This window comes from Dasypus novemcinctus, chromosome 18 (assembly GCF_030445035.2).
Source record: "Dasypus novemcinctus isolate mDasNov1 chromosome 18, mDasNov1.1.hap2, whole genome shotgun sequence".
Taxonomy (NCBI): domain Eukaryota; kingdom Metazoa; phylum Chordata; class Mammalia; order Cingulata; family Dasypodidae; genus Dasypus; species Dasypus novemcinctus.
The window spans coordinates 56,654,783-56,726,871 of NC_080690.1; the positions used below are offsets into that span (position 1 = coordinate 56,654,783).

Sequence of the window (72,089 nt, forward strand, 5' to 3'; positions counted from 1 at the left end):
ATGAGGACAATGAATATATCAATGGAGAGGCAGAAATTATGAAAAGGAACCAAACAGAGCTGAAGACCACTGTAACAGAAATTACAAATTTCCTAGAAGGGTTCAACAGTATACTGGAACTAGCAGAAGAAACAAAGAACTTGAAGATAAGACTATTGAAATCATTCAGTCTGAGGAACAGAAAAAATAAAGAAGAAAAGTGAACAGAGCCTGAGGAACACGTGGGACACCATACAGCATACCAATATACACATTGCGGGAGTCCCAGAAAGAGAATAAAGAGAGAAAGAGGCAGAGAGAATATTCAAAGAAATAATGGCTGAAGCCCTCCCAAATTTAAGGATAGACATGAATAGACACAATCAAGATGCTCAAAAAACTCCAAACAGAATAAACCTGCCTTGCAGCATATTATAATCAAACTGAAATGCCAAAGATAAGGAGACAATTCTGAAAACTGCAAGAGAGTACTGCATATACAGCCCTTGTTACAACTGTGTAAACATGTAATTTGTGACAAGATTTGCATAAAGTGAGGAGATAGAGGAAAATAGCTACATAGTCTGTATATACTGTTGCGATTAAGTTGATATCAAAGCAAACAAGAGTGTTACAGATTTAGGATGTTAAATTTAAGCCCCATGATAATTTCAAAGAAAATACTGGAGAATATGCAAGCTTATAAAGATAGAAATAGAGTATAGGTTTTCAGTGGCAGGGGTGAGGGGAATGGGGAGTTAGTATAAAAAGCAAAGCAGGCTAGATTAGGGAAGAAAAAGACAAATCTGGGACCTGCCAGAAAACCACAGCTCTGAAACATGTGGCCATGGGAACCATCCCTGAGGGAAAGATCCTGCAAGATGGCTGCTGGAAGTACCTCATGAAAATTCCCCATTTGGAATGGGATTTCATCCTGGATTGAGGAAAAACCATTGATATTATCAGGCTTGTCATTGCCTGCCTGCCCCCAGGCAATTGACGGATGGGATAACCAGTCAAAACAGCAAACAACTGAATTTCCTCCCCCAACATTAGCAAAGGGGCAGGAATAATTAAAGTAAGACTGGAAGCTAAATCAGTCTGTTATGCCCTTTCTCTCTTTGCCTGGACCAGCACCCAAGTAGACCTGAGGATTGTAATCTGTAATGGGGACTTGTAGCCTGCAAATCAGCATTTTGTACCTCTTTTGCCTTTCTTGCTCTGCCTGGACTAGCTCATAAGTATACCTGGGATTCATAATCTGTTATTTTCTCCCATTGTTTTAATAAACTACTGACCAAACTTAACTGGCATGTACTTAAATTCTTTTTTTTGCAACACAGCCAAGAACCTAGGGAAAATCCAGCAACAAAGGAGTATAGGGTTTCTGCTTGGGGAGATGGGTAAATTTTAGTAATGGAAGATTTTGGGGGTACTGCAACATAATGAATGTGATTAATCCCACAGAGTGGTATGCTTGGTAAAGTTTATGTTTTATATATGTGGAAGAAGGAAGGAAGGAAAGAAGGAAAGAGGGAGGGAGGTGGGGAGGGAGAGAGGTGGGGAGGGAGGGAGAAAGTATCTTCAGTGTTTTAGTCTTCAAGACAATGAAAAAAAATTTTTAAATACATTTTAATTTATTTTTAAAAGATACATAGATCACACAAAATGTTACATTAAAAAATATAGGGGATTCCCATATACCCTACTTCCCACACCCCTCACTTTCCCTACATCAACAACTTCTTTCATTAGTATGGTATATTCGTTGCAATTGATGAACACATTTTGGAGCACTTCTACACAGGATGGATTATATTTTACATTGTAGTTTATACACTCTCCCAGTCCATTCGGTAGGTTTTGGCAGGATATATATAATGTCCTGCATCTGTCCCTGCAATGTCATTCAGGACAACTCCAAGGCCTGAAAATGACCCTGTGTTACACCTCTTTTTCCCTCTCCCTACCTTCAGCAACTCCAGTGGCCACTGTCTCCACATCAATGATATAATTTCTTCCATTGCTAGAATCATAATAAGTCTATAGTACAATACCAGTAAGTTCACTCTAGTCCATACTTTATTCCCCAATCCTGAAGACTCTGAGATGGTGATACCCACTTACCTCTTAATTGAGAGGGGCTTTGATCCCACATGGCTGATGTACAGGATTCTCCTGCTTGCAGTTGTAGACCCTCTCTGTTCCTAATCAGTTATGATTAGGGCTTTGATTGGGTCATGTCATTAGGGTGTTGGTCCCCACCCCTTGGTGGATGAGGACTCACAGATAAAAGGCATGGCAAAGGACAGAGTTGAGGGTTTACTGATATTGGAGTTTTGATGTTGCAGTTTGATGTTGAAGTCTTAAGCTGGAGCCCCAGGAAGTAAGCACACAGAGGAAACAGAAGCAAGCCAGGTAAGAGAAGCAAGCCCCGGAAGAGAGGACCTGAGCCAGGAGAAGAACACAGAGGAATAGAGATGGTTCCTTAGACAAGGCAGAAAGCTCAGGGAGAGAGACAGAGCCATTTGCCTGATAATCTACAGCTGACCTTGTGGAGAGAGGCAAAGTCTTGAGAACCTCATAGTCTACAGCTGACCCTGTGGGGAAAAGAGAGGAGTTGAGCCCAGAGGAACCCAGGAAGCCTAAACCCTCACATTCATCGGCAGACATCTTGTTCCAACATGTGAAAATAGACTGGTGAGGGAAGTAACTTATGCTTTATGACCTGGTATCTGTAAGCTCCTACCCCAAATAAATACCCTTTATAAAAACCAACCAATTTCTGGTATTTTGCATCAGCACCCCTTTCCCTGACTAATACAACCACTTTCCCCAGTTGCGACAACTCAAAATATCTCCCCATGCCCTCAGGTGAGAACCATTGAGACAGAACATATCTAGAGTCATAAACCAAACTTTAGCAATTTTAAAGTGTTGAAATCATACCAAGTATATTCTCTGATCATAATGAGATTAAACTGAAACTCAATAATGGAAAGATAAATGAAAAAATCTCTACCTAGAAATCAAAGGACATACTAAATAATCCACAGGAAATTTAAAAATTTGTTTCATTGAACAAAAATTAAAGTACATTTCAGAAGTTGTCAGATACAGAAGTACTTAGAGGAAAATTTATAAATTATTTAATGTTAATATTAGAAAAAAGAAGGGTCTCAAAAATCTGAACTTCTACCTTGGGAAACTAGAACAAAGAAGAGCAAAATCAATTCAAAGCAAGTAGAAAGGAAAAATAATGAAAAGAGTAGTTATAGATGAAAATTTTAAAATAACAGAATATCAGTGAACCTCAAATCTGATTTTCCAAAAAGACCAATAAAATTGAAAAATCTCTAGTAAGATTGATAAACAAAAAAGGAGAGAAAACAGAAATTACTAATGCCAATAATGAAAGACAGGATATCACTACAGAGCCTACAGACATTAAAAGGATAATAAGGGTATACTAGGAACAACTCTACACATATATGCTTGACAACTTAGGTAAAATAAATTAATTCCTTGAAAGCCACAAACTAACAAAACTAACCAAATAAGAAACAGATAATCTCAATATATCCTACAACTATTAAAGAAATCAAATTTGTTGCTGGATATCTTCCATAAAAGAAATATTTATGTGTAGACAAATTCACAGGCAAATGCTATCAAATATTTAAAGAAGAAAAACACCAATTCTACATAATTTCCTTCAACAAACAAAAGAGGCAGGAACATTTCCCACTCCTTCCACAAAGAGGGCAGGGAGGTCAGAAGAGGCTGTCTCAAGAAGGGCTATCCAAGCTCAGAGATCTGTCGTGACTCATAGGGGCTTTCTTGATTACAGTGTTGGAGCCACAAGGGCAGTCAAAGGCACTGGTAACTACACACAACGCCACAGACAGTCACGTGATCACAGTCACACGCTCACTTCACAGACTTACACACACACATACACGCAATCACATCAGCACCATCACTGGCACCACACACTCAAATACTCTGTACTACTCAGACCCAAACTGCACCAGGGATACACAGTCACAAGGCACAATGCATGGGGACACACAAAGTCACATTCCCACACAGCCACACGGTCGCAATCATATGTTCACCATGGGAACACCGTGACCGTCAAACCCAGAGTGGCAGGCGCCCCATACCCAGGAACACAGTGCCTCACCGCCGTCACACCTAGTCACAATTTTTCACAGAAACATATACTCTCTCACAACTTTCATCTCTCAGCCTGCCCAGTCCGCAGAGGCCTGATACTCCGGACTCCGGTTCCAGCTTTCTCACCTCAACCCTCCCTTGCTAGAGCCCCAGAAAGCCCAGATTAGCCAGTCCATTGCTGCCCCCGGCCGTTCCCCACAGGGTACTTGAGGGAAGGCCCGACAGTGCAGCCGTCCAAGTCATGAGACTTGCGCTACAAGACACGGGACTATGAGTAAACTCTAGCCCCCACATGCCCTTGAGTAAACTCAGGGATGGTCTTCAAAGCGCTGAGTCACGGGGTGAGGACAGTGCGCATGTGCTGCGCCGCCATTTCATCTCCTTCCGCCATTTTGTCTAGTAAATCTATAGTTACCATATATAGACATATTGCTGTCCCAACCAATCAGATAATGTTTCCACGTTCACCCTCTATAACTCCCATCCACTACCCCTTCCCCGGACTCGCTCGCAGATAGTGCATAAGCCCGCGCGCACTGGCTTCCCCGCTTCTGCCAATAAAGCTGTCTACTTCTCCTGGCCAGTGGCTTGCGTGAGTTTACAGCGCGGTCCCCCTTCGCTGACTAGCAGCCCTGGCCAGCAGTCCCCGTTGCACAGCTGGTGAGGTGTGTCGACAGCCCGTGGCTCGCGAAGGCGGTGCGAGGAAGGCTTCCAGCAGCCACCGTGGCGGCAGCGGCGGAGAAAGCAAAACCAACATCCGTGCCGGTGGCGCGACTCCCTGGCGACAGGTACTGAAGTCCTTGTCACTGTGGGAAAAGCAGCTGAGATATTGCATAAAGCGGGGGTCGGGCAGTAGGGACCCCAGAGAAATGTGTCTGAGCCTAACTGGGCAGACACGTGGTGCCAGGCCTAGGTCCCTGGCAGGCCGAATCCCTTCCCTGGATATTTCAGGTGTCTGGGCCCAGGGTTGGAATGAGGACCTTCATGCAAGGCTGTCCCAGTGCCCTGAGGGATGAGTTTCCCCTGCACCAGGAATGAAGAAAATGACGTTAGTGTGGGATTTGTTGCTGGTCGCAAGGCCTTCTGGAAAACGTAGTCTGGAGCAAAACAAACAAAAACAATAACAACAACAAAACACACCGAGAATCTGGCAGGAAGGAGCCTGGGCCTGGGATTTTAGTCCTAGTTTCTAGGGGTGTTCCAAGGTTGATCACTGTGCTGCCTTTGGGTTTACAGAAAAATCATGCAGCAAATCCAGGATTCCCATACACCATCCTATTATTAACACCTTGCATTTGTGTAATACATTTGTTAGAATTGGGGAAAGTACATTTTTATAATTGTACTATTAACTATAGTTAACGTGGTTTAACACTGTGTTGTTCAGCTCCATGGATTTGTTTTAAATTTTTTTTTCTAATTATATATTTATCCTAAAATTTCCCCTTTAACCACATTCAAATACATAATTTAGTGCCATTAATTATTGTCACAATGTCATGCTACCATTACTGCCATTCATTACCAAAAATGTTCATCATCCCAAATAGAGACTATGTACGTTTAGCCATAATTCCCTATTCTGTACTCCCACCCAGTCCATTGGTAAACTATATTCTAGTCCTATATTCTGCCTAAAAAGCAATGAAGTCCTGATACATGTGACAACAAGGATGAACCTTAAAGACATGTTGAGTGAAATAAGCCAGACACAAAAGGACAAATATTGCATGATCTTACAGATGAGAAATTGTTAGAAATAGCGAACTCATTGAATCAGAAACTAGAATATAAGTTACCAGAGATGGGGGTGTGTGGGGTATATGGGAACCTCTTAAATTTTTTTAATGTAACATTTTTTGCGATCTATGTATCTTTAAAAAAAAGACAAAATTTTTTAAAAAGCAACAAAGAAAATAAATTTTAAAAATATGAAAATACATTAATAATTAAATAAACAATTATTTGGAAAAAAAAAAGTTACCAGGAAATGGGGTGGGGATAGGGAATAAGGAATTAAGTTTTAAAATCACTCAAAGTGGTAAAAGAAAAAAAAAATCAAATGAAAATGACTCTTTCATTCTGATGAAAGGAGGTTAAATAGTAGCTTGAATCTACTTGAAGAAATAAATAGCACTGGTAAAAGTACTTAAATAGGTAACTATATGAAGTTATTTTATGAATCCCCAAAAGAAAAAGATTATGTTTTGAACTAAATCATTCTTGTAGGTTTTTGATTGAACTACATCAGTGAGGCTTGACTCAGGTTGAGTCTCCACCCTCTTGCTGGGTCTGATATAAACAGAAACACAGAGAGCAAGAGAGACAGATATACACACACAGGAAAAGGGAGCTCTCCCATATTTGATCTGGCCATGTGAGAGAGGATACAGGTTCACCTACAGCTACAGAAAGGCAGAGGAGCCCCAAGAGACTGAGAGAGGAGGCCAGGAAAGTCCTATGCCTGGTTGTCCACAGCTGAGCTCCAGGAAACAGTAGATTCTGGAGGGGAAGAGAGAGACGGCAGCAGAAATTGGTGACCATTTTGCTTTGCCATGTGGCAGGACCCTGAGAAAGTATCTCCTGATGCCTGTTAGGTTAAGATGGAAGCCAGGGAAGGGAGGCTCTTTACAAATCAGGCTGGGAGTCAGAGTCCACATAAAATCTTTAATGAGCTATAGCAGGTGAGCTTTGTCTGAAATAGCACAGCAAAGGGAGAAGGGGAGAGAGTTTTTATAACTTGTTCTGGGGTGAAACTACAAAGAGGCTTAAGTTTATGATGGTTTATGCTAGCTTTGCAGTTTTAAGGTCTAGGCGAGATAACTCATATTAGCTCTATGGTCTCATTCGCTTCACTCAGGTGCAGGTTGCTACTTTCCTATCCATGGGAATGTTTAGGGAGGGAAATGAGCAAAGGCCGGAGCTCTGGTTTTGTATCAACTAGGAATGCGCACCTGCAGGAAGAGGGGAGGGAGAAGAAAAGGGGTGGGGCAGGATAGGAGCCCTGGGCCTAACATCCCAGATTCTTTTTATTTATTTTGCTGGGGGAAAAGGATAATGATCTGTCTTCTGTAGCTACTTCCTGCTGAATGGGGCATAGAGCTGTCCCTAACAGTTGTTTTGTGCCAGGGGTTGGTAGTGGCAAAATGGCTGTATGAGAAACACGTTACTGATGGCCTGATTGGTCATAGCATGAACAGTCTTGCACAGGAAACTTGTTAGGAGTTGTATAAGGCAGGGTCCTGAGAAGGATTAATGAGATTAATATGACAGAAGCAGATTTGACTCAAGGAATAGAGTGTCCGCCTACCACATGGGAGGTCCAGAGTTCAAACCCAGGGCCTCCTGACCTATGTGATGAGCTGGTCCATGCACAGTGCTGATGTGTGCAAGGAGTGCCGTGCTGTGCAGGGGTGTCCCAGCAAATGGGATCCCCACATGCAAGGAGTGCACCCTGTAAGGAGAGCTGCCCAGCGTGAAAAAGGTGCAGCTTGCCCAGGAGTGACACCATACACATGGAGAGCTGACACAGCAAGACGACGCACTGAACAGAGACACAGATTCCCAGTGCTGCTGACAAGAATACAAGCGGACACAGAAGAACACACAGTGAATGGTCACAGAGAACAGACACCTGGGGGAGGAAGGGTGGGGAAGGGAAGAGAAATAAATAAAAAATAAATCTTTAAAAAAAAAGATTAATGTGAGAAGAGTTAGGAGGGATATAAGGAGGGCTTTAAGTGAGAAGGTGTTGTTGAGTGTGTTTTTTCTGGCTTGTTTGATGATCTTTTGTTTACTGGGGGGAGGATCATGTGGGTTTTCAGAATATATACTTTACAGGGGGGAAAGTGGGCATTTCATGTTCTTACATTCTACCCCAGTGCCTTTTTCACTTTCCATTCTATTTGTAAATATTTTGAGATATCATCTGAGCAATTAGCGCATTGAAATATTGCATGTAGGTTATACAACACAACAATATAAAAGACAACAGAATAATAGGGGTAATATATACACAACATTGAACATTACTGCTTGACAGTGAAATTACATAATTTGGTGGGTAGCTATTTCGTATTGCAGATTTCTTTTTGTTGTTTTATACAGACAGGGCGGATTATGTTGGTTTAATAGTATACAAGCAATATTTTCATTAGTAGATATCAGTTTAGGCACAAGAAGAGTGTACATAGACACACATAGAGTTTCAGCAGGAATAGGAGACTTTAGATTGTTACCTTGGTTTCATAATAATGTTTTGGGTGATTTTTATTTCTTATGGACTTAAGATTCCCAACCAGTGAGGCTGCATAGTACAGCTAAAATGACTTTATTTTTCTAGTTTATATAGTTTGAGACATAGACAACAACAAATTGTTATTACTTTTCATTTTGGGCTGTAGGGTGACTGGCATTTCATATAGGGCACTTAAATTTTTTTAAGGCAGTAAATAGTAGCTGGCTGGTTACAAGAGTCCCATTGCAGTGTTAGCAGGAGTGAAAGCATACCTTACTCCTTCCTGGGGGGGAGGGGATTGATGTACAGTTGTTGGAGGCATCATGATGAATATTCATGGATGTAAGAAACAAAGATTAGTTTAGTTTTAACATAAGGGAAGAAAATATTGATTAATGTAACCTGGCAGCCTACTGCCTCAGTTTCCCACTCCTGGGTTAAACAGCAACAAAGGAAACCAGCTTAAGCCAGTCCTATAGGCAATAAAAAGGATGCCCAAGAAAGAGCTAAGTCAGTACCAATTCAGCACTAAATTCCACTCCTTATTTGACAAAGGGGAGAAGGTAGAAACGAAAATGGTTGGAATGTAATGGGAGAAGCGGTTAATCACAAACTTTTGCATGGAAAAGTTAGATCTTCTCAGATAGGTTGTAACTTCTGAAGTATCCAATCTATGGAGAAACAGAGGAAGGGCTTGTGTGCTAGGCTTAAGGGTATAAATTGTGTCATTTTTCTTTGTTCGGTGTGCCAGCCACGTTTTCTGGTTGTGCGCCCCTTCTTGCAAGTTTGAAAATAAATTTTTTTCTTCTCCACAATCGGGTGAGCCTATTTTCTTCCAAAAGAAGATTTCTTTCTAACAATGGATGATGTCCAAGAGCTGTTGGTGAGCAACAGGCAGCTGGAAGTCTGCTGCAGGATTCAGTAGCCACAATGATTGTTTTTCTTGCAGAGCCACTCTGCTGCTTTTTGCGTTTCAGTGGTATGTCTCTGGATCTTTGAGAGGGTATCTGCTTTAACAGTCTCGAGAGGGGTGTAAGAGGAGTGGGCAGGGATATGATAGACAGTTACCTGCTGCTGCTGGCGGGTGTCTCAGATGTCTTTCTACAGATCTCTTTCCCACAGAGGGTGGTTTACAACAGTTGACTGTTTCTGTCTTGTTTCTAGTATCTGCATCCTACCCCTGGATAGGGATGGCGGTTTTCAGAGTGACGAGACACTAATGCGTCAAACCTTTTATTTGCAATAAGGCATGGTATGCTGAACACAGTTGCTTTTCAAAGGGACTGTATCATAATTTGGGCCCTTTCTACAATTGTGATTAAAACCCAAGGGGTACTTGTTTAGAATTTGCCTTTGCCACAAACCCCACCCAAAGCCAATATTTGTGTTGGCTACATTCAATTTACAGGGTAAATCAAGGTTTATCCCCCTTACTGTTTGAGCTTGTGCTATTGTTTTAAAAGCAGCCCACTTGGGGGGGGGGGTGGTGTCTTATTTCCATGCACCACTTTTTCTGATTAATATATACAATGATTTTAACATCTGAGCTAAATGAGAGATGAAGGGTTTTCAGTATCTTAACAACCCCAGAAAGGTTATTAATTGTTTTTGGAGTTTGTGGTGTGGGAAAACATTACACTTTAACAATACTTAAGAGTTTGACAGAGCAGCAAGGACTTTGCAGTTTGTTCTAATTGTTTGTCTATTTCAGGCTTTTAAGATACGATACTATTGTGTCTGGTGTTTTTTTTAATTATGTAAAAAGAATTATTGATTAACATAATATTAATATAATGAAGTAGGGTTATAGCTACAGGTTTTTCATGCAGCCAGATTTTTTGTCACCAGGCCAGGATACGTGATTGGGTTATTCACACAGCCTTGGGAAAGCACTGTAAAATTCACTGTTGGCTTTTTCACATGAAGGTGAATGCAGGCTGGCTTGATTTGCCTAAGGAGATACTAGAGAAAGAGGAAATTTTAAAACAAAGTGATAGTGACATAACTGGAGATTAATTTTTAGCAACAAACTAGCAATATTTGGGACCGCAGCATACAGCAGTGGTGTTACTTTAATTTACAATGGAAATGATTTACTGTTATGTTCCACCCTTGGCAGCCCCCAATGGTACTCCTCTTTTGCAGTCATAAAGGTACTTCTTTAGTGGAGGTGGGCAAATCAGATGAATACGAGCCAAAGCATCCACCTATTGATTTCCAGGTGAAGAGTTTTTTTTCTGTGACACATATCATTTTTTAAAAATAATCAAAACCATGATTAATAGCATTATATTTTTATCTAATATTATGCCAAAACATTATTAAATTTCCTGGAATTTTTATACACTTTTAAGTATTCAGACAACTTTACTTGTATAACTTTAATTAACAGAAGGTTAAAGAATCCCTTCTAATTTTATAACACTTTCTAAAAATTTTCATTTAAATTATAACATTAAATGAGCTCAATTATTTTATTGATTAATATACTGATTAATATACACTGTATATATATAAGTATACTGATTATTCAGGAGAAAAACTCTTTATAAATTTTTATTAAAACAGACCATTGACTTGAGGAACTCTGTCACATTAACAGAAAAAGAACAAAATTTTAGTTTTATATTATTATACTATTTGATATTAAAGCTTTTAAATCTTTATAGAGCCATCAAATCTTACTCAACTTTAACCATAAAAATTTCCACGAACCTTCTGCACTTTCTGTATTCATTCAGCTTTTGTCCCACATTTTACTCTTTCTTAATAACTAGTCATTTTATCTTAGGGCAAAATTAACTGTCTTTTTCCTGGATAATAAAAATATCTTTTATATACCCTATACACATAAGTTACCAAAATGATTTTGGAAACTGTTTCAAAGCAAACCCCTTATAACATACAATTACCATGATTACAATAATTAACAGGTATTTTATTTTAGCTGTACTGGAAAAATTACTTTTTCCATTATTTTATGGAAACCTAAGATTCCCAATGGAATCAAAATTGTCTTCTCCCTACCACTACTTTAAAATGCAGATTGAGGTTGTTTCCACAGGTTTTTCTGCTATAAAGTTACTTTTTTGTTATTATTGTTTGTTAATGATTTTTTTGGGATTAGCTATTTAAATATTTTAGTTTAAACATTGCTTCTATAAACTTCTTATTACTATACACTTTAAGACAAATTTCATCTTCAGAAAACATTCTCTTACTTAATGCTACTTTCTGCAGTACTTCTTGTAAGCTTTGTTTTACATACTTTTCTGCTTTTATGAAAATCAGGCATTTTATTTTAGGATAGAACACACTCTTAAACTTATCAAATTTGAGTCAGCACTTCCACCAACTTTTTATTTATATCTATATACATTTAAGTTCCATATTTTTCTTCCTGTATTGTGCAGAAAAATAAGCTATCCATTTCAATTTAGGAGTAAACTGACTAGCACAAAAAGAGTTAAGAGATACTAACAGAAATATAAAGCTTATTAATTTGATTTATAATTTTTACTCCTTTGGTATGACTGTTTTGAAGTTTTTCATTATTTTGCATATCTGATTTTACTGCTTTTAAGATTTCTTCTGGAATTTGTGTTGCTTATAATATGCAAGCTTGTTCTTAGAAACACTTTTATTAGTAATCAGCAACCAGTTAGGAACACTTGAGCACTATAAATGCAGTTAGGCACTAGTTCAGCAGTTCAGATAGACATTTAATACATGTATTTTGGATTATTACTCTTCAGGAGTATACTAGACAGACTTAAAGTTCAAGAGAAAGCTAAAGGCTTACTTGTAAAAGGCGAGTAATTGTAGGTTTGATACTTTGCAGGGCATCAAGAGGTACAGGATTTGGGGGTTTGAACGGGATGTAGGTAGGATTTTTGAGTTGAACCATGACTGGTTTGTGGTGGACAGCAATGATAGGAATTTCAGTGTCTCAGATTTCCAGATTGACAGAGCTTGATGGGAAAAGGGAGAGCAGAGGATATGGCAAACCAAGCTGCCTCTGTGAGACCTTGATGGAAGTTCAGGGAAGGCCTTGAACATAGATGGTTGAAGGCAGCTGTCGCCATCATGTCTGGCTGAGGAGCCTTGTAAGTCACATAGTACCCAGGAAAAATTGTTGAGTACACAAGGGGATGAAAGCCACTATAATGTTGAGAATACAGCCTGCTGTAAACACACAATGAGATACTTAATCACGAGCTGTACTAGGTCAGAAAATCTTATGATTAACCAGGAAAACAAATTCTTAAGTCATAATCACTTGTTAACTCTATGTCATAGCTAAGAATCTGAGAAGTATATATTACTGGGTAAAAACTAATAAAGAGAGCTTCTTCTTTAAGCATACAACTGTGTGTATATGTGTGCTTTCTTCATGCATGTGAGTCTTGTTGGACAAGACTCTTCCCACTTCTGAAGCCCAACAAGAGGAGGGAGGGAGTGGGTAAACAGGTGGCTTCCTACTGGGTGCAGTAAAAGAGAGGTTGTGAGGGGTTGTGAAGCTATTCCATTGACTCCCACATTTGCGATCGATGAGTGAGTTAAGGGTTTGGGGAATTTGGGAAGGGCAGAGTAAGTGGTATCCATATTAACAAGAAGGGAAATTGACTTACCTGGCACCATTAGAATTACCTGAGGTTCTCTTTGGAGATGGGCATGGGGGATTGTGAGGTTCCTGGGCACCTTCAGTTCACTGTCTGTTGCTAGTTCCAGAAGGTCTGGGAGGTTGAAGCTGGGGGTTGGGTCTGACTGGGTAACCAATGCCCTCTTGCCTTGAGAGGCTTGGGGACAATCAGACTTCCAGTGGATTCCCTGCTTGCACAGCAGTCATGGCCCCAGATGGGGTTATGGGTTTGGGCATTGCTTGGCCCAGTGGCCAGGCTTTTTACATTTGAAGCATGGCCCCGCTGGGTTCTTTCCCACTTGCCTGGAGCAGGGTGGCTGCTGGGAATTTTAGAGGGCAGAGGATTTATGGCTAGGTTTTTTATCTGGGGGATTGCTGTGGCTCTGACAGGGATGTTGGCAGTGTTTTGTTAATTTAGGACATTTGTATGGACCTGGGCTGCAAGCCAAACATGTTCTTTTTCCTCTGGGGATAAATAGGTGGAAAGAATGAGGTTTTGCCAAAGTAAGGTCATAAAAGAGTTAGGTGTTGAAATTCTTTGATAAAATGAGAAGGATCTGAGGAATATGACTTGAGATGATGCTAATTTTAGAGAGATCAGAGAGGGAGAAGGAAGCATGAACACATACAGGGTTTGGTGACTCTGACCTGGAAGTGGAGTTAGGGGCCGGGGGAGATTCTGAATGAGGGAGAAAAGTGGGAGGGGCAGAGGGGCCTGGAGCAGCAGGTGGAGTGGGCTCATAGGGAGTGGGAGTAGAGTTATCCACAGACCGAAGGATGTTTTTGGTGAGGCATCAGGAGGGGAGCGAAGGTTTTTTGGGAAAGAGGAATGAAGAAGAATTATTTGAAAAGTGGGACAGAACTGACAGGAACCTGCATAGCTTGGACATATGGGATCTTGCTCCACTTGTTTAAACATTGACAATAATTGTTGAGGTCTCTAAGAATTTGGGGGTCTAAGGTACCATTTTTTGGCCAGACAGATTTATGGTCAAGTGGGTAATGAGACCAGCCAGTATTACAGTAAAAGATGAGACTTTCTGGCTATAGATCAGATTCAAGACCCAGGTCTTTAAGACTTCAGAAGAGGCACCCCAGGTGGGTTCTTTTTTTTGGGGGGGTTGGGTGGATTGGCTGTTGCCCATGGGGTTAAGGATATTTCACTGAGTTCCCAGGTGCTGATGGATCACAGGGGCATCCCCCGTGTCTCACTGGGCCAGATAAAGAGCAGAGGACAAAAGGGAGGCATCCCTCCATCTAGTCACTCCATGAAAACAGAGGGTCCAGGACCTGGGGCAGCCCTCTACCCTGCACTGGGTTTTCTGAGAGACAGTTGTCCTGGACAACTGAGAATGGCACATAAGAGGGTTCTGGATATTCAGGCAAAGGGTGAAGTTCCTTGCCTGGTTATCTGCAAGAGTTGTCCTGGACAACTGAGAACAAAGAAGGGCATTAGCTTGAAAAATCCTGCTGGTGTGAATGGAAGAGGGACCAGACAAATGGATTCCCTTGATCTCAGCTCCTGGATTTCAGGACCAAAATGTTAGGTTCAGAGAGAAGCTGAGAAAGGGAGGTGCTTTAGAAATCAGACTGGACCAATGGAACCAAATTGAGAGTTCTGATATAGATCCTCATATATATAGTCATATAATATTCGATAAAGCCACCAAACCCTCTCAACTAGGAGAGAATGGCCTATTCAACAAATGGTGCCTGGAGAACTGGATAACCATATGTAAGAGAATGAAAGAGGATTACCAACTCACACCTTATACAAAAATCAACTCAAGATGGATCAAAGACCTAAATATTTTTTTCATCGTTATTTGTTTTTTTTTAAATGTTACATTAAAAAAATATGAGGTTCCCACACACCCCCACTCCCCCACCCACTCCTCCCCCCACAACAACAACCTCCTCCATCATCATGAGACATTCACTGCACTTGGTGAACACATCTCTGAGCACCGCTGCACCCCATGTTCAACGGTCCACACCACAGTCCACACTCCCCCACAGTCCACCCAGTGGGCCATGGGAGGACACACAACACCTGGCAACTGTCCCCGCAGCACCACCCAGGACAACTCCTACCCCCAAAAATGCCCCCACATCACATCGCTTCCTCCCACTCCCCACCCCCAGCAGCCACCATGGCCACTTTCTCCACACCAACGCCACATTTTCTTTGATTACTAATCACAATAGTTCATGAATAGAATATCAGTAAGTCCACTCTAATCCATACTCTATTCCTCCATCCTGTGGACCCTGGAGTGATTGTGTCCATTCCACATCTATATCAAGAGGGGGCTTAGATTCCACATGGATGCTGGATGTAATTCTCCTGCTTTCAGTTGATGCACTCTTGGCTCCCTGGTGTGGTGGTGGATCTTCCTCACCTCCATGCCAGCTGAGTGGGGCAAATCTAACAAACCAGAGTGTAGGAGCTGCAAGTCTGTTGAGGCTCAGGGCCTGGCCACCACACCAAAGACCTAAATATAAGAGCCAAGACCTTTGGAAAGCAGTATAGGGAAGCATCTACAGGACTTTATAATAGGAAATGGCTTCATGAACTTAACACCCAAAGCACGAGAAGCAAAGAACAAATAGATAAATGGGACCTCCTCAAAATTAAAGCCTTCTGCACCTCAAAGGAGTTTGTCAAGAAAGTGAAAAGAGAGCCTACACAATGGGAGAAAATACTTAGTAACCACAAATCTGATAGGAGACTTATAACCTGCATATACAAAGAACTCCTATACCTCGAAAATAAAAAGACAAACAACCCATTTAAAAAATTAGAAAAAGATTTAAACAGACACTTCTCCAAAGAAGAAATACAAATGGCTAAAAAGCACATGAAAAAATGCTCCAAATCTCTAGCGATTAGGGAAATGCAAATCAAAACTACAATGAGATACCATCTTACTCCATAAGATTGGCAGTTATGAAAAAAACAGAAGACTGCAAATGCTGCAGAGGATGTGGAGGAATGGGAACACTCATCCACTGCTGGTGGGAATGTAGAAGGATCCAGCCATTCTGGAGAACAGTTCGGCGGTTTCTCAAAAAACTAGCTATAGATTTGCCATATGACCCACTGCTGGGTATATACCCAGTAGAAATGAAAACAAGGACACAAACCGGTATATGCACACCAGTGTTTATAGGAGCATTGTTCACTATTGCCAAAAGTTGGAATTAACCCAAATGTCCATCAACAGATGAATGGATAAATAAAATGTGGTATATACATACAATGGAATACTACTCAGCTTTAAGAACGAATACACTGCAATCACACGTGATAACATGGATGAATCTTGAGAACCTTATGTTGAGTGAAGCAACCCAGGCATTGGAGGACAAATACTACATGACCTCAATGATATGAAATAAGTAAACCAAGCTACCTCAGAGAGCTAGAGACTGGATGATAGGCTTTAAGGAAATTGGGGAGTAGAGGAAGGATGCAAGCTGCCACCTACATGGGTGAAATCTATGATAAGCTGGAGGTAAGTATTTGTACAAGGAAGGGATAAAATGGGGGCATAGGGTTACCTTTGGGTGGGGCTTTGCGGGCTTGAGGGGGGCTAGGGATGGGACGATGGGTAATATTGCCCAAGAAATTGGGGGGAGGGTGGGGGAACATATGATCATAGGAGATTGTCAGGTATTTGGTTGAGAGTATAATGCTGAGTAAACTTTTTCAAAAATATAATAAGGAAGGTTACCTGTTTAAGATGCTTAAAGGGGATAATCTGACACAGGACAAGCTCCTAGTGAGTGTGTGAGTGCTCATTTTGCCATAGTGGGTTATATCATTGGATAGAGACCCATATATTGAGAGTGAAGCTATATACTCACATCCTGGGGAGGACTGATGTTCTCAAATTGTATCTCTCGAGAGAAATGGTTGCTCCCAGTGCATTAGGGCAGTTGAGCATGTCAAGTCCTCAACACTGTTGCAAGTATCTCTGACTATGGCCCTTCAAACAATGAAGATTGACTGTCACTGTGGGCCCTGAGGGGAGTGGGAAAGAGGTATTGAATAGATGGAATCAATGTAACTGTGTGGGCAATAGAAGTGTTCAACAAGATTACACAAGGATGGATATAAGACATGTTAAATTACACCAAAAATATATATGGGCTGATAGGCTAAAATGTAAATCATAATGTAAAACATAAGATAACTAAAAATTTAGAAAATTGTATAGTTTAAAATATAAACCACAATGTAAACCCAAATGTTACCTTGTTTGAAAACTATTGTCTCAATATCTGTATATCAGTTTCAGTAAATATAGTATGAATATGTAAAAAGATTGTTGTTGTGGAAGGGAAAAGGGTTTTATGTTGGTTATGTGGGAGTACTGTATATTGTATATATGAATTACTGTGATCTAAAACTTTTGTGACGATAAGCTTAATAATTAGGAAAAAAAAGAAAAAGAAAGGACATAGACACGAGGAAAAAGAGAAAAGAAGGTGCTTGCCAATTTGCATACAGGGCAACACTTGTTGTAGTGATGGAAGGCAAAACATCAAAACAAAACTTTTGCATTTTTAAATTTTTTGATACCCCAATTTATTTTTACATTAATTTTTCTAAATTAATATGTATTTTATATCTAACCTTTAAACTCATCACTATATTCCATTTTATTATTAATGGAACCTGGTAATATATTGGGCTTCATTTTTGAAGAAGTTTTGGATCACAGAGAGGTTCAACAATGGCAGGAGAGGAATACTGGTGTGGGATGTTATTGACAGGGGGACACATGGTTGGCAGGGATTTCTCCAGGGCATATATCCAGGGTATATAAAATGTTTGGATATCAGTGGTTACAATAAAAACAACAACTGAGGGAGTGCTGAGTTCCTAGCCAGCGGAGCTCTATTACAGTCCCTAAAGGAACAGCAACAATCCCCCAAGAGCAACGGCAAAGACCAAAAAAGAAGGAAGGTCCAACAATGAGCCCTTGATACTAATGACTATGCTTGTAAGCCTATGCACCTGAAATAAGAACAAGGCCTAGAGATGCAGGGTGCCTAAGAGTTACCTCCTGAGAGCCTCTGTGTTGCTCAAATGTGGCCAGTTTTGAAGCCAAACTCAGCATGTAAATGGTTTGCCTGCCCCCCAGCATGGGACATGACTCCCAGGGATGAGCCTCCCTGGCACCAAGGGATTACTACCAAGCACCAGCTGATGATGTAACTAGAAAATGACTTGAATAAAAGGTCAACTTGGACCAGCAGAATATCTCAGTCTACATATACCAGGAATTAAAAATGCTTTTTGACCTGAATAAAAGGGGGAAATGGAAAGGACAAATGAGTTCATATGGCTATGAGTCTCCAAAAAGAGCCAGGAGGTTATCAGAGGGGTTGCACTTATGCACACCTTAGCAGAGTCCCAAAGACAGATAAAGTAGATGCAACCCCAGGTATTGGTTCTTCTGAGGGCTACAGAGACCCACAGGTTCTATGGTCATGGCAGATGGAGTTCAGTGCCATGTCAGTTAGTCCTACTTTGGAGTTTGTGTATCTGTGTGAAGGAGCTGGACTCAGATGTGATCTTTGTCCACAAGCCTCTCCTGTTCCTTTTACTGGATCTGTAGTTGGTGCTGGGGTTTAGTGTATACCCAGGGGACCTGAATCTCTGGACTGACCATGTGAGAGCCAGGCCCTGAGCCTCAAAAGACTTGCAGCTCCTACACTCTGATTTATTTGACTTATCTCACTCAGCTAAGACGGAGGTGAAGAAGGTCAAACACCACTCCAGGGAGCCAAGAGTGCATACAACTGAAAGCAGGAGAATTGCATCCAGCATCCATGTGGAATCTAAGCCCCCTCTTGATATAGATGTGGAGTGGAAACAACCATTTCAAGGTCCACAGGATGGAGGAATAGAGTATGGATTAGAGTGGACTTACTGATATTCTATTCATGAACTATTGTGATTAGTAATCAAAGAAAATGTGGCACTGGTGTGGAGAAAGTGGCCATGGTGGCTGCTGGGGGTAAAAAGTGGGAGGAAGCGATGTGATGTGGGGGCATTTTTGGGGGTTGGAGTTGTCCTGGGTGGTGCTGCAGGGATGGTTACTGGACATTTTATGTCCTCCCATGGCCCACTGGGTGGACTGTGGGAGAGTGGGCTGTGGTGTGGACCACTGACCATGAGGTGCAGCGGTGCTCAGAGATGTGTTCACCAAGTGCAATGAATGTCTCATGATGATGGAAGAGGTTGTTGTTATGGGGAGAGGAGTGGGGTTAAGCAGGTGGGGGGTATGTGGGGACCTCATATTTTTTAATGTAACATTAAAAAAAAAAAGACAAAAAAGAAATCGGACTGGGAGTTAGAGTCCATACAAAGCCTTTAATGAGCTATAGGAGGTGGGCTGTGTCTGAAATAGACAGCAGCAGCAAAGGGACTGGGGAGAGAGTTTTTAGACCTTGTTCTGGGGCTAGATTACAAAGAGGCTAGTTTGTGATGGTTTATGCTAGCTTTGAAGTTTTAAGGTCAGGACGAGATAACTCATATCAGTTATATGGTCCCATTTGCATCCCTCAGGTGTGGGTTGCTCCTCCCCTATCCATGGGAACATTTAGGGAGGGAACTGAGCAAAGGCCAGAGCTCTAGTTTTGTATCAACTATGAATGTGCACCTGTGGGAAGAGGGGGAGGGAGAAGGTGAAGGGGGGGACAAGATGGAAGAATGCCTTGATGCGGACATTTCATGGTCTTGGAACTGTAAGGTTTTACCCCAAATAAATCCCCTTTCTAAAAGCCAACACATTTCTAGAACTTTGCATCGGCAGCCCTGTGGCAAACTAAGATACTATAAAACCACTTGGATTTGTCCTAAATGATATTGCAGGGACAGGTGCTGGACATTATTTATCCTGCCACAAACCACTGAATGTACTGGGGGAGAGTGTAAACTACAATGTAAACTATAATCCATGCAGAGCAGCAGTGTTCCAAAATGTATTCATTAAATGCAAAGAATGTGCCACAATGATCAAAGATGTTGTTGATGTGGGAGGAGTTGGGGGGTGGGAGAGGAGATGGGGTATATGGGAACTTCATATATATTTTTTGTATCCTCCCCCTTGTGGCTTTTTGTTTGCTGTCTGCTGTCTATGTTCACTCACTGTGCATTCTTCTGTATCTTTATTTATTTATTTATTTCTCCTCCCCCCTTGTGGCTTGCTTGCTGTCTGCTCTCTGTGTCCATTCACTGCATGCTCTTCTGTGTTTTTTTTTCTTGCTTGTTTCCCTTTTTTGTTGCTTCACCTTGCTGAGTCGGTGCTTTGTGGCATCTGCGGGCCAGGTGGGCTCTGTGGTGCTTGCAGCTTGGGCGGCTTTCCTCAGTGTGTGGGAGAGCCTGCCTTCACAAGAAGGCCCTGGGACATGAACCCAGGGCCTCCTGTATGGTAGACGGGGGCCCAGCTGATTGAGCCACAGGTGCTTCCCACCTCTTATATTTTTTAATGTAACATTTTTTGGGATTTATATATCCTCAAAAAAACACACTTAAAAGTAAATAAATAAATAAACACAGTATAGATGTATTTTTGTTTATAACACTTTATCCTCCTATTTAACTTAAAAGACAACTGTGTAAAGCCATGATTATAAATCTGTGTTGAAATGTATACAGTGTATAAAGATACAATTTGTATGTGAATAACAGCATAAAGGAGAAAGGAAGGAACACAGCTATATAAAAGCAAAGGTTTTTGTACACTACTGAAATAAATCTGAATTGTTAAAAGTTAAGAACTTAGTTATAGTTCCACAGAACAACTACTAATAAAATAACTAAAAATTATACAGTAAAATATATGATGAAGAAATTAAAAAGTCCACTAGAAAATATCCATTTATGTCAAAAGAAGTCTGTAATGGAGGAATTGAGGAATAAAAAAGACATGAGACATATAGACAATTAATAACAAAATACATAAATTTTTCCTTATATGTAATGTATTAAGTTTAAATGGGTTAAATTCTTCAATTAAAAGGAAAAGATTGGTAGAATAAAAATAAAGCATGATCCAACTATATTGTCTACTTACTTTAAATTCAAATTTTCAAAAGTTGAAAATGAAAAGATAGAATAAGATATTACTATGTAAAGTATAACCAAGAGAGCTGGAGTGGCTATACTAATATCAGACAAATTGGATTTTAAAACTAACATCACTATGGAGAATGCTGCCAACAAGAATTTGAAATTTGCAGATTTACAACCTTGAAGGAGACCATAGTGTGTCCTGTGCAGTATAAGAAACCAGTCCATTACTCACAGGTTGAGAACTCTGATAGTGCTGATGATTTTATTTCTTTAACTGCACCTTTAAACAAGAAATCCAAAACAACACAAAAGGAGTTAAAACAAGACAAACCAAAACCTAAATTGAAGAATCACCAGAAAGAAGATAACTCACTACAAGAGAAAACCCCTAAAAAAAAGATGACTCTAAATGACAAGCTCTACCAGAGAGACTTAGAAGTTGTGCAAGCTTTATCAGTGAAGGAACCCCTCCAAGAGTCACCAGTGATGTGCAGAAGTCTCAAGATAAACGCATTGAAAAATGTGGCAAAAGTGAAACAGAATCAATGACTAAGTCTTCTCGTAACTCTATGCAATGCAGACAGCAATTGCTTAGATTTGGATAAGATTATTGAGGCAGATGATTTTCATGACATTCAAGGGAAAAGAAAAGCAGCATCTAAAGCTGTGGTACAACAGAGGAAGATTCTTTTGGAAGGCAGTTATGGTGATAGGGTAAAAGACTTCGAATCAGACTTTGCAACAAGTGAAGATTCTGATTTTGGTGAAAGTAAAGATAATGATGAAGAGTTCACTATGAGAAAAAGTAAAGTTAAAGAAATTAAAAATAAAGACGTGAGGGTAAAATTGCCAGTAGAAAAAGAAAGAGAAGAAACCTAAATCCAAATGTAATGCTTTGATGGTCATTAGGAAATCATTACAAATGTGCAGTCCTTCAGCTGAAAGCAAGAAATGTAAGTGGATCCCACCAGTGGTATCTGGAAGTAGCAGCAACAACAGCAACCCACTGGCAGGAATGTCCGTTTTGTCTCCAAGTCAAAGTCTCTGCCTTCAGAATAATTTTACATATTAAAAGTTTCCGTATTGTGGCATATATTCTACTGAGAAATAGATGCTTACTGTACAGCAAATAGATTTAATGACATTTTATGAAGCCTTCATTGTCAAAACCTTAAATAAAGTGAATATGTTTTGAGATGCTCCTTACCTTGATACCATTGCATCCATCCATGCCTGACTGGTCAAATTTCATGATAAAATGAGAGCACTGCAAGGAATTTTAGCCTTTTTGGTATAAATATAAACTGGAGGAAGCTGTTTCTTAAAGTAATAATCAGTTAATGTTAGGCCAGTGCTTTACAGAGTAGCCATCTCTGTTATAATATTAGGTAATAAAGCTTTCCAGAAAGCTGGTAAGAATTCATGGTGAATAAAAAAAGTAATGTGTATTTTATATTCAAGGTGAGAATTTCACTATGAATCACCATTTCACCATGGTCACTTTTATTTGGGGGAGGTGGTGCTCTTTTCAGTTTATTGCATGAACTTCAACTTCAAGTTAAAAGCAGACCCCAGGGAAGCAGCTGTGGCTCAATCAGATGAACTCCCCTCTACCATATGGGAGGCCCTGAGTTTGAGTCCTGGGGCCTCCTTGTGAAGGCAGTCTCGCTTGCATGCTGCAGAGTGCCGCCCAGCCTGCAGATGCCACGGAGAGTCGACTCTGCAAGGTCACGCAACAAAGTAGGGAGATAAGTAAGAACACAGAAGAGTGCGCAGCGAATGGACATAGAGAGCAGACAGCAAGCAAAAAAGCGGTGTGTGTGTGTGGGGGGGGGGGGATGGGATAAAAACATTTTTTAAATTTAAAAATTAAAAAAAAAAAGCTGACTCCAAATGATTACATTATACAAGCTTTGAGATTTCTAAATCTGTGACAAGGGTCAGAATGGAAATTTTCTACTCATTGCAAGGAAATCCTCACTTAAGCTTCAGTGAGCCACAAGCACCTAAAACCCGTGAATCTTTAGTTGGCGTCCTTAGCCAGTCCAGTCTCTACAAGGAACTAGCATATGTTCTTGCTCTGGTCACTCTATAGCTGAATCACTTCTCCATATTCTGGATGCTCAATTACAGCACCATTTCAGGAAAATTTTTTCTTAAATGCCTTCATTAGTTTCTTTTTATATATATAAGATTATTTCCTCATGTTTTTATTTTACTTATTTATTTTTAAAATTCCCCCCCCCTCTGCCCTATTGTGTTTGCTGTCTGTGTCCATTTGCTGTGTGATCTTCTGTATCTATTTCTCTTTTTGTCTTCTCTAGGATTCACTGGGTTTCGATCCTGGGGACCACTGATGTGGAAAGAGGTTTCCTGTCACCTGCACCACCTCAGTTCCTGGTTTCTGCTGCACTTCACTTTGACTCTCCTCTTTGTCTCTCTTTCATTGCATCATCATCTTGCTGTGTGACTCACTTGTGCAGGCACTGGCTCACCACGTGGGCACTTGGCTCACCATATGGGCACTCAGGTTGCTGTGCAGGCACTGGCTCACCCCACCAGCACTGGCTTACCATACGGGCATTCAGCTCACTATACAGGCACTCACATGGGCACTTGGCTCACCACATAGGCATTAACTTGCTGCACAGGCCCACTTTTTCTTTTTCTTTTTTTTTTTACCAGGAGTCCCAGGGATCAAACCCAGGTCCTCCCATATGGTAGGTAGAAGCCCTATCGCTTGAGTTTCTTTTTATTGTAATCATCACTGTTCCCTTGGACAATGGAAAGGGTCTTCCTCCCATTTATCTGTTGAATTCTTAAATGAATATAATCCTCAGTTCTAGCAGCAAGCAGGTCATCACCCTTACTTGCATCAGCAAAGGGGTTGGAAAGAGTGGAGTTTCCTTTTCTTTGGTGGAAATGGCCTGTGGAAGGTGGCAGTGGGAGAAGGCAGGCAGGGGGGACAGAGTGTTGGGAAGCAAGGGGGCTCAAGGGGGAGGCTGCTGAGTCCTCGGCGGCAGCTCAGTGATTGGGCCTGGTACTTTTTAATATATTTTTTTCAAATCATGTTAACCACTAAAAATGTATAATACTTAGCTCAGTTCTTCCTGGCGTGTGGAAACATCTATGTTAATATGAAAATAAGTAATTTAGAATTGTGAGTAAAGTGAACATTACCTTAAAAAATTCTATAGAGACAAGGTAGGACATTTTATAATGATAAAAGAGTCAAATCCATCAAGAAGATATAGCAATTATAAATATATTTGCACTTAACTACAGAGTCCCAAAGTATGTGAAATAAAAAATGACAGAATTGAAGGGGAAAATAACATTTCAGCAACAATACCTGGAGACTGCAATACCTCACTTTAAAAAAATGAATGTAACTATGCAGACAATCAGCAAGGAAATAAAAGACTTTAATAAAACTATAAACTAACTTAAAAGACATCTATGGAATACTTTACCCAACAAAAGCAGAATACACATTTTTTTCAAGTGCACAGGGTACATCCTCCAGTAGAGACTGTATGTTAGGCCATCAAACAAATCTCAATCCATTTAAAAATACTGAAATCATATGAAGTATGTTCTCTGACCACAATGGAATGAAAATATAAATAAAAATCAGAAGAAATTTGTGAAATCCACAAATTAAACACATTAAACAACACTTCCCACTCAACTAATGGATCAAAGAAGATATCACAAGTTATATTAGAAAATACTTTGAAGTGAATCACAGCAAAAACACAACATACCAGAACTTTTGGGGGTGCAGTGAACAAAGTACACAGATTGAAACTTATACCAGTAAATGCTTACATTAAAAAAGACGATATCAAAACAATAACCTAAACTTACTCCTAAAGAAACTAGAAAAAAAAGAGCAAACTAAGCCTAAAGCAAGCAGAAGGAAGGAAATAATAAAGATTAGAATGGAAATAAAATAGAGAATAGAAAAACCATAGGTAAAATCAATGAAACCAAAAGTTGGTTCTTTGAAATAAAGCAGTCACAAAAGTTCAAATATTGTATGATCTCACTGATATAGAATAAGCAAGTTCATAGAAACAGGAACCAGAACATAGCTTACCAGGAGCTGGTGTGGGTGTAGGAAATGGGGGGTTGATGTTTAAATTACACAAAATTTCTATTTGGGGTGGTGGAAAAGAGTTGGTAATGGATGGTGATAGCACAACATGGTGAACATAATTGACAGCACTGAATGTGGTTAAAAGGGGAAATTTTAAGTTATATATATGTTAACAGAACGAAAGTTTAAAAAACACATTGGATTGTACAACACAAATGGGGAATCCTAATGTAAACGATGGACTATGGTTAATAGTAAAATTATAATATTTTCTCACCAATTGTAACAAATGAATCATACTAATGCAAGGTGTTTATATAGTGGGGTATATGGTAATGCTGTATTTCTTACTTGAGCATGATTTTTTTGTAAACTGACAATTTCTCTAATAACCTAGATAAAAAGGACAAATTCTTAGACACAAACTACTAAAAGTGACTGAAGAAGAAACAGAAGATTTGAAGAAACCTCTAGTTATGAATTGAATTACATCTCTCCAAATATGTTATTTATTTATTTATATTAATAACTTTATTTCAAATTCACAAAAATAAAGGAACAGAAAAAGATAGCTCAACAAGTTCTGGAAACTTTACTCCTAAAAAGTTCTTTTTCAGGCACTTTTATCTCATTTAATTCCAACTGCTAACTCAGTTGTTCCTCTAGTGTTCAGAAAGATACAAAATGAACACAGATTATTTAAATGGCATAGTTAAGGTCTCCTTATTAAATGGGAAAAAAATGAGAAAGAGGGGAATAAAAGCTTAATAATATTCATATCTTACAAAATCAAACCCCATATACTTTTTTAAAAAAGATTTTTTATTTATTTCTCCCCCGCCTCTGCCCGTGTCTGCTCTCTTGTGTCCATTCACCGTGTGTTCTTCTGTGTCTGCTTGCATTCTCAGTGGCACCGGGAATCTGTGTCTCTTTTTGTTGTGTCATCTTGCTGCATCTGCTCTCTGTCAGTTCTCTGTGTGTGTGGCACCACTCCTGGGTGGGCTGCACTTTTTTCGTGCACAGTGTCTTCGCTTGCAGGGCACACGCCTTGCGTGTGGGGCTTTTCTACATGGGGGACACCCCTGCGGTGCACGGCACTCCTTGCACACATCAGCACTGTGTGTGGGCCAGCTCACCACATGGGCCAGGAGGCCCTGGGTTCAAACTCTGGAGCTCCTATATGGTAGGCGGACGCTCTATCAGTTGAGCCACATCTGCTTCCCCCCATATACTTTTTTTTTGACTTCCATGTATTCTTAACTCATGTAGAAAAACATTCCTGTTTTTATTAACCACATTCCTCATCTACTTCCAAAATCATTGTTATACATTCCCAATATTATCCTCCAGCTATCCTCCAATTAATATTAATCCTCCTAGACTACTCATTTCAGCTACAGTCACAATCATAAGCCAACATTGTTTGTTACATTCATTATAATGTGTTACCATCAATGGCAACTTGTCAGTGGGCCAAAAAAATCTTTGGCTTTCATTTGCTTTCTTGAGGGTTTCTGTCCTGTTTTGTTTTATCTTTCTTCAAATGATTTCTCCTGCTAAAAAGTATTGAGGAGAAATTTGACATTAGCCCAAGTTTCTTTCCTTTCAGCAACTTGATATTTTCCTTCAGTGTTTTTTCCAAGAGTCTTCTTTCATTTTATAGTAAGATAATAATATTGATCAAAACTGAGACATATCCTAGTTTTCTGGTTCAGTTTTCCCTTAAACAGGGCTCTGTATTGATCATGGCACATGGACTCCACATAACATCATCCTGCTTGACTTCCATTAACTTCATGGGAGCTCCCTCTTCATAGTTTACCCTCCACAATAAACTTTTACTCTTCATGCGCTAAATTTTTGGCTATTTCTGGAGCCTACCACCAATAAGATTCACCAACTTCACAGCATCACTTCTTACCTCTGTTTCCTCAGCCTCCTGCATGCTTTTCTCTAACTCAGCTACTTTGGGAAACATACACGCATATTTTGGAGTTCATGGATTTCTTTGAGTTTCTTTGAAACTGGAGTTTGCTGTTTTGGTCCCCAATTGTGACTTTGAATTGCTTACAAGGGAACAAAGGGGTGAGATTAATATTTTTTTTTAAGAGTATTTTTAAAAAAGATTTATTTATTTATTTATTTCCCCTCCCCCCTCTCCAGTTGTCTGTTCTCTGTGTCTATTTGCTGTGTCGTCGTCTTTGTCCGCTTCTGTTGTTGTCAGCGGCACCGGAATCTGTGTTTCTTTTTGTTGTTTCATCTTGTTGCTCTCCGTATGTGCGGCACCATTCCTGGGCAGGCTGAACTTTCTTTCGTGCTGGGCGGCTCTCCTTACTGGGTGCACTCCTTTCCCCAGGGGGCTCCCCTATGGGGGAGACACCCCTGTGTGGCACAGCACTCTTTGCGCACATCAGCACTGCTCATGGGCCAGCTCCTCACAGGACAAGGAGGCCCGGAGTTTGAACTGCGGATCTCCCATGTGGTAGACGGACCCCTTAAACACTGGGCCAAGTCCACTTCCCGAGATTAATATTTAAACTGTTGTATTAATCATACTCATGAGTGCATTTTTTCCCCCTTCAGTTGGAGTTAGTTATCAACCCATGGAGGGCTGGAAAGGAATAAAGTGCAATTCCAAATACTGCAAAGGGTGACTGTAAATACAAAAACAAGATCTCTCAGGCACCAGAGGGTGTGGGATCCACTGCCATATGCAAGGAACAGAAAAGTTATTTCATTTTAAGAATCATGCTTTAAAACATGTATCAGACTAACTGGTTTACCTTCTGCTTCTCCAAATAGTTGAGTAAAATTGATGATCCCAGGAGATGCATCTCCTAGTATCATCATTTTCCAAATGAAGTTAAATGAGGTAACTTACTCAATTCCACCTATGGCCTTACGCACACTGGGGTCCTCCTCAAAGCCACCCCCTTTTCCCCGCGACAACACACACACACGCACACACACACAGCCACACATCTGGACGCTCTGGAAAACTCTACCTCATCAGCCCCAACTCAGGGTCCAGGATTCCTCTTCTTCAGTTTCCCTGGTGAAGGGTGCACCTGAGACTCCAGGTTCCTGCTTCCAGTGCCCCATTAGTCCTGTGCCCCTCCCTCGCGCTCTAGTGAGTAACTAACACTCCTAGAAGAGTCGGGGTACGGCAGCCCCTTCTCTGTGGACAGGCCCAGCCTAACTGTAGAAACTCATTGCAAACTACCTTGTCTCCCTAGCGCCGGCGCCCAACTTTTCCTGGTTCGGGACTACATTTCCCAGAAGTTCTTGCCGGAATCAACTTCCGGCGCGAACACGATGCCCTCTTGTTTTTTTGTTTTTTGTTTTTTTTTTCCCTCTTGTTTATTCGGGAAACACATGGCTCCCGACGGGGAGAATAGGGCAGATCCTTGGAAGAAGCATATTCCCAAAGTGTGGGGCCGACCTCGAGGGGAAGCCTCACTGCGCGCCTGCTTGGAGAGATTCTGGGGCGCGCTTTTGGACAGGCTGCAGGGGTAGCAACGTGGCTCAAGACAGGAACTTGCAAGAATCCCGGGTTCACAAGCGGTCTTGTCTGCGCGGTCCGGCTGCAGTTACCTGAGGGTCCCGCAGGAAAAGGGACGCCGCTTTCGTCGCCCGAAGGACCCTCGGCCTCCTGGGAAGGGGAAGTACGCGGTGATCGGCCTGGTCCCTGGGGCTTGGCTAGGCTCCGCAGGTGCGTCCTCGCGGGTCTGAAGTGACTGGCGGGCGGGTTCCGGGCCTTGGGCAGCGAGAGTGGGCCGAGCTGTGAGATGTCATGAGTGCTGTGGTGACTTTGGTTGACTGCGCGGCGCTGGGTGTGAGATTGGAACTCTGTGTGGCTGTGGAGGGTGTTTCCTGATTCTGTGACCGTGCGCGGACCTGTGTGTGCAGGTGCGACTGTGGCCCCGTGATGGGACTGTGATTGTGTATGCTCGTGTAACTTTGTGTGACATTGCTGGGTGTGTGTGTGTAGAGAGAATCTGTGATTATGCAGCTATGATTGCGTGTTACTGTTTTTGTGTACGTGAGTACCACTAAATGTAAAGATTGTGACGGTAAAGGTATGTGTGGGTATGGCCCTGGAATGCGCGGTTGGGGATGTCTGTAATTGTGCCAAAGTGACATTGTGTGTGTTATAGTGGGGGATGGGTTATTTGGACTGTGTGCCTGTGTATGTTGGAGTGGTCTGTAACTATGTGATCCTGAAGTATGTGGTATTGTGACTATGTGCAGCCCTGTATGATTGTGTGTGCTGCTGTATTTGAGGAGTCTGTACCCATGTGGGTGTGACTGTGTGTGATACCCGGGTTTGGGTGTGAGATCATGATTGTGTGATCGTGCCTTGTGCCATTGTTTGGGCGAGAAGTGCCTGTGATTGTGTGTGTGAGTATGTGGGTCCCACGGTGGGTGAGTGAATCTGCAGTATGGCATATTGGGTATGTGGTATCGGGTGCCTGTGACTGCTCTTGTGACTTAAGTGCCTTGTCCCAAGAGAACCTGTGAGGCAGGACAGATTCTGGGCTAGGGCAGAAGAGACTTCATCCCATCTCTGGGACACAGGAATGACCAGGATGACCCAGATGACTCTGACCTTCCTCTCTCCATGGGTGCCAGGGGTGGGCTCTGACTGACTGCTGTTTTGGTCATTCTGCTGGGCAGGTAAGGCCTGTGTCTCATAATTCCATTCTCCTTCCTCAGCTCTGTTCTTAAAGTGGTACCCAGAGGAGGAAGGAAGAATGGCTGTTGAACAAGCCTTGTACCAGGTGCGCTGGGGTTTCCTTTTTTGTTTTCCGTCTTCTGGACCATCTTGTCTAACATAGACCATCAAGTGACTTGGTTCCTACAAATTTCCGTTCAAGAAAATGATGGGAAGCCCTGGGGGTAGGCACACAGATTCCAGTGTTCTCCCCGACTTTCCTCTAATTATAGTTAATATTTTAATTTGGAAAATAGCTGTTTCTCTTCTGTATTAAGTTTTTGCTTCTTGATATATATATATGAAAATAGAAAATTAAAGCAAAAATAAACTCCTATCACTCAGTCTTAACTGTTAACATTTTGCTCTATTTCCTTCCAATAAGTTTCCTATGTATGTATAGTATATATTATTTTCAGGATTGGAATGTTACTGCAGTTACCATTTCATATCTTATATTTTCACTAAAAATTATGTGCAACTATTATATAGTTTTTCTTTTTTCTTTTTGAATATTACATGCATACAGAAAAGTTCTTAAAATGTAGACATATAGTTTAAAAAATAATTATAAAGGGAAACTATATAACAAAAACTTGAACTTCATTAGCATTACAGAAGCCCCCTGTTTATCTTGCCACCAGAATAAGCCTATCCTTCCTACCTCTGTAGGTAATCCTTATCCTGATGTTAGTGATACTTTTATTTAAAAAAAAGTTTTACCACGTATGTACACATCCCTAATAATATAGTTTAGTTTTGCCTTTTATACAAATGAATTGTGCTATGTAATGTTATTTTGCATCCTGCTTTTCATACACAATATTATTTTGTTGGGTTCACCCTGTTGTTCTATATATAGTTAGAGTTCAGACAGTTAGTTGTTTCCAGTTTTTGGCACTTATAAAAATGCTTCTCTGAACACATTTGTACAAGTACTCTAGTGCTCAAACACACATTTTCCTAGGCTATAAACATGAATGGAATTGCTGGGCTGTAGAATATGTTTTCAACTTTCTTAGGTAATGTCAAATAGATTTTCAATATGGTTGTACCACTTAACTTTCTACTAACAGTTTGTTTTACATTCATTTTGTATTTTAACATTTGGCTGCTTGGTAGTTTGACCTTTGATAAGTCTTCTGATATAATGGTGTATCTTTTAATTTTTAAGTATACATTTTTATTAAAGTATAGCATATGAGAAGTACAGAAATCAAAGTATACAACTTGGTGAATTTTGTAAAGGGAGCAATTCATTTAACAAGTGTTCAAATGAGATCAGAAAATAGAACATTACCAACATTAGCAGAAGCCTGATTTTTTCCCCATCCAGTCACTACCTACCTCTTGTAGAGATAATCATTCTTCTTTTTTTTTTTTAATTAATTAATTTATTTCTCTCCCCTTCCCCCCCCGCCCCCACCCCAGTTGTCTATTCTCTGTGTCCATTTTGCTGCATCTTCTTTGTCCACTTCTGCTGTTGTCAGTGGCATGGGAATCTGTGTTTCTTTTGGTTGCATCATCTTGTTGTGTCAGCTCTCTGTGTGTGGCGCCATTCCTGGGCAGGCTGCACTTTCTTTCGCGCTGGGCGGTTCTCCTTACGGGGCGTACTCCTTGTGTGTGGGGCTCCCCTACACGGGGGACACCCCTGCGTGGCAGGGCACTCCTTGCGCACATCAGCACTGCGCGTGGGCCAGCTCCACACGGGTCAAGGAGGCCCAGGGTTTGAACGGCGGACCATCCATGTGGTTGACGGACGCCCTAACCACTGGGCCAAGTCCGCTTCCCTATTCTTTCTTTTATAAGCATAGATTAATATTTTCTGTTCTTGAAATTTATATAAATAGACATACACAATAGTACATTTTTGTACTTGACTTCTTTTGCTCAACTTTACATTTGTGAGATTCATCCGTATTGCTGCATGCAATTGCAGGTTCATTATTAGCACTGTTTAAAATTCCTTTGCATGAATATACCACAATTTATCCATTCTGTTGATTGGCATTTGGATTATTTCCAGTTTGTGACTACAATGAACAATACTGCTATGAACATTCTTGTGCATGTCTTTCCATGCATATGGCAATGCATTTCTGTTGGGTATCTCCCTAGGAGTGAAATTGCTAGGTCATAGGTTATACATATATTCAGCTTTAGCAGATACATACAATTTTCTAAAATGGTTGTACCAATTTATACTCCAAACTGTAGCATATAAGAATAAACTTTTGAACAAGTTTTACTAGAAATAAAGAGGGATATTTCATAATAAAATGGACAACCTTCCAAGAAAATACATAGTTCTGAATGTGTATGACTTCATAAAATAGTTTCAAATATATTTGACAGAACTAAAAGAAGTAGACAAATCACAACCATAATGGGTGATTTTTTTAGCACTTTTCTCAATAGCTTTGAACAGTCAATATAAAATCAGTAAAGATATAGAAGTTCTGAACAATGTGATTGACAGACTTGACCTAACTGACATATATAGAACTATATATTATAAATACAGAATACATATTATTTTCAAATGCATATGGAACATGTATCCAAAGTGATCATATGTTAGACCATAAAGCAGTTCTCATAAAGCAGTGAGGTTCAAATGGTTGAAATAATACTGTATGTTTTCTGACCACAGTGGAATCAAGCTAGAAGTCAGTAACAAAAAGGTAACTGAAAATACTCCAGTGTTTGGGAGTTAAGTAGTGTATTTCTAAATAGCTAATGAATCAAAGAACACTGCAATGGAAATTAAATATATTTTGAACTAAATGATAATGAAAATATAACATGTCAAAACTTGTGGTGTACTTCCAAAGCTGAACCTTGAGGAAAATATATAGCTGTAAATATATATATACACACACACATATAGATATAAATTAGGAAAGAAGACAGTTGATAAATAAATTATCTTTATATTCATCTTAAAGATTTAAGAAAAAGTGTAATAAATTACACCTAAAATAAGTAAAAGATAGGAAATAAGAATAAGCTCAAATACAAATTTATATATATTCAAATATAAAATGAATGTATAATAGGGAAAATCTATAAAGCCTAGAGCTGGTTTCTTGGAATTAATAAAATTGACAAATTCCTGGAAAAACTTAAAGATAAAAAAGATAAGACAAATTACCAATATCAGATATGAAAAAAAAAAAAGAAGGCAAAAGAGAAACGAACCACTGATGAGCTTTAAGACCAAGTTCTAAATTGATTAATTCTTGGATGGTACCTGGTTGCCAAATATAAGATGACTGGAGCCTGAGCTGAGTAGCTTTTCAGTTTGTTTTATGCAGATTTTTATTTTTCTAATTCATTTTCTTTACTGGACACGATGAATGCTTTAAGTTTTGCATGGGCTCCATTTTATTACAAATCATCATTCTGTCTTGAAGATATATTGACCTGTGCTATTGATGTTTTTGTTTTTGTTTTTCCTATTTATTTTATATGATTTTTTGAGGTACCAGGGGCCAGGGATTGAATCTGGGACCTTGTGAGAAGCCAGTGCTCACCACTAAGCCACATCGGCTTCCCTGAGTTGATTTTATCATTTGTTTTGCTTGTTGTTTGTTTTTGTTTTTTCAGGAGGCACTGGAATCCAAACCTGGAACCTCCCATGTGTGAGGCAGGTATTCAACTGCTTGAGCCACATCCACTCCAATATTGTTGTTTTCTTAAATTTAAATCTACCTTTGTTAATATCACATTATCATTATTAGGGGGTTAATATTGTTAGTAGAGTGTTCATTTCCTAGGTGATAATGGATTGAGTATGCAGTCAGATCTCATTTGGAATATTCAGGGAATTATTTTCTTGAACCCTATTTCTACTTGGTTTTGTGTGTGCCCAAAAGTGCTGATACATCGTAGAATCCTCTTTCTATCTTGGGTTATTGCATGAAGTCACAGGTGCGGTGGGCCCTTCCTGTTCTTGATACAGTTTTTTATTTTTCCTAGGGCTAACTGGCTTTTTCAGAGTTTCTGAGTTTATTCTTTTTAGCTTATACAGATGGAAACAAGAATCTTATACCAGAAATATAAATAAAAGGATAAGAAAAAAAACATACATAATCACTCACTAATTACTACAAAGGGGAAAAAACCCAAATTCATCCTCTTCCTTTGTGTACTTAAAATGACTTTTCTCTTGTATGTCTTTATGGACTTATAGCCTATCACAGACTGTGTGTCAGTTAACTAGTAGTAGTGGTAGACTTTATCATAGTACAAGGAGGAGCAGCAGAAGTATTCATAGTATGTTGTTGCACAAATTATCACTACTTGTGTACTTCCCGATGAGTAATGATGGTGAGCTAGGTTAACTTTTAAGACCCCAGTTCTTAGAATCCTTTTCTAGTGTAATTTCCACTATCATCCATTGCTTTCCCCAAAGGCATTCCCATTAGTGTTAGAATAACCTTATTTCCTATTATGGAAAGGAAATTGAGGGTCTGATGAGCATTTTGGGTGTCTAATGGGAGAGAAGAACCAAGACATCGTTACATGGTTTTGGACAAGAAGATAGATTGGGGAAGAAATTAAGATAGAAAGGCTTTAGTCTCTACAAAATTCATGAGACTGATTCTCATCTTGATTTTCTCTTGTAGGAAACTCTAGCCTTTCTGTTAAATTTTTTCCGTCTGTACAACCTAGATAACTTTAATTCATAGTAAGCCCACTCAGAATCCAATGCTTATTCTTGCAAAAATATGGTCCCTATTCTAATTTTCCTGGTCTTGTGACAGATAATTTTTAGATAAGAGAGTCATAGGAAAATTAGTAGCCTCATGAAGGCACAGTGTCATCACTGGAGTGTTTAATCCTCTATATGATGAAAATAGTTTAGAATTCAGAAAGAATTCAAACAGCTGCAGGTATGTGTCAGGACCACAGTCTATCACCTAAGGAATGTGCTCACCAGAAATGTAAAATTTCCTTTATCTTATTTATTCTTAAAAAATGAATTTTGCTTATTATTCCATAATGTATTTTTCAGTGTGGAAATATCTCAGATTTAATTACTTCTTCAATTAATTACTAAACCCTTGCCCTCAATGACCTGTAAAAGTATGAGAAATTTTTGAAGGTTGATAAAATCACTTACCATGAGAAAACTAGAGAAAAATCAGTGTGAACATAAAACCTTTAAAAAGGAATTTTTCAGTTCTGGTACCACTTAAAGTAACCCAACACTAGTAGTCATTTTGCTCAATAGTAAATCCCATTGCAGCACAAGCTCCAGTTTTTGGATTCTTAGTTCAATTCAAAGAAGAAAAGAAGGGAAGTAAAGAAAGAACACAAAAGAAGAGAAAAGAACAGGAATTTGGATAGTAGCTGATTCCATGTCTTAGGACAGAAAAAGAAACCGGTGGGATCTGGAACCTCTTGCTATTGTCAAAAGGTGAGGCTGTTTTAAAAAATATCCTTTTAGGATATTATAGTGGAAATTACACTAGAAAAAGATTCTAAAGAATTGGTTTCTTAAAAACTCACCCAACTTAATGTTATTTGTCTTTGGAGAAGTCCACATTAAAACCACAGCAAGGGGAGCGAATGTAGGTCAAGTGGTCGAGTGCATGCTTCCCACATGGGAGGTCCCAGGTTTGGTTCACAGTGCCTCCTAAGGAAAATGGAAACAAACAACAAGCAAAAACAAATGTAAAAATGAACTTGGAGGAAGTAGTTGTGGCTCAAATGATAGAGCATCTGCCTACCATATGGAGGGTCCAGGGTTCTATACCCAGGGCCTCCTGACCCATGTGGTGAGCTGGCCCATATGCAGTGCTGCCATGCACAAGGAGTGCCATGCCATGCAGGGGTGTCCCCCTGTAAGGGAGCCCCATGCGCAAGGACTGTGCCCTGCAAGGAGAGCCGACCTGCGCAAAAACGGGGGGTAAGGGGAGAGAAATAAATAAAATCTTTAAAAAAAAACCCCAACAACTCAGGAGCCAATGAAGCTTGGGTTGAGTGCCAGCTTCCCACACATGAGGTCCTGGGTTCATTCCCCAGCCCCCAGTACCTCAAAAAAAGAAAAAAAAAAAAGAAAGAAAACACAAAGAGATACCACTTCATACCCGCTGGGATGGCTATAATTGAAGAAAAGGAAAAAAGAGACATACAGACAATAACGTGTGTTGGTGAGTATGTGGAGAAATTGGAACCCTCATACACTGCTTGTGGGAGTGTAAAATGGTGCAGCCACTTTGTCAAATAGTTTAATAGTTCCTCATAATGGTCAGCATAGAATTACCATATGAGCCTCCTAGGTATATGCCCAAGAGAAACAAAAACATCTGTCCACATGAAAACTTGGGCATGAATGTTCATATAGTAACATTTTGACAGTAGCCTAAAAGTGGTAACAAACCAAATGTCTATTAACTGATAAATGGATATATAAAATATGGTATGTTTTTACAATGGAATATTATTTGTCAGTAAAATGAAATGAAGCACTGATACACGCTGCAACATGGGTGAACCTTGAAAATAGTATGCTCAGTGAGAGAAGCCAGTCAAAAAAGACCACAAATTATATGATTCCATTAATATGAAATGTCCAGAACAGGCAAATCCATAGAGTCAAAGATTTTTAGATTAGTGGTTGCTTCAGGCTGAGAAAGGGAAAGGTAATGGGGTTTCTTTCAGGAGGAATGAAAATGTCCTAAAATTAGAGTGTATGGATGTATTAAAAAACATTAAACTGTATACTTTAAATGGGAGAATTGTATTGTGATTTTTCAATAGATGTGTTATGAAGTGAAAGCTAAACTAAAATTACTAAGTAGGAATTTAGATGAAACATTGGCCATGACGTTGAAGCTGAGTAATGGGTACATGGGGGTTCTTAATACCCTATTCTACTAAATATACTCTGCTTTTGTGTATATTTCTGATATTTAAAAAGTTACAAAGAAAAAACCCAACTAAGTTAATACCTAATGGGGAAATACTTGAAGCATTCCAAGTAAAATCAAGGAGAAAGCAAAGATATCCACTGTCAGCAGTATTATTTAACTTTTTTCCTGAATCTGTTAGAAACAGAATATTCAATAGAAACAACTAGAAAAAAAATTGATTTATTTTTTCCCATAACTTCTACTATCAAGCTTCTTGGTGGGCCAGTTAATTTCTTCTTCCTGGATGAATTTTTCAATCAATACTGGATAATAAAAAATTTTCTAGTTACTTTCAGTCACAAAATCAGTCTCATTTTAGTAATTTTTACATCATTAAGGCCATTGTATTAATCAATACCATAAGCTTTTTTAAAAGTTTGAACTTGTCTTCTTGAGAGAAGCTTGCTATAAGAAGCTATGATGATTACTTCTCTATTTCATTTCCCTGAATCTCTCCTCCTTTCTACTAGGCATTTTCTGATTCCCTGAGGTTGGAGCAGGGAAGGAAAGAGGTACAGGGAAAGGGACAAGAAAAACTTATTGTCTGGTACTGTTGTATTGATGTGATGCTAGTTTTTGATGCTGGTTTTCTCTTACCTTGGAGCATGTTTCCATCTGATTTTTTCTGACCATGAGGCATTCCTATAGAACCCTTTCCTAGAGGCTACTCCAGCTCGCTGCTTACAATCCCTGCATTTATCTTTGAGCATCATTCCTCCACCCCTCCTTCAGTGGTCAGAGTCTTCTCCTGGAAAATATTCTTTGTAGGCTTGAAACAAACCCAGCTCCTCCTGGGGAGGACACATGTAGTTCCAGGAGGGATTTAGGCCCCAGTCTCTGAGCCATCTAAACTCTGGGGACACAAGACAAGTTTTCCCAAAAGCTCTCACCACATTCCACTCGCAACCCTGGTGACACTGGGATCCCCTCCTTCACCTATGAGATGGGACTACAGAGCACCTCCATGCTTTCCAACAATTGATCTCATGCTCAAAGATAGCCTTCTCTCTTAGACTGTCCAATCTCTGAAATACCTTTGGAATAGATGTGTAAATGAGTAAGGCTCGTTGCCCGATGCACTTAGAAGTCAATACTATGACACCAGGATTTCAAGGGAAGAAACATTTATTGACAGACAGCTGCACAAGGAGACAGGAGTTGATACTCAATCTGTGTCCCCGAGTCTCAAGAGCTTAGAGTTTTTATGGGATTCAAACAAAGGAAGATGGAGATGGTGATGTTATTTAAGTTGGCATACACTAACTGGTTATGTTTCGGTTGCAATTAATAGGGAATGTGCGAGTGCAGGCCTGAGAAGTCTGTGAAAACTGATGAAAGCTAGGTGGGGTAAGCACAGACTGGCTGTAAATGAAGGGCTGTAAAGAGGGGCAGACATCTAGTCAGCAGTGTTAAAAATCACTCAGTTAACAGAAGATAGCAGCTACAATAATAAGTAAAGAAAGGGAGATGGGCTGTAAATGAAGGCAAGGAAAGCATCTGGTTACAGCAGTGTTATAAATTACTCAGTTAACATTAGATAACAACTACAATAACAAAAGAAATAGGCTAAAATAACCACAATTAAAAGTAATACTGCTGCACTCAGTGGTTACAAGTGTTGGATTAAACCATGAGCATAAAATCAGTTTCTAGTCAGCTCCTTTGCAAGCCCTAAATAAGAGATGGCAGGATTTCATGACTCCTGCTGTCTTACTCTTCTTCTCCAGAGTTACTTGTCATAAACTGAGACTAAGGCATATTTTATTATCCTGTTATATAGACTAAAACTGGTGCAATTAATATGAGAATTCAAGAAGGTACAAAACAGTACCCAGAAATCAATAGACTTCATATATTAAAAGCAAACAGATGAAAGGTACTTTGGGAAAAGACCCAACTTAATGATAGTCATACACACACCCACATGCACACACACCAGTTTAAAAATGCCTAGGGGGAAGCGGACTTGGCCCAGTGGTTAGGGCATCCGTCTACCACATGGGAGGTCCGCAGTTCAAACCCCGGGCCTCCTTGACCTGTGTGGAGCTGGCCCATGTGCAGTGCTGATGGGCGCAAGGAGTGCTGTGCCACGCAGGGGTGTCCCCTACATAGGGGAGCCCCACGCGCAAGGAGTGTGCCCCATAAGGAGAGCCGCCCAGCGCGAAAGAAAGTGCAGCCTGCCCAGGAATGGTGCAGCGCACACACGGAGAGCTGACACAGCAAGATGATGCAACAAAAAGAAACACAGATTCCCGTGCCGCTGGCAACAACAGAAGTGGACAAAGAAGAAGACTCAGCAAATAGACACAGAGAACAGACAACCGGGGCGGGGTGGTGGGGGGGGGGGGAGGGGAGAGAAATAAGTAAATAAATAAATCTTTTTTTAAAATGACTAGGAATAATCTGAATAAGAAATGTTCATGATCCATATGAAGAAAACGAAAATGTTCCTGGTGGACACAGAAATGGACTTAATAGAAAGGTATTCTGTGTCTAGGAAAGCAAGTGTTACCATCATAAAGATGTCAGAACTCCTGACATTAATCTGTTTATTTTATGCAGCCCCATGAAAAATAGATTTTTTAAAAAAACTTAAAGTAAAAAAGGGAGGTTAATGTTAATTGAGAGGATAATCTAGGGACTGTATAACATAGTGATTTTGGTGGTAGATGAGGACTGTGGTTAATAGAATGTTAGCAAAAATGTTCTTCTATTACCAGCTATTAAGAATATGGTGATACATGGGAAAAATACAACTAATACAAATACTGTAATTTATAGATTATAGTTAACAGTAATATTGTAATATTTTTGTACCAAAGGCAAAGAATGTACTAAATCCTAAAGATCAAAAGAATATGGGATTTATTAATAGTTTTATGAGATATGAATATGATCAATCATTTTTTTCTTCATTAACAAGGAGAACTTGGTCATGTCATTTAACCAACCTGTGCTCATTTATTTATCTTTCTGAATACTGGAGAAGAAATTGGGTTTGCTTTTAAGATAAAAAGATAAATATGTCTGGATAGAGTTTTTCTAAAGTAATGCATACATAACTTGTTAAGCTGCCTTTTGACTGTTATTTTATTTTTTGATGTTGAAGTAAAGTTTAAAAAAATATATGTTGCATACTGAATCTAAGTACACATGAAAATGTAAGCCAGAATATCAGGAAATTTTTGAAAAAGAGGGGTAGTTTCTTAGTTTCCAAGGGCTGCTCAAAGTACCACAAACGAGATGGCTTAGAACAACTTTTACTGTCTCATAGTTCCAAAGTCTAGAAGTCTCAAATCTGTAGGGGAGAATCCTTCCTGGCTTCTCCTATCTCTGCTGGTTTGCAGGCAAGCCTTGCCCTTCAGTTTCTGCCTTGGTGGTTCCATGGCTTTCATCCTGTGTCTCTGTCCGTGTTTGTTCAATTCTCTTCTTTTCATAAAGACACCAGTCATATTGGATTACTGGCTCACGCTAATCCAGTTTGAACTTCTTTTAACTAATTACGTCTTCAAAGATTCTATTCCAACTAGGATCACATTCTTTGGGACTGGAGGGTAACACCTGAACATGTCTTTTGGTGGGACAACAGTCAACCTATAACAGGCAACAGAACATATTTTTAAATTATAGTAAACACAGAATGTGATACTAGCAAATGAATGGACAGGTAGATCACTGAACTAAAATAGAAGAGCCATAAATAGATCCAAATATGTGTCATCTATGGTAATGGTCACATGTAAATCATATTTGTACTCCATAGTTATCTGTTCTAAAGCTCAGTTTTTTTCTCATTTTAATATATCTGGAGTTGGGCAACATATTTGGTTTTTTCCCTTTGTGGTGTATAAAATAATGTTACATATTAGGTTTCATGAAATACTGTGGAATTGATATATGACTTCGGAACACCTGGGTAGCCCTCTTGGGGAAAAATTAAGTTGGGTTCCTAACTCTTTTCTTATGCCAAATAAAGTTCAAATTGATTAGAGGTTTAAGTGTACCAAGTGAAACCCCCAAAACTATAGAAGAAATAAATTTATATAAATATAAATAAGGATAGGGTAAGAAAATTCTTACCCAGAACTATCTATAAAAGAACTGTTGCTAGTTTTGAGTTTTTACATGGCAAAAATATATGCAAAGTTAATTTTTTTTTTTTTTTTTTACAAAATAGAGCTAGAGGGTATGAATGAGGAGTGCTTCTTTGTGCATGGTGAGGGAGATTGCCTGATTTTCTTGGACTTGGAAAGTTAGAAGACTTAATTTGGGAAGTTTTTAGGTCTGTTGGTCTCAGGGCAATGTGTTCCTAGCTCAAGAGTACCAAGTAGGTGAGTCTGGCCTGGGGACCTGTGGGCTGCTGAGAAGGGGTCTTCTCAAGGAAGATCAAAGCAGCTGTATTTTACATCCAGAACATCTTCATTGAAGTGGAGTGGAGTGGGTCTGGCCTGAATCCCTCAGTTGAGGAAGGAACCTGGGTGCTTGAGTGTGGGAGGGGGAATCTGAATCCTTTTCTTTACTCAGATCCAGCTATCCAGGATTCATTTTGCTGTAGCTAGATCCAGGGGTTTCTAGGTTTGGAGAAGGGGTTAGTAGGATTTATTCTATGCTCTCACTAGCTAGAGTTACGTCATAAGGAAGTGGAGGTAGTTTTACCTGGCCAATCTGAGATCCATTAGGCCAGTATGGTTTCTAGTAGATTTCTTTTCTTCCCCAGCCTTGCCTTCTCAGAACAATCCTTTTTCAGGAGAAGAGCCCTGAGGATTGTCATTTCCTGAAGTAGAAAAGCCATGGCCCAGGTGAGGTGATACTTTTTCTTACCTTTCTGACATCCAGTCTTCTTTTTTAAAAAAAAGACCTAAGAGCATTTGCCGTTCTTATTCTGATACTTCAGGCTAGCAGGCTCTCCCTGCAGGATCCTGGTCTCTGTTTCTTTTCATTCTAGCCAGATCATCCCATAACACCCCTAAGTCTCCCTCTTCTTTTCAAATGACATTACTACTCTCATTCAATAAATAATTGGACATCTCTTTTCTCAGTCCTCTGCCAGGGAGCAGGATGGAAAAGAAATGCATTCTCTTAAAGGAAACAAAAGTAGATTTGTAAAATGCACTTGTCCTCTCTGGAGGTATGTGTTGCTTAGTAGAAAACAGACATGAAAAAGTCAAGATTATCTCTACAGACCAGCATTCTCCAGAAAGACAAGATGGGAGGAAGTGTTGATCGTGCCAACTATTAGATTGTTTCAAGATTTCTTGGTTTGTAATCCTTTGGGAACTATGAGTTTGATTGGAAGCTGATATGGAGCTCTGTGACTCTGCTAGGGCATCCATGAGAGAAGTCCAATTTGTGGTTTAGGTTTAGGTCATAAAGAATTTCTGTATGAATCAGCAACATCAGTTTTCTTTATATCAGAAATAAGGAATAGGGATCATGGATGATTACAATGAGTTTAGCCCAATGTGTATTTTGTTGAACTCATACTGCAAGAGCACAGAAGAACCTTATAACCCTTGCCTAGTAATATCTATATTATGGAAAATCCTATACCAATAAACTGATAATAAATAATTTGTAGTAATAGGAACTAATTCTTTTAACAATATGTCAGAAGAGTGAACTAGAATTTATGAGAAAGTGAATGTTTTTTCAGAGACAAAGCTATTTTAATTTTTGAGGGTCAAAATTTATATATTTAAAATTCAAGGAGGGTTAAAAGAGAGGGTCTTTGCTCCTCCAATTAGTCCTACTCCTTTAGCTGATGCCAATGGAATTTATCCCATATTTCTTATTAATATTCCTATATTGGTCTTTCTTGATTAATCTTGATTAATCAGTTTTAGAAAATTTTTAGTCATTTCCTTGCAGGGTATGAATATATTTAGATTTGCTATATCATACTTTCCACTTCCTTTCCTAACAACAGGATTATATCACATTTTTTGTTTAAATCCTGATTAGGACCTTGCAAATATTTTATTGCAAATATTACCCCCCTTATACAAAAACTGTTTTTTTTTTGATAAAGGCAGTTTATTTTACATATTCATACACATATACATCCTTCTTATTTTTATCATGTGAAAGTTTCTTTTTCAAATACCATGACTCTCCTTTTAAAACTGTCTATATACTTTTAAAAATTAAGATTTAAACAAAATGAATGTATTCTGGCAAAAGAAAATCAAACAGGAACTGCAGACAAATATTAAAAGACATAAGTATGCTATTTTAAACACTGATAATTCATTTACTATCTTGATTCAGAGCTAATAAAAGGAATAATCTCTGGAATGCTCTGTATGAAACAGAAGAGTGATTTCTGCAATGCTATGCAATTGTGAGTGGTGAAATCCAATATTATAACAATAATAGTAATGATAAATATTAACAGAACTAGAGAACCTACCACAGTGGGAGAATCTGGGGTCAATATCAACCACCACTGAAACATACCAATCACTCAAATAAGTGTTAAAGCAGTTCCAACAAGCATTAATAATCTAAAAGTATGTTCCTTGAGGCAAGAGGCATTATAATCTGTTTCATTTGTATCCTCTTATTGGCACCTATTATCATAATATCACACAATAGGAACTCAAAACTGTTTAATTACCATATTTACATACATTGATTAAAATTAGAAATAGGCACTTGGAAGAACAAAGTTTGGAAGAGAAGAGAAATGAAAATGTTTATGTTAAGATTTTAATATTATACGTAAATTTTAAATGTTGTTCCACTGTTCTAATAATTGAAAGTTGTGAAACATTACCATATAAGCCCTGCAAAAACATTTAATAAAAGGGCTACATAGTAATAGCAATTGCTAAGATTTATTGAGTGTTTACTATGTATTAGCAAGGTAAACACTGATGTACAGAAACAAAGGAAAGGAGATAAAATCCTTCTCTATGAAAAGCTCATTCTAGTGATCTCTTTCAATATATTGGTAGAACATTTAAGTGTACTTTTTTTTAAAGAGATTTATTTATTTATTTCTCTCCTCTTCCCCCCCATCCCGGTTGTCTGTTCTCTGTGTCTATTTGCTGCATGTTCTTCTTTGTCTGCTTCTGTTGTCGTCAGCGGCGCAGCAATCTGTGTTTCTTTTTGTTGCATCATCTTGTCGTGTCAGCTCTCTGTGTGTGCGGTGCCATTCTTAGGCAGGCTGCACTTTCTTTCCTGCTGGGCGGCTCTCCTTATGGGGCGCACTCCTTGCGTGTGGGGTTCCCCTACGCGGGGGACACCCCTGTGTGGCAGTGCACTCCCCCTGTGTGGCAGGGCACTCCTTGCGCGCATCAGCACTGCTCATGGGCCAGCCCCACAGGGTCAAGGAGGCTCGGGGTTTGAACCGCGGACCTCCCATGTGGTAGACGGACGCCCTAACCACTGGGTCAAGTCTGCCGCCCCCGTTTAAGTGCACTGACACTGGGCTGTGAGTGAATTTCTCAGAGCATTTTCTGAGTTATTACTTTATTTCATCTTGCTGACCTTTTATCATTAGGAGGATCAGTTAGAGGACCTCTTGGAGTCTACTCCAGTTTTATGATGTATATATGCCATTATTAACAGTTGCTCAGATTCTAAGGATGACCTCCCAAAACTGAGTCTGCCCAAGTTTCCAAAGAGAGAAAATCATATCATCTGGTATTCCATGGCAGTCAAACTGATAAAATGGTGCTAAATGAGTAATAATCCACCAACTAAAACCTAATGGATCCCTGGACTGGATTACAGTTATAGAAGATCTTTTCTGATCACTTGATTTTTCAAAGAGTGTTTTAGGTAGTTTTTCCATCCAGTTCCAAAGTGATTCTAAGAGAGACTATCTATTTCTGTGGTCCAGAAGATGAATAAGTAGTATCCATAATTCTTTAATGCATTGACCTGGGCAATTGTGACTCACTAATGCTTTAGAAGGTCTAATCTTGTCATACCTGTTGAGAGACAGGCATATTAAATCACAAAGGAGGTTTTCACAGTGCTCTTCAAATAGGCTGACATTGGTTAAATTGTCACCTGCCAATTTCATAAACTGATGACCATACACAACATGTTTTATTTTTCACCCAGCATATGAAGAATTTCTAGCACCAGCCAATGGATATCTAAGTGGAGATGTAATAAGTGCCATGATGGTGGATAATCCAAAATAATCCACTTTTGATATACAAATGCACCTAGATTTATATTGGGAAGTTCAGATAGTTGTCCAACGTAAAAGAGCAATCCATGAAGCTCATCAGCCAACACCGAGGGAAGCTGAGCCTCTTAAGTCTCGTAGGGATGGGCAGGAACAAGACTCACATCCTTTTGTACTTTCAGGTACCTGAAGATGAAAACTTTAACATAATTGAAGAAATAGTACACACTACTGTCTAATATTGTCTGCTTTGCAGTGAAGATTTGATATCTGCCCAAAGTCACAGCTGGCCTGTAGTAAAGTTTCCAAATTGTACAGTTATTGCCTGAATAAATTAAAGAACTCTCTAGATGAATTCACTAACACAGTTTCCGTAACCCATTGAATGCCAAACATTTCCACTGTATCTTCTTCAAAATTAGTTGGTATAGGATCAAGATTCAAAATTAGTTGCTTAAGCGCTCCTCTGGAAAGGTAGGACTCTCCAGAACAACTTCTTCCTCCTCTGTTGTCAAAATCACAAAAAAAAGCAAGGGAGTTTGCTCCACTCCCTCCCCAGCTCCAGCTCCAAGCTGTCGGTTAGAGACATGGACGCAAGGGAACAGTTATCCATTGTTTACTTCATGTCCTGTCCACACTTCCAGTCCCCAGGATCTGCCTGTACCAAAACCGACTACAACCCCTGAAATCCATGGAATCCCCAAAATCTTTTTATTATGGGAAATTTCAGACATATATTTAAGAAAAGTAGAGTAGTCTCATGAGCTAATAAATATCTGTCATTCAATTTCAGTAATTATCAACTCCACAAATCTTGTTTCATCTATGTCCCTACTTTTTTGTTCTATGAGCTTTTCCCCCACCCTCTCCCTCTCCCTTGGATTATTTTGAAGCAAATAGAAATTGTTATGTATTTCTAAAAGATAAGGATTATTTTAAAAATATAACTACTATGCTGTTACTGCATGTAAAAAATGGTTCATTGAACTTATGCAGGTCAGCTAACAGGGAGGTGAAGATGGTCAATCACCACACCAGGGAACGGAGAGTGCCTACAACTGCAAGCAGAATTGCATCCATCATCCATGTGGAATCTAAGCCCCCTCTCAATATAGAGGTGGAGTCGACATCACCATCCCAGGCCCCACAGAATGGAGGAATAAAAATTCTGTGACTACTAATGGAAGAAATTGCATCATTTATGGGGAGAAAGTGGCCATAGTAGTTGCTGAGGGCAGGGAGTGGGAAGAAGAGATGTGATGAGGGAGCTTTTTTGGGACTTTGGATTTGTCCCAAGTGATATTGCAGGGTGAGATGCTGGACATTATATATCCTGCCATAACCCACTGAATGTACCGGGGGAGAGTGTGAACTACAGAGTAAGCTGTTATCCACATGGTGCAGCAGTGCTCCAAAATGTGTTCACCAAGTGCCGTGAGTGTGCCACAATGATGGAGGAGGTTGTTGGTATAGGAGGAGTGGGGGGGGGGGGAGGGAGGATGGGGGTATACGGGAACCTCTTATGTTTTTTATAATGTCACCTTTTTTGTGATGTATGTATCTTCAAAAAAATACAATTTGCAAAAAATTATTGGGGTGGCAGAGTGGGGTGTGGGTTATATGGGAACCTATTATGTTTTTTTAATGTAACATTCTAATTAAATAAAATAGGAAAAAAGTCTTATTAATATCATCAGTATCTAGTTGGTGTTCTGATTTCCAAGACTGTCTCATTTTTTTTAAACTGTTGAATTAGAATCCTAATAAGGCTTGTACATTGCAATTAGTTGATAGTTTGTGTCAACTCTCTGTGCAGTTTTTTTGTTGTTGGAAAAAAATTCTGAGTGTCCACTCTCTGAATTTTTCTGATTGCTTCCTTGTGGTATCATTTAACTATTTTCTGTAAACTAGTAGTTAGGTCGAGAAGCTTGATCAGATTCAGTTGAGATTTTTTTTATCAAGAATTTTTCATAGGTGGTGATGTATAATACCAGTAGGAGGCGCATTATATCTAGCTCTCTTTTTATAATGTTAGCAGCCATTGACAACCATTGTCCAGCCCCAATAATTTATTAGGGGTTGCAAAATCATATTTGACTTCTGTCTTTCCTTCTCATATATTAGGTGGAATACTTCTATTTATAAACTAAAACTTCTCCTAATCACCTATGTGGTTATGTTGAAGGACAATTCAAATAGGAAAGAATGCTTGATTCTTTCCTTTTATTCACCATTGTTCAAAATAATGCGTTGACCTCTTAGCAATGATTTTTTTCCAGTATCATTATGAATTTATGATTTAAACATTTTATGATCTAAACGTTTTTGATGTGGCCAATCCATTGCAGTTATTATCCTTATAATTTGATGTTCAAAGTATGTAATTTTTGGCCAGTGGAAGCCTGTTTAATTTGGCTTCTGAAACTTTAAACATAATCTTAACTCTTTTTGATAGCTTCCTCACTTTCTGGTATGACAAGACGTTCAATCTCATCCTTTGCATTTCCAACTCAATCCTATGTGAGTTCTTTCTCCGAAGAACCTTGGTTCCTTTTATTGAAAATGGTATTTAGAAACCACAATCGACCCACAGGGTGCTCACTGCTTTTGTTTTTTGTTTTTTTTTAATTAATTTATTTAATTCCCCACTCCCCCAGTTGTCTGTTCTCTGTGTCTATTTGCTGCGTCTTGTTTCTGTTGTCGTCAGCGGCACGGGAAGTGTCGGCGGCGCCATTCCTGGGCAGGCTGCACTTTCTTTTGCGCTGGGCGGCTCTCCTTACAGGTGCACTCCTTGCGCGTGGGGCTCCCCTACGCAGGGGACACCCCTGCGTGGCGCGGCACTCCTTGCGCGCATCAGCACTGCACATGGGCCAGCTCCACACGGGTCAAGGAGGCCCGGGGTTTGAGCCGCGGACCTCCCATGTGGTAGACGGACGCCCTAACCACTGGGCCAAGTCCGTTTCCCAGGGTGCTCACTGCTTTTGGCTTATTCATTGCTTCTAGGTCTTGTGTGTGTACCCAGCCATGAATTTGATAGTTTTAATATATTTCTGAGATCTAAAGATACTGGTTCCCAGGGACACCAATAGAGGTACTCATTTACTTTATCCACACTACAAACACAATAGTCTCAAAAGTATTTCTTTTATTACTTAAGTACTATATGTATGTTTATTGTTTCAGGGATCAGTGATGTTCAGTGATGTGTCCATAGACTTCTCTCAGGAGGAGTGGGGATTCCTGGACTCTACTCAGAGGGACTTGTACAGAGATGTGATGCTGGAAAACTACAGCAATCTGGTTTCAGTGGGTAAGGGCAACTATTCCAATAATTCATAGTCCTCCTCTGGAATGTTGGATTCTTTATCAAGAAAGGATGCTGGATTTTGTCAAATGCCGTAGTGAATTTCTCAGCTGCTTTTCAAGTTACCAGTTGAAGAGCAGGAAGTGGCAGCCCAAATGGGCTATGGCTGAAGCTTCATCTGCATCTATCTTTGGCCATTCTTGTAGTGGCATCTCTTCCTTGGTCATCAAGGGACTGGATCTGATTTCTGGAATATCCACAGCATAACCATGTTCCATATCTTTTCTTGTGAGCAGGACTTTACATTCCTAAGCCTCAAGTGATCTCCTTATTGGAACAAGGGAAAGAACCCTGGATGGTTGGCAGAGAGCTGACACGAGGGCTGTGTTCAGGTGAGTGCAAGATGATTGAATAGAAGTTGAATGTTATAGGTATTAATTCAGCTGGTTGGTAAGGATATAGCAACTTTGAGAAGTTATCTTGGATGATTCCATCAAGGCCTGAGGCCTGTTGAGAGAAGTAAATGCTTTTAACATGAACTTTCAAATGACCTGTTTTTTCCTTCCACCACTTAGTACATTTTCTGCTATTTTTATTCAACCTTCCTCTGAATTCAGTCAGAAGGCACTTCTCCAAACTGTTACCCATATATATTTTTAAATTAAAAAAATGTTTTTAAACACATCAGTTCTATTGATACATGTTAATACAGAATACAGTTCAACCAAAGTGTACAATCATGGTATTTGGTATAATCACAGAATTGTGCCTTCATCACTTCAAATCATTATTAGAGCATTTTCATTATTTCCATAATAATAACAAACAAAAAACAGACAAACAAACAAGAAAATTCTTCACTTCTCAATCTTTATGCTTCCCCTGCTGTACATAGCTGCTATTTCTGGCTATTCTTGCATAATTATTTATTAATATTTACTTATTAAGCAGTTTTATTGAGATATATTCATATACCATATGATCTATCCAAAGTATATAATACTGGCTATTAGTATAATCACAGTGTTGTGTATTCATCACCCCCAAAAATTTTAAAACAATTTTGTTATTCCAAAAAAGAAAAACTCCACACCCCTTAGCAGTCCTTCCCCAGCCTTACATAACCACTAATCTAATTTCATTTGTATAATTCATGTTTACATTTTATATAAATGGAATCATATAGCGTATCATACTCTGTCTGGCTTCTTTCACTTAATGTGTGTTTTTTTTTGGTCTGATATTAACATCTTGTAGTATTAACATACATTTGTTCAGTTTCAGAGAAAGATTGTCTTATATATGCCATTTTATCCATATTCATATTTCACATGAGGCTTTACTATGTTATACAGTCCCATGTTATATTTTACAGCTTTCCTTTCAGTAATATACATGACCTTAGACTTCCCCTTTAAACCACTTTCATACCCAAATAATAATAATAATTGTTACAAATATTATTGTGGCCTTTTCTATTAATTTCCAAAGATGAACACAAAGCCTTTCTACCAATTCTTCACAAGTTAACTCTCAGCTTTTCATTCTCTAACCTCATTCTATTTTCTAGTGACCCATATTCAAGTTATTAACTCCATGAAATTACATAATATATTTCTGTTCTGGGTCTAGGATTGTCCCTGTTAGTTTCTCATATCTGGGCCCTGGACCTGGTAATGGGTTGCAGACCCCCTTCTCAGGCTTTGGGGAGGGAAGCTGTAAAGGCCAGAAAAGCCTCTCTTAATTATATATTTTTAATTTCTTCATGTGCATCTCCTTGGTCCACCAGCAGATGGCACTCTTCAACAGCCCTCTTAGTTCAATGCCTGGTCAAGTGTGTTGTGTTTGCTGCAACTCTGGTTCAGTGTGATAGAAGATCCTGCCTGGCTGCTAAGAGCCTCATAATTCAAACTTTCTCAGATGCAGTTCTCCAGCCTTCACTGGTAGCCTCCTCCCTTTTCCTGGTTAGGAAATAATTCCATTACCCTTGCATCCTCAGCAACCAGTCCCAGTCAGTAGAGAGGGAAATTGAGATGGTCAGATCTCTTTAGTCCCTTGCTGGCCTCCAAGGTAAGCGATGGTGTGGCCTCACCTGGCCTGGAAGAGCTCATTGGACACAGCAGACCAAATTTTTAGGTCAAAAGCAGAGTCAGCCTTAAGCTGTGTCCCTCTCTCTCCCCTTTCCTGGGGAGGTGGGTCCCTGGGGCACCCTTTGTCTCTAGTTGCCAGCCTGAAGGCCTGAGAATTCCAGAATTCTATATGGTGGGGGAGGATGCTGGGAGTTGCAGCTGTAGTTTTTAACTCACAATTTTGCCATTGTGATTCTTTTCCTTTGCCTCTCTCTCTTCTATGCAGTGTTCATACTTCCCTTGGTGTCCTAAACTCTAGAAAAATTTTTTCCAGGCCATTTCTGCCTATCCTCTAGCTATTTTTCTGAGAGAGAATAGAGTCCCATGTCTTTCTAGTCTGTCCTCCTGGAAGTTCTTTTACCCATATTTTAGATATATTAGACTTGTATAAGTTTCTCTGTTACCACCTCTAAAGTATTATGTGTGTGTGTGTATGTAACTGCACTTCCTCTGCCCCAGTGCTGGTCTTCATTATAGCTGTCTGCCAATGACTTGTTTCATTAATTTGTTTTGGAGTTTTCATTCATCTAATATTTTTGATTTCCTAATTGGGGCAAAGGAGTCTGCCAAGTGCTGCAGTTTACTTATTATATCGGTTGTTAAGAATTCAGAGTTTAGAAATGGTGCTAAAATATATCCTTAAATACCTTCCATAAAGTAGAATCCAGTCAAAGAGAAAATCAGTTAAAGAGTTTAACAGAAATATGTAGAAATGGAATGAATCCATATTGAAATAGTGGTGAGAGTCTTGGAAGTGATTATAGTCATGACCTGTAGAGACAATTTTGGGGAAAAAGTATACCTATATTGAAAAGGAAGTGGTTGCAGAGGAGAGCTTTAGGATGAAGGAATAAAACCAGAAGAGCACTTATTGAGCAACTTCTGTTAACCATGCATTGGTCCAGGTGCTGGGGTTATAGTACTGAACAAAACATTCAAAGCTCTACACTTCTGGAGCCTGCATCCTAGAAGGTAAGAAACAAAACATATATCAAACATATGTATATTTAATATGTCAGATGTTGCTAAGTGCTATGAAGGGAAGTTTAGAAGAGGCCTCTCTGATGATGTGATATTTCAAAAGAGACTAAAGAAAGTGAGGAAACAAGTGATGTGAATATCTGGTGGAAGAGATTCAGTCAAAGGGAACATGAAGAACAAAGTCACTGAGTAGGAGCTGAGTGAGACAAGAGGGAAATGTGTGAGAAATTCTACCGAGGTGGCAGGATTTTTGTGTATTTGTGCTGGGTGCAGGCAGATTATTTTGGGTCTTGTGGGCCATGGTGTAGGCTTTTAACTTTATTCTGAATGAGATGTAAAGCCACTGGATGATTTAAACAGAGGAGGGGCATGGCTATGTTTTTAAGGATCACTCTAACTCAGAGATTCCTAACCTTGGATTCTTTTGGGTAGAATATATGGGGTCAATGAATTTGAAATGAAAAGAAATAAAATACATCTTTGCTTTTAAAAACCTCTAATTAAATTTAGCATTTCTTCCTATTATGATATATAGAACAAATCATAGTAGTAATAGTATTTCCTATGACTTTGACATGAGTGGAAATAAGTTTTCATTTCATTTTACTGTGGTTGGAGACATTAAAATATCATTTATGCTCATTACTATTTTAGAACTACTGTGTTACTAGGCTCACTGCTAGATGTTGTTATTAAATGTATTAATAAAGAAAAAAAAAATTCCAGGCAGTGGAAAGCCCTATGAAGACCCTAATAGGAAGGGAGAACTTCCTGTGTTTGATAAACTGAAAAAAGGCCAGTATTGCCAGGTTCCATGAGCAAGTGGAAGTGGAGTATGAGAGGAGGTTTGAGAGGCAGGTAGGAACCACATTTTGAGACGTTTGGAGTTTGAGCAGGGGAAGGCCAGGCCAGATGTTATTCAGGTTACTGAATAGATCAGAGGGTGTAAAAACTTAATTGGGAAGTCTGGGGTAGGAGATTATTTCCGGTAGTCTAGTAAGAGGTGATTCATATTTTGAAGAAGGCATTACAGTGGATATAGAAGAGGACAGTTTAAGTATTACTTAGGAATATTGCTAGGTGAAAGTTGTTGCAAGATTATGTGACGATAGGAGACAAAAAATATGTTGTAATTAATTCCCTGTTTCTGGCTTGAGATGTTCCAACAATCTCCACTTTGATGTCTTAAAATCATTAATTTTCTATTATCCCCATTTTGGGCAAGAAATTCTTCCATAATAATAATTTAATACTGAGCACTTTACTTCAAGTCATTTACATACATTTTTCCTTAACCTCCCAGTAATCAAGAATTAAGAATTATCTACCTTTTATTAGTGAAAAAAATAGGGACTTGAAAGATGTTAAATAATTGCCTAGGAATGTAAAACTAGTAATTAGAGCTGGGGCTTAGTACTCATCAGTCTGTTTCTGATTCCTGTCATCTTTCCATGGCAGTACATTGCACTGCATCTTATTTTCTTTCCTTCTATCTTAAACTCTAGCTGCTTCCTTCCTCAGTCACTACATGAGCAGTCCTCACCTCTCTCCTCCCAAGATAAGCATCATAGAATTTCAAAGCAAATATATTTTCACTGAATCTCCAACCCATAACATAATCTAGCCATAGAAGAGTCTTTCCCATTTACTACTGTCAACAAATTATGTCAATACCTTAGATTTCTCTCAAGCTATTTCCCTATGTGGATAACCATCTATTTCCTCTTCATATTTTATTATCAAGCCTAAGAATCCTCCCCTATGTTCATTTATTCCTCTCTGGAAACCTTTAATGGAGGTCAGAAAATTATCCATATTTCATAATATGATGACATACTCTGCTTACACACACACATACATGCATGCTTATATATGGTATATATGACTAGTTGTCTTTTACTATGGAAGATGGCCCAAGTTAGTATATATTTACCGAGCTTTCCACATGATTCTGATTCACACCAATGTTTGAGAATATTGTGATAATTTATTTCCATAATCTCTTCCCTCCACTTCCTGCAGTATATCTCATTATTGTCTATGCATTTCTTTTCCATTTTTCAGATTACACAGGTATACTTGAGAACTATATGTTGTTTATACTAGATATTATTTCACTTTAATTTTTCAATTTCTGTTATAAAAGTTTTACTTTTGCAAATAGGAAAAATGATTAACACTTCACTTTCTTTCAGATCTGGAATCAATGTGTGAGACCAAGTTATTATCCCTGAAGAAAGAAGTTTATGAAATAGAATCATGGCAAAGGGATATAATAGGACTTACAAGGCATGGCTTTGAGAACTCCAATTTCAAAGATGTTTTGGAATACAGAAACCACTTTGAAGGACAACTGGAATATCAAACTGGGCATTTCAGTGAAGAAAAATTCACTCATGAATACATGCCCACATTTATTCAACACACTTTCCTTACTCTACATCAAATAATTAATAGTGAAGAGAAACCCTTTGAATGTAAGAAATGTGGAAAGGCCTTTAGTCAGAACTCACAATTTATTCAGCATCAGAGGATTCATATTGGTGAAAAATCTTTTGAATGTAAAGAATGTGGGAAATTCTTTAGTTGTGGCTCACATGTTACTCGACATCTCAAAATTCATACGGGGGAAAAACCCTTTGAATGTAAGGAATGTGGAAAGGCCTTCAGTTGTAGCTCATATCTGTCTCAACATCAGAGAATTCATACTGGTAAGAAACCCTATGAATGTAAGGAATGTGGGAAGGCATTTAGTTATTGCTCAAACCTTATTGACCATCAAAGAATTCATACTGGTGAAAAACCCTATGAATGTAAAGTATGTGGGAAAGCCTTTACTAAGAGCTCACAACTTTTTCAACATGTGAGAATTCATACAGGTGAGAAACCCTATGAATGTAAGGAATGTGGGAAAGCCTTTACTCAGAGCTCAAAGCTTGTTCAGCATCAGAGAATTCATACTGGTGAGAAACCCTATGAATGCAAAGAATGTGGCAAAGCCTTTAGTAGTGGCTCAGCACTTTCCAATCATCAGAGAATTCACACTGGTGAGAAACCCTATGAGTGTAAGGAATGTGGGAAGGCTTTTATTCAGAGCTCACAACTTCGTCAACATCAGAGAATTCATGCTGGTGAGAAACCCTTTGAATGTCTTGAGTGTGGGAAGGCCTTTACTCAGAACTCACAACTTTTTCAACATCAGAGAATTCATACGGGTGAAAAGCCATATGAATGTAATGAATGTGGAAAGGCCTTTAATAAATGCTCAAACCTTACTCGGCATCTGAGAATTCATACTGGTGAAAAACCATATGGCTGTAAGGAGTGTGGGAAGGCATTTAGTAGTGGCTCAGACCTCATTCGTCATCAGGGAATTCATACTGATGAATAGTAAAAATTAAAGCTTTTCACATTTCTAATATTTTAAACAAAAGATATTTAATAGTTGCCCCCTTTTCGATATTTTAAAAATTGTTTCACAATTTTATTTTTTAACTTTTAATACTGATGTATTTCACTTGAAGATGTGAATCAGGATCTAAGTGAACATTCTCTCTCTCCCTCCACCCCCCACAATTCTTATCCCAACACTTTATTCAATAATTCTTTCCTTTCACATTGTTTTATTCACCTTCTTGGTGATATATATATATATTATTGCTTATATTTGCTTGTGTTTTAGGGCTATCTTTTCTTCTCTTATCTATATATTTGTGGTTATGCCAATACCATACTGTTTAAATCATGTTACTTTTAGTATTTTTTAATTCCTGGTGGAATTAGAACTTTGTTTTTGAGGCTACTGTTAATCTTTTTTGTTTTATTTCACAAATTTTAGTTTTTGATTGTCAAACAAAATCAGAACTCACAAACAAAAGCCAGATTACTTGTAATTGTACCAACTAGAGATGAGAACTCTCAAATTGGAGCAAATCCTACCAAAGTTTGTTTTTAAAGAAAATGTAATCATGATCTGCACATTATACCTTCACCTACTTTTGCCATGCCAAAACATGTCATGATTACCATCTCAGTAAATATAAATTTTTATCATTGTTTTTAATGATGTCCTTATTCATACTGATAATTATAATTTTTGCAATTATAAAAGCTGCCCCGATTAATATGACCCAAAATTCATTGTGGACTGCTTGATTTTTCTTTTAAAAACCTATTTTAAGGGCTGAAATTATCCACATTTCCTCCTTGTAAGCAGTGTTGTTCCTTTGCATCAGTAGCCCTAATCTCAGTTCCATACTTAAAGGTAACTTTTTTTATCAAGGTGTTGTTTATCCTTCTAGATTTATTATTTTTCTTTTTTTAACTTATATAATCATTGGTTGTGTTTTATTTCTTATCTATGAGTATATATAATCATGCTGTATTAGTTTGCTGTGAGAGTTCAATGAGTTAATGAATGTAAAGTACTACTGTCACGTATTTTGTAAAAGTTATCAAATATTATCATTGATACATTTATTATAATTATGATCAATATTATTTATGGAATGGATTTTAACCATGTTGTCTATACCTTTGTCAAAATCAGATAATTCATAGTGGAAAAGGAATAATGAGTGTAATGAGTTTAAGAAAGCCTTTCCCACCACTCATTATTCATCATGGAATTAAAATGAATGAAAAAATTATTCATCATGGAATTAAAATGAATGAAAAAGTATGTGTTGGGACTTCCTGTTTTATGCTGCACAAAGGGTAATACCAGTCTGAAACTGTATGGATATAATGAGAGGTAGTTGAAAGTACAGCTGTCAAAAAAGGAGGGAGAAATGAGAATATTTGTCCAGGTATTTCCCAAAAAGCAGAAAACCTGCTGGCCCCATTCTTTAGTAAAATGGTAGAAACAATAGGATAGCCATCAAATTCTGAATATTTAGGATTCCTTCCCATTTAACTTGGGTTAAAGAAATAAATCCTTAGAATATACATTAAATATGAATGAAAATGGGAACATTATAGGAAAATCTGTGACTAGCAGTCAAACTATTAAGAGACAGTAAGCCTAACATGCATGCGTATATTAAGATACTAGAAAGATTTTAAAAGTCAATATAGAATGCAAGGAGCTAAAATGACAGCAAAAATAAATCCAAGATGTGGGAGGAAGAAAGTATTATCAGGTATGCAAGGTAGAAATAATTGAAAGAAAAAAGTAAATGGAATCCAAAATAGAAAATTGGATTACTTGACAGAAAAAAAACAACTGAACATCAAGCATGTAGATAAACCTTAATGATTCTGGTTGGTATGTAAGGGTGATCCAAAAGATGATATTCTGAATGAGAAATGGAACTGACTATATATTTAAAAGTATTCTTGTCTAGGTGATGAAAATGATCTGGAATTTGTGGTGATAGTTGCACAACTTTGTGAATATGCTAAAAACCACTGAGTTCTATATTCTTTAAAGGGTGAATATTATGTGAATATGTGAAACATTTCATAATGTTGAAAACTTAGTATTTTAGACATTTGTTATAATATCTGAAAGTCTAGACAAAATGTGACTTTTAAAAGAATTGACTTGAGAAAATGTGTAAAGTATAAATAGACTCCCATCCAAAAGGAACATTATAAAATATGTATACCTAAAGAAGTAAAAAAACTAGATATATTTATAGTTGAAATCTATGAATTGTACAAAATAATCTTCCAGGACATAGACTGAGATATTATCTATTTTTATGAATTCTTCATAATCTTGATGCTAAAACTTTTCTAGAACACAAAAGATAATATACCCAGAATCAGTTTTGAAAACATGCAACATCATAAATTAGCAAATCATGCCTAATAATCTATTGAAAAAATACTTATTATTTAGAATCCAAATTTAGGAAAATAGATTCTGATAAATTGTTATCCAAACTTACTATTCACTTTCTGAATGTTAGAAGTCAATTTGATTTAGATAACCTAGTATTCCTTAGTATCCAAACTTGGGAACCAAATAGTTGTGGATAGTGAGGAGTTCTTAGAATAAAACACAAGGTAATTCACTTGGGATTCACTTGAGAGTTCAATTAACTGAAGTTCTATAAGTGAAAATATATTTTCATACCTCAACATCTTCCAGGTGCACCCTTCTCATGTATTCCTTAGCAGTATTTAATAATGGAAAATACTCTATAAATAAATTCAGGAATTGTAATCTGATCTGGTACGATATCTTGTTTGCTTCCAACTTGAACAGTCTTAAAAACATAGTATTTATTAATCCAATTATTGTCATACATTTTAGAAGTGGGAAGGGAGGAGAAGATTGTTAAAAGAAGCAAAAAACTTCAACTCTCATCCCAATGTAAATGTAGAAGAATATGAAAAGACTGTTACCATTATAGCAAGAAAAACTCGGACAAGATAAAAATCATACCTCCCTATGGAACTATGTAACAGTGGTGGAGTCAAGGAACCTTTGATTAACCAAACTCCTGATAGATGGAGCCTAATAATAGGACTTTCAGGGTACATTAGAATATAAAAGAGACCCAAACGCAAAAGCAAATCCCTTGGCCAAAGAATCTCCACTCCTTCCTCCTAAACTTGGTGATAGATAAAGGAGGGAATAAAAAGCAGAAATTATGTGGACTGGTGCATTCTTGCAGTGCTTATATTCTGGGGTTCTTCTGGAGCTGAATTACAAAGAACCAAGAATATCTGAAACTGCAACCCAATTTGTGCTCACCTCAGATACTTCAAAAGATCAAAGAGGCAGGGGTCCACAAAGTTGGTTGAGGTTTGGGCAAAACAGGTGAATGCAAATTAAAGCAGTGGCCCATTTCTAAGAGGAATTAATGATTAGCTTCTCATCCTGACATTAAAGGAAAGAACTTACATTATCTAAGATATAAAACAAATTATACTTCAGTTTCCACTGTTCTTTTATTCTTAAAGTCTAGAACACAATAAAAAAATTATGAGACATGCAGAAGAACAAGAAAATATAAACCATTATTAAGAGAATATACAATCAATAGAGGCAGACCTAAGATAAGTCAGTAATTGGACTTAGCAGGGAAGAACTTTAAAACAAGTATTATAAATATGCTTTAAAAATTAATGCAAGAAGTGGATATAATAATGAATAAATGGAGTCATTCAGGAGAGAAATGGAAATAGATAAGACTGGAAATTCTTTCACTGAAAACTGTGATGTCTGAAATAAAGTCATTGGGTGGACCTGACAAAAAGATTGAACACTGCAAAAGAAAGGAACTGTAAACCCAATAATATAGGCCAAAACAATTGATCCAAACTGGAATGGAGAGAAAGAGAGATAGAATATTAATGAAAGAAAAGTTTTAGTGACAATTAGGTAATATGTGATTTAGTGGAACCGAAATTAGAGTCTCAAAAGGAGAGGAGGGAGAAAATCATATCAAAAACATATTTGCTTTATATCTGAAAAATTTCCAAAGAGAAGGTGTAGCAGTTTGATATAATTGATGAGTTCCAAAAATTAATATTGGATTATGCTTGTAAGCTGATCTGTATCTGGGCATGACTGAGTTATAATTAGGGCTTTGATTGGACCACATCATTAGGGCGTTGAGTCCCCACCCCTTGGTGGATGGGGACTCACAGATAAAAGGCATGGCAAAGGACAAAGTTGGAACTTTTGATGTGAGGGTTTCTGATGTTGGAGTTAGATGCCAAAGACTTAAGCTGGAGCTCACAGAGGAAAGAGAAGCCAGCCCCAGGAAGAAAGGAACCTTGAACCCAGAGAAAAGCAAGCCCCAGGAACATAGGAACCTGGGAAGCCTGAGCCCTCGCAGATGATGGCAGCCATCTTGCTCCAACTAGATTTTGGTGAGGGAAATAATTTATGCTTATGACCTGGTATCTGTAAGCTCCTACCCCAAATAAATACCCTTTATAAAAACCAACCAATTTCTGGTATTTTGCATCAGCACCCCTTTGGCTGACTAATACAGAATGAAAAACATTAACCCATCTATCCAAGAAGCAGGATAAATAAAACCACACCTAAGTGCATTATAATTAAGTTGCTGAAAATTGATAAATAGAAAATCTTGAGAGCAACAAGAGGAAAAAGTACATTCACTTAGCGGGGAACAAATTTGTGGATTACTTGTAGTTTTGTTTTTTGTTTTTTTTACCAAAAACAGTGTAAGATATAAAGCAGTGATTCAACATCCTTAATGTTCTAAAAGAAAAAATTGTCTGCCAAAATTCTCTATTCTGTAAAAATAGTCTTAAAAAATGAAAGTCAAATAAAGATATTTTAAGGGAAGAGAAAAAACAATTTGTTACCATCATATCTTTATTCCTAAAAATGTTAAAGGAATTCTCTCAGGCTAAGGGAAATTATACCACATGGAAACTTGTATCTTTGCAAAGGAATAGAGTGCTGGGAATGTTAAATATATGAATATATTTCCATGATCTCTTTTAAAGATAATTTATTGTTGAAATAAAAATAAGAATATTATAGAGTTTATAATATATGTAAAAGTAAAATATATAGTATCAGTAGAGAAAGGACAAGAGACATAAATAGAAATATATTGTAAGTTGGTTATATATATGGTTGAAATGGTATAATATTGATCTGAGGTATATTAAGGTCCAAAAAGAAATTAAATAGTCACTGGAGGAGATAGAATGTAATCTTTAAAAATGTGATTAATCCAAAAGAAGGCAAAAGTAGGACAAAAAAATATATATATATGAGACAAATAGAAACCAACCAACAGTAATGCTAGACAAATCTAACCCTATCAATAAATACATTAAATATATGTGGATGGAAATACCCTGTTAAAAGGCAGAGATTTACAAACTGAATAAAAAAGCAATACCCAACAAATGTTGTTTACCAGACATAGACTTTAAATATAAACACGGATAAGTTAAAAGGAAAATAAAAGACAAAGATATAGCATGCAAACAGTAATTAAAAGAAAGCTCATTTAACTTTTTAATATCAAAGTACACTTTCATATGAGGAGTAACCCAAAGATAAAGAGGGACATTTCACAATGATAAAAAGAATTCCTTGAAGAAATCTTAAATGTGTATGCTCCTAGCATTTCAAATACAATGACGCAAACCTTGATAGAAGTAGAGAAATAAATAAATCTATAATTATGATAGGGCATTTTAATATTTTTCTCTGTCAGTAATTTATAGGGCATGTAGAAAAGTATAAAATCAGTAAGGATAAAGATTTAAACAATACTGTCAACCAACTTAACCTAATTGACATTTATACAGCAGTACGCTCAGTAACTGCAGAATATATTTGCTTTTCAATCATACATGAAACTTTCACTAAGACCACATTTTGGACCATAAAGAAGACTCAATAATTTTCAAAGGACTGATATCTTAGTGTGTGTTTTGCAATATGCAACTATATGTGAGCTCACCAATATGTAGAAAATCTTGATTTTCTTAGAAAGCTTGATAGTTTTAGCTTTCACCTTTATGTGTATGGTTTAACTGGAATTAATTTTTGCATATGATATTGAGGTAGAAGTTGAGGTTCATTTTCCCCCAACATAGACATTCAGTTTTTCCAGCACCATTTGTTGAAAATACTTTCATTTCTTCCACTTTGTCACTTTGTCAAAAATTAATTGACCAAAAAAAGTTAAAAAAAACACAACCAAGATTTAAAAAATTAATTGACCAGAACTGATCTTTGACAAGTGTGAGAAATCTACTTAGTGGGGGAAGAATAGTCTTTTTAAGAAATGGTGCTGGGAGAACTGGATAGCCATATGCAAAAGGATGATAGCCATATACAGAAATTAACTCAAAATGAATCAAATACCTAAATGTAAGAACTAAATCTATAAAATTCCTAGAAGAAAACAGGGGAACATCTTCAGGATCTTGTGTTGGGTGGTGCTTTCTTAGACTTATACCAAAAGCATGAGCAACAAAAGAAAAAACTTTTATGGGACTTCATCAAAATTAAAAAGCAAAGGACTTTATCAAAAAGTAAAAAGTGAAAAGACATCCTATAGAATGGGAGAAAATATTTGGAAATTATATATCTGATAAAGGTTTAATATCCAGAATAAATAAAGAACTACAACTCAACTACAAAAAAGACCAGAGTACCTGATTTTAAAACGGGAAAAATACTCGAATAGACATTTTTCCAAAGAAGATACACAAATGGCCAAGAAGCATATGAAAAGATATTCAAGTTGTTGGCTGACAGAACAATGAAAATAAAAACAAGAGTGAGATACCATCTCACACCCACTAGAATGGCCCCTATTTAAATAAAATAAAAAATGCTGGAGAGGACATGGAGAAAATAGGACCACTCACACATTGTTGGTGGGAATGTCAAATGATGCAGCCAGTGGGGCAAACAGTATGGCAGTTCCTCAGAAAATTAAGTATAGAATTGCCAAATGACCCAGCAAGACCACTTCTATGTATATACCCAAAAGAATTGAAAGCAGGGACTCAAACAGACATTTGCATATTGATGTAGTAGTGGCATTATTCACAAATGACAAAACGTGGCAGAAACCCAAATGTCCATCAACAGATGAACGGATAAACAAAATGTGATATCTACATACGGTGAAATAGTATATAACCAAAAGAAATGAAAGTAGGGACTCAGACATTTGCATATTGATGTTAGTAGTGGCATTATACATACAGTGAAATATCATTCAGCCATAAAAAGGAATGGAGTTCTGATACATGCTACTACATGGATAAACATTGACAACATCAAGTTGAGTGAAATTTACCAGACACAAAAGGATAAATATTGTATGTTCTCACTTATATAAAATACCAAAACAAGCAAATTCATGAGACAGAAAGTAGACTACAGGTTACCAGGTCTGTGGGTAAGAGGAATTGGGAAACTATTACTTAATGAGTGCAGAGTTTTAGTTTGAGGTGATGAAAACTTTTGCTATTGGATGCTGGTGACGGTGGCACAATATTGAGAATGTAATTATTATTAATCAATTTTATACTTGAATGTGGTTAAAATGGGAAATTTTGAGTTTATATAACTTATTATAAGAAAATGTTTAAAAAAAAAGAACTCCCAATAAAGGAAAGTTAAGTACTCAATGACTTCAATGATAAATTCTATCAAACCTTTAAAGAATGAATACCAATCCTTCTCAAACTCCTTCAGAAAATAGAAGAGGAAGAAACATTTCCTACTTCATTCTGTGAGGCAGCACTACCCCGGTACCCAAATCATACAAAGTCACCACAAGAAAAGAGAATTACAGACCAATATCCCTTACAAATATAGATGCATATATTTTCAACAAAATACTGGCAAACTGAACCCAGCAGTATATTGAAAGAATTAAACACCAGGACCAAATAAGATCTGTTTCATCATTATAAGAGTAGTTCAACATATGAAAATCAGTTAATGTAATACTCCACATTAATAGAATTAAGGAAAAATATCACATGATCATCTCAATTGCTGCAGAAAAGGAATTTGACAAACTCCAACATCCTTATGTGGTAAAAACACTCAGAAGAGTAGGACTAGATGGGAACTTCCTCAACATGGTGATGAGCATATATGAAAAACTCACAGTAAATATCATAATGGTGAAAAACTGAAAGGTTTCCCCCTAAAATCATGATAATTCCAATGAAAATCCCAGCAGCATTTTTCTGTAGATATATAGACAAGCTGATTCTCAAATTTATATGGAGAAACAAATGAAAGAGTGAACTTTTTAAAAAACATGACCCAACTATATGCAGAGACAAGAAACTTTATTCACTGATATAGGTAGGTTTGATATAGAAGGGTGAAAAGAGACACACCAGAGAAAACCAAAAGATTTTTTTTCCATTGGGAAATTTCATCTATGTTGTTAAATTTGTTGTCATAGAGTTGTTCATAATATTCTCTTTTAATGTGTGTAGAATCTGTAGTAGTAGTTCATTCATTTGTAGGTCTGTTTAATATTCCATTATATGACTATATCAGGATTTATTCATCCATTCTACTGTTGAAGGACATGTGAGGCATTTCTAAGTTTTGGCTTTCTCAAATAATGCCGCTTTGAACGTTATGCATATTATGCCTGTCTTTTGAGGGTGCCCCCAAAAAACACACTTAAAGAGAACAAGAAAGGTGTTCACTGAGTTCACGGTTGGTGGTTAGAAAAAGGAATATAAACACTGAAACACATTCATGTTGGCTATACAACTAGAAGTGGAATTTCTGTGTCATAGGTTATACATATGTTCAACTTTAGTAGATAATGCCAAATAGTTTTCCAAAGTGGTTGTACAAATACATTTCCAATCAGTATTATATGAGAGTTACAGGTACTCCAAATACTTAGTACATTTTATTGCTGATTCTTGTCATTTAAGTTACATATATGTTTTCAGGAGCTGTTGTTTTAAGGATGCGGCTGTTAGGCTCTTCTAGGACAGAGATTTTCAAATTGTGGTCTACGGACCCCTGGGGATCTTTGAGATCCTTCAGGGGTCTATGAGGTCAAACTATTTTCATAGTAATATTATATTTCCTTTTTATATTTTCATTTTCAAGTATACAGAGGAGTTTTCCAGAAGCTACCTGAGGTGTTATATTGTAACAGGTATAATGCAGAAACTGAAGAAGCCAGCTGTCTTCTATTAAATCAGATATTAAAGAGATTTTTAAAAATGTGAAACACTGCTATTCTTTACACTAAATTGTTTTGGAAAATATAGTTACTTTTAAGAAATATGAGTTTATTAATAATATTCACTATTATATTTAAATGAATTAAAATTCCATTTTATTTTCTAATATGGTAAATTTTTAAAAAAGATTTATTTTTTATTTCTCTCCCCTTCAACAGCCCCAGTTGTCTGCTTTCTGTGTCCATTCGCTTTGTGTTCTTCTGTGTCCGCTTGTATTCTCGACAGCAGCATGGGGAATCTGTGTCTCTTTATGTTGCGTCATCTTGCTGTGTCAGCTCTCCGTGTGTGCACCACCACTCCTGGGCAGGCTGTGCTTTTTTCGCGCTGGGCGGCTCTCCTTATGGGGCACACTCCCTGTGCGTGGGGCTCCCCTATGCGGGGGACATCTCTGCATGGCAGGGCACTCCTTGCACACATCAGCACTGTGCATGGGCCAGCTCCACACAGGTCAGGAGGCCCTGGGTTTGAACCCTGGACCTCCCATGTGGTAGGTGGATGCTCTATCCATTGGGCCAAATCCACTTCCCTAATATGGTAAATATTGATAGGTATAATCCATATGCAAAAGCAGTTTAAGGTCCTCAACAATTTTTAAGACTGTAATGGGATCCTGAGACCAAAAATTTGAGAACTACAATCTATGAGGATGAGATGACTGGATCCTTTTCAAGGAAATGTTTCAGGGACATGGTATTGAAGATGTATAGAAAACTGCTTTCACCAGAGCTAGGGTGAGTCCCTAGGGACTTCTGAAGTATTAGGCTGGGTGGAGGAAAAAGAAGGAATATGAGGCAGATGTCAAGGATGCTAAAATCCAACTGTTATTCAACCTAATATTGAATAAGAAAAGTCAGAAACCAGAGAGTATGTGCTGCCTGTTTCCATTTATATGATGTTCTAATATAGGTACAACTAAGATAAGGTGATAAAGGTCATCATAGTGCTTACCTTAGAGGGGAGTGACTAGAAATGGGTAGAAGGGGATTGTAGGTGATGGTAATACACTAGTTTATATTTGGGTAATGATTGTACACAGATGTTTTCTCTTTATGAAAATTCAAGCTGCCCACTTAAGGTTTGTGCATATTTCAGCTTGTATATTTATATTTCAATAAGAATTATACTGCATAGTAGAGAAATATTTAATGTCACAAAGGGATATTTGTGATAAAATGTTTACAATGTAATTTACAAAGCAATATTTACCTCTGGATTCCACTTAAGTAAATACATAAACACAGAAAAAGTAATGGGATATTCTGCGCCAAGGTTTGTTTTTTTCTTTTAAAGATTTATTTATTTATCTCCCCTTTCTCCCCACCCCGGTTGTCTGTTCTCTGTGTCTATTTGCTGCGTCATCTTTGTCCGCTTCTGTTGCTGTCAGGGGCAGGGGAATCTGTGTTTCTTTTTGTTGCATCATCTTGTTGTGTCAGCTCTCTGCACCATTCCTGGGTAGGCTGCACTTTCTTTCATGCTGGGCGGCTCTCCTTATGGGGCACACTCCTTGCGCATGGGGCTCCCCTACGCGGGGGACATCCCTACGTGGTATGGCACTCTTTGCGCGCATCAGCACTGTGAATGGGCCAGCTCCACACGGGTCAAGGAGGCCCTGGGTTTGAACGACGGACCTCCCATGTGGTAGACGGACCCCCTAACCACTTCGCCAAGTCGGCTTCCCATGTGCCAAGATTTTAATCATATCACTATGGATCAGGATGTTTACACTCTTTCTCCTTATGCATATGTTAAAAATGATCCATGAGTAGTTTCGTATTATTCTCACAACTTTTCTGTAAGTTTGAAATTATTTCTAAATAAAAATATTTTTAAAAATTACTCACGAAGCATATCAACCAAATGCAATATGAGGTCCTTTTTGGATTCCGATTAAAAACAAATCAAAAAAACCGTAGGAAGGATTTTAATCACAATTAGGAAAATATGGCATAAGTATTAAATAAGATTAAGAAATTGTTAATTTTGTTATGCAAAGATAGTATTATTATTTTTTAAGGTCCTTATGTGTTAGAAAAACATTCTGAATTATTTATTGGTAAAATGACAGTATAGCTCGAATTTTCTAAAGGTTTTAGGGGGAAAATGTATGTGGGAAAAGATGAAACAAGAATGGCAAACACTGATAATTCATAAAACTGGGTGATGGGTATATGTGGGCTTATTACACTATTTTCTCTACTTTTGTATATTTTTAAAATTCTGTAATAAAAATTTTAAATTATCTACAAGTGTGCTTTAGTATTAGGCAGAAGTTGTGTTTTACTTTTAAAATAACGCACTTTGAATTAGTAAGTTCACTACTTGGAATTTAGTCTAAGGAAACAATACTGAATGCATGCAAATGTTCATTAGATTGGATCTTTACAACTGAGTTGTATTGTAACGCCACTAATTTCAAACAACCTAGAGAACAAAATAAGACATTAATTACATAAGTGGGGTGCAGAATTTTAAAAATATTGTGAAAGAACACTTAATGTTCACTATATATTTGATTTAAAAAGCAGGTCAAGCAGATGTAAAGGTTTCATGAAAGAATATAATCTTAGATGTAGCTATATTTCAATAGAGAAATTACAGGTAGTTTTTATAACGGACTGAGACGCTGGAAGGAATCAAAACTGTTGCTTCCGTGCCCAGCCCCTCGCAAGGCTGAAACCTCCAGATGAGACCCTTCCGGGCCCACGCACTCTAGAGATCCCACATCTGCGCCGCGCCCCGCCGCGCCCCGCCGCGCCCCCTGCCCGCGCAGGGGTTCCTGGGTAATGTGGTTCTGCTGCCAGGCCCAGGTTCCTCGGATTACACCGGCAGCGCCGGAAGGTGTCTTCTCGCCGCGTGGTTCGGGTGGGCGGGGCTTTTTCCGTGGGAGGGGCTTTTTCCGTGGGAGGGCGGCCCGTTAGAGCCCAGTGGTGGCCTCCTTGCTACGACGTCCCCACGGACTCTTGAAGAGGTGAATTCCTAATCTTCTGGCTGGATGCGGCGGGAGCAGCCGGACGACCCCAGTCATGGGAAGGGTATGGCGGGAAAAGCCTGATAATCCCGGGTTGCGGCTAGTGGGGGACAGCGCAAGGGGCTTCTTTTAATTGGGATGGTGAAGCGACTGCGACTGCGTGTCCCCAGGTTGATGGGCCATTAGGCACCCCTGGGCATTAAAGGTGCAGGAGGTCCAGTTGTGAATTTGGAATCATCTGTGATGAAGTCTGACCTCACCCCTGCTAAACCACTCTTAGTGCAGAGTTTGTGGGATGCCTGCAATTTTCTTTTCGGCAAGGGTGTATCTGCAGATCTGCAGATCCTGCGGATGTGGCAGCTCTCGTTGTTCCGGCTCCCTGTTCTGCCGTCTTGAGAATCTGCCTGCCTTGAGGGATCTGTGGAAGGAGAAGAAAACGATCCCCTGGTTCCTGGCTGCAAGACTCCCAGTGAGTGGGATTTAACTTTGTTACTGTATGCATGGCATATTTCCAATAGGAAGGCCATCGCGATCCAGTACTGTGAAGGGTAAGCCCGTCTCTTATTGCGGTGATTTATTGTGACAAGCAAGGAACTGGGAGAATCTTCCCAAAACCAGTTCAAAATGAAAATGGGAACTAGGGTTTTTATAGGAAAAAAATGAAATTGAATTTAAAAAGAAGAAAGAAAAGAGATAATTGAGAAGATATACTTGTTAAAAAAACAACAACAAGAAGTGATGCTACGTGGATCCTCACAGGGCCCACTGGATGGAATGGAGGAGAGTATGGGCCATGATGTGGACCATTGTCTATGAGGTGCAGAGGTGCCCAAAGATGTACTTACCAAATCCAATGGATGTGTCATGATGATGGGAACGAGTGTTGTTGGGGGGGGAGAGGGGGGGGTGGGGGGGTGGGGTTGAATGGGACCTCACATATATATTTTTAATGTAATATTATTACAAAGTCAATAAAAAAAAAAAAAGTAAAAAAAAAAAAAAAAAAAGAAGTGATGCTAGGGGTCTTGTGAGAAGAATACGTGCAGTTTCACAGTCCTGTGTTGTCTCAAGCACATCCAACTTGTCCTTGATTTCAGTGGCTAATAAACCGCAGTTTAGATATAGTTGTGCAGGTGCAAGGCTTTCGTGGCTCCTTTCTCAACCATCCACTCAAGGATCAAGCTTTTTGTCTCTGAGAAAAAGTTACAGATTCACACCATTCTGTCTAGTTTTGTTTTGAGATATTATCTTATTTCTGTAGGCAAAACTGAGAAGGTCTGGTTAATATCCTTCAGGAAACTAAGTGCAAAGAGTAAACTTCTAAAATTAGATTAATAGAAAAACCGTTCATTTTAGAATTTTCAGAGTTGCCTGAGTGAAGATATTTTAATAAGCACATTTTCCAGCTACCAACGCCTTTCATTATCATCTCTGAGCACATCTTTGCTCATCTCCTACGCATCACAGAGCCCACCAAGGCTCCAAGACAAACATGAAACATGGCGTAGCTTTAGGGAACCACAGGAAGAGGGCTTAGAATACATGGGAAGGGCATTTCAGGGAGATTTTTTAAAAAAGTCCAATTTCAAGTAGCAAAGACCAATCTAGTGAAGTGGCAGGAAGAATGGCAACAGGTGGTGAAGGGAAATAATTAGGACATGGTGACTAGTAAGATCCAGAGTGCAGGGAAGGGGCGGGGGTAAGCGGGAGAACTGACCCAGAGCCTGGTGGGATGCTGCTCTTGCTTCTGAGGAGGTGGGGCAAATCTGAGAGGAGAGAGAACAATCTCTGTTCCAGACCCTTGGATTTTGGCTACATTTACTCCTTTGGTGACTTTCTTTTGATCTCTTCTTCCTAGCCCACTTGAACTATGAACACCTCTGAAACAAGAGTACCACAGCATCTGGTACTGCACCTGGTAGTGTATTTAATAAGAGTTCCTAAGCGCTTGTGGAAACACAAAACCCTGCCTACAGCTGGAAATACAATCTTAGGCTTCAGTGGCGTTGTGTTCAGTTAAGTCACTGAAATGAACAGAAAAATTGAAGTAGAAGTATAAGCTGTTATCTCATTTGGCAACATGAATCCACCAGCTCTTTCAAGACTCTTAGGTTCTAATTAAGACATTGATAATATAACAATACTTAATGTCCTTCAGAAGAGATTTATTTAGAAGCCGACCAGTGCAAAAACATCAGAGTTGAAGCAGTGTTCCCATAATGTTGATTACAATTATTATTCCATTACTTATGTACACATATGTATAGTCAGTATGCATAGCTTTTGCATATGTATAAACCCAAATTTGTATACATTTATTACAAATAGTACAAAGTCAGTGCACACTTGTTTTTTTTTTTAATGGAAGTTTTGAAACCTACATAAAAGTAGAAGTGAATAGTATAATAAATTTCCATATACCCATTACTCAGTTTTAGCAGTTATCAATGGTTTGCCAAACAATTCAGTAGTTTCTAGTATATAACAATTCAGAATTGTGTAACTGTGACCTCAGTTAATTTTAGAGCATTTTCATCATCACGTAAAGAAACCCATAATCAATAGCAATCACTCCTCATTTCCCCCAGTATCCCCAGTTATAGACAACCACCAATTTACTTTCCATTTCTATGGATTTACCTATTTGCAAAAAGTGTTGTAAATTCCTTCCCCCCCTTTTTAAAATGCCATTTAGTTGTTGGAGAACTATATATCCAATCAGTAGTATTCATTTAATGTGACAAGATCTGATTAAACTCAACTACTAGGTGGGTTTAATATTGCATCCTTAAAGTTTTATATTTTGACTTAAGTAAAACCAAGGCAGAGGCCCATCTGCACAATCTATATATGAAACAGGGTGTTTTTGCTACTATATGGATTATTTTCTAGCTCAGGACAGTTATACCACAGGACAGTTATATGTATCCATCCTTTTGCCAGAGAGAAGTCATCAAATGCCTCTTTTAATAAGGTGTCCTTTGATGACTTGGTAATATTGTCTTACTCCATTCAGAATAAGGTTAGCATTGTGGAGTATTAAAATAAAAATTGATGTTGAATATTAAACACAGATTGGGTGTTAGCTGGTATTAAGGAACTACTGTTGATTTTGTTAGGAGAGATCTTATCATTATGGATATTTAAAAAACCTTTGTATTTCACATATATACTGAAGTACTTCATAGTGAAATGATATCTGGAATTAGCTTTAAAAATATAGCAACACAATAATAGTGTAAATTGATATAACTGTATTCAAAAACTATTTGTAAGTGTACTTCAGTACAATTTTGAAAAAAGATGCCACTAAAACATATGTGGCAGTTTGAGATTATTTTGTGAATCCCAAAAAGAGAAGGATTAAATTGTAAACTAATCTTTTCCTCTGGGAGTGATACTCTTTGATTGCATTAAATTTGGTCAAAGGGCCTTTGATTAGATTACTTGATAAGATCGATTAGGGCTTTTGATTGGAGTAGGTCAGTGAGATGTGACTCAGGTGGGGTCTCTCTGCCCCCTTGTTGGATCTGATATAAATGGAAACACAGAGAGAGAAACATAGGAAAAGGGAGCTGCCATATTTGATTCTGCCATTCATGAGAGAGGACTGCAGGAAAACAGAAGCCCCCAAAAAGCTCAGAGAGATGAGACCCAGAAAGAGACAAGCCCTATGACTGATTGCTCACAGCTGAGGTCCAAGAGATGCTAGATTCTGGACGGGAAAACTGAGACCTCTGCAGAGATCAACAGCAATCTTCCTTTGCCACGTGCTGGGACAACAGAAATCAATAGTAGCTGACTTTGGTGAGAAAGTACCTCTTATGGTGCCCTGATTTAGACTTTTTACAGCCTTTGAACTGTAAGCTTTTACTGCAAATATATCCTCTTTATAAAAGCCAAAAACAAAACAAAACAACTATTTGCCTGTATATGCTGAAACTGAACCTACCTTGTGACCAAGCCATTCCTTCCTAGGTATATACCCAACAGAAATATGTAAAAATATTTACTGAAAGATATTTTAAAATGTGCATAGCAGAACTATAAGGACCAAAAATGGAAGAAAAAAGAATAGATGACCATCAACGGTAAAAAAGATAAACAAATTTAGGCATTTTCATATAATGTAGTACTGTATAGCCACAGAAATTAACAAAACTACTGCTTTCTGCAACAGCAGGGTTGAATCTTACAGATAAAATATTGAGTAAAAGAAGCCAGACACAAAAGAGTACAAATGGTATAGTTCCATTTATATGAAGTTCAAGAATAGGTTGTGGGAAGCAGACTTGGCCCAGTGGTTAGGGTGTCCGTCTACCACATGGGAGGTCCATGGATCAAACCCCAGACCTCCTTCATCCGTGTGGAGCTGGCCCATGCTCAGTGCTGATGCGCACAAGGAGTGCCGTTCCACGCAGAGGTGTCCCCCGCATAGGGGAGCCCCATGAGCAAGGAGTGTGCCCCATAAGGAGAGCCCACCAGCGTGAAAGAAAGTGTAGCCTGCCTAAGAATGGCGCCGCCCACACAGAGAGCTGACACAGCAAGATGACACAACAAAAAGAAACACAGATTCCCGTGCTGCTGACAACAACAGAAGTGGACAAAGAAGAAGATGCAGCAAATAGACACAGAGAACAGACAACTGGGACGGGGGAGGGGGAACAAAGAGGAGACAAATAAATGAATAAATCTTTAAAAAAAATACTTGTTTAAAAAAAAAAGAATAGGTTGTGATGTTAGATGAAAGGATTGTGGTTTTATTTTCAGAGGAGGGAGAAGATACTGTCTGAAAGGAGCGTGGGGGAGCCTTACTGTCTGAGAGGAGCATGAGGGAGTCCTTCAGGCATGCTGGTAATTTTACACAAGTATGTTTGCTTTGTGATAATTCACCAAGCTACTGTGCACTTAGGATTTGTGCACTTTTGTGTATATGTTATAGTTCTAATTTAAAAAGGTTTTAAAATATTACATGACTGGAAAAAAGTAAAAAC

At 38.5% G+C, this 72,089-nt stretch overlaps 1 protein-coding gene and 1 pseudogene across 3 annotated transcripts; both read left to right on the plus strand.

The window, feature by feature from the left end:
- Positions 1-16,510: 16,510 nt before the first annotated feature.
- Positions 16,511-22,201, plus strand: LOC101420440 (RAD51-associated protein 1 pseudogene; annotated as a pseudogene).
- Positions 22,202-28,518: 6,317 nt separating this feature from the next.
- Positions 28,519-56,106, plus strand: ZNF383 (zinc finger protein 383). 3 transcript variants are annotated; one of them, XM_071209569.1, is made up of 5 exons: positions 28,555-28,943; positions 48,195-48,321; positions 48,612-48,707; positions 51,350-51,416; positions 53,621-56,106. In XM_071209569.1, the coding sequence occupies exon 5, from the start codon at positions 53,632-53,634 to the stop codon at positions 54,814-54,816; it is 1,185 nt and encodes a 394-aa protein (XP_071065670.1). In that variant the 5' UTR covers positions 28,555-28,943; positions 48,195-48,321; positions 48,612-48,707; positions 51,350-51,416; positions 53,621-53,631; the 3' UTR covers positions 54,817-56,106. The 3 variants fall into 3 exon arrangements, with proteins under 3 accessions (XP_058135360.1, XP_071065670.1, XP_004450424.3); XM_004450367.4 differs by lacking the exon at positions 51,350-51,416 and adding an exon at positions 29,948-30,012 and having other exon boundaries at positions 28,558-28,943; XM_058279377.2 differs by lacking the exon at positions 51,350-51,416 and having other exon boundaries at positions 28,519-28,943.
- Positions 56,107-72,089: the final 15,983 nt, after the last annotated feature.

Excerpts from the sequence above, each read along its gene's own strand:
- ZNF383 (XM_004450367.4), top strand. The coding sequence starts at position 29,986 with ATGGCTGTTGAACAAGCCTTGTACCAG. Across the intron at positions 48,322-48,611 it reads CAGCAATCTGGTTTCAGTGG|GACTTTACATTCCTAAGCCT; the intron begins GTAAGGGCAACT and ends TCTTGTGAGCAG. Across the intron at positions 48,708-53,620 it reads GACACGAGGGCTGTGTTCAG|ATCTGGAATCAATGTGTGAG; the intron begins GTGAGTGCAAGA and ends ACTTTCTTTCAG.